At 44.8% G+C, this 71,299-nt stretch overlaps 1 protein-coding gene across 2 annotated transcripts; it reads left to right on the top strand.

Annotated features, from left to right (window-relative positions):
- The first annotated feature begins 62,071 nt into the window (after positions 1-62,071).
- Positions 62,072-68,029, top strand: KCNJ15 (potassium inwardly rectifying channel subfamily J member 15). 2 transcript variants are annotated; one of them, XM_066340186.1, is made up of 2 exons: positions 62,072-62,573; positions 66,875-68,029. In XM_066340186.1, the coding sequence occupies exons 1-2, from the start codon at positions 62,455-62,457 to the stop codon at positions 67,992-67,994; spliced, it is 1,239 nt and encodes a 412-aa protein (XP_066196283.1). In that variant the 5' UTR covers positions 62,072-62,454; the 3' UTR covers positions 67,995-68,029. The 2 variants fall into 2 exon arrangements, with proteins under 2 accessions (XP_066196283.1, XP_066196275.1); XM_066340178.1 differs by lacking the exon at positions 62,072-62,573 and adding an exon at positions 66,105-66,491.
- Positions 68,030-71,299: the final 3,270 nt, after the last annotated feature.

Raw genomic sequence — 71,299 nt, 5'->3', positions numbered from 1 at the left:
GGAGAGATATGTTGCAAAATACAGAATTATAGATTGGTTTGGGTTGGAAGGGACCTTAAAACTCATCCAATTCTACCCCTTCCATGGGCAGGGACACCTTCCACTGTCCCAGGCTGCTCCAAGCCCAGTGTCCAACCTGGCCTTGGGCACTGCCAGGGATCCAGGGGCAGCCACAGCAAATCTGGGAATTCTATTCCAGGTCTTCTCCTCCTCCCAGGGAAGGATTTCCTCCTAATAGCCAATCTAGCCAACCCTACTCTCTGCCAGTTTGAAGCCATTCCCTGTGTCCAAATGCAGAAGAAGAGAGGTAGATCCATGACAGCCAATACTGGAAACTTTTCCTGCAGCTTTTGCTGCCTGCCAGGTTGGCAGAATTAACAGGTGGTTTTGGCTTTATTTGACAAGGTCTTGGTAGGACGAGGCCACAGGGGTGGACACAGCCAGTCCCTGTCTCCAAACCAGACCCACCACTGGCCAAAGCTCAGCCCATCAGCCAAGCTGGAGAAACCTCTGTGGAAACATGTTTAGGGAAGGGTTAAAAGGGTGAGGTCACCAGCCACAGCAGGTGATTGTCCTGGTGGGAATTGCACTTCCAAGGTTCTTGTGGAACTGCTGGCTTTGAACTCGTCCTCTCTCCCGTTTGTTCTGATTTCCTCTTTCATCCCCAGGAATTGTACAAGGTCTGTCAGATTCCTCTTGCCAAGCCCATCTCTGCCAAAAGTGAGGAAACTTAATCACCTGCAGCTCTCCTTCTCAGTCTGTATCCCGTTACATCCCTCCCCAGTGGTGCATGCAAAGATGGTTTTGTTCTGCATTAATCTGGGGATCAAATCTGACTTTTAACAGAGCAAATCCTTTGTGCTCATAACAAAATCATGTGTGGGAGACAAAAGGATTCCCTTCTGTAAAGTGCTCTTGAGTCGTTTGGGTTTCTTTTTTCATTCCATACTTAACTGCTGTCAGTTTGGTTTTTGTGTTTTTTTTTTTTTTTTTTTTTTTTTTTTTTTTTTTTTTTTAACTAAACTAATGTAGAAATAATCCCACCATTTTAGGGGTCAACGTCAAGGGTAGAATTGATAATTAATTTTGTAATTTTTGGTTACTATTTGCTGAGGGGAGGTTTTAAGGCAGGAGGCTGAGCTGGGCAGTGACAAAGTGATGGTGAATCCCATGTTGTTCCCACCTGGATGGACAGCTCTGCTCAGCACTGCTCCCCGTTTAGCTCGTGGTCACCTTCCAGAGCATCTCTCATTTTAGACCAAATGTGAAAGTGGAGGGAAACATCAGCTTTGTCTGCAGGATCCATTGACCTGTCCCGGGTACTAAACCTGTGGCAGAGGAGTTCCTAAAAGAAGTGATGAAAAAGGCAGACAGAGGAGAGAGATTTTGGGAGCAGAGGAACAGCTGAGGGAGAGAATGATGTGAGAGGTGAAGGGTTGCAGTGATCTGCCTGACCCAACTTTCTTTACACATTCCTTGGTGAAAGCTGGTGCTGCTTCCTTCCTGTGCATCCTGCTCTCTCCTCCATTCCTGCTCCCTTATTCCCTTATCAAACTGCCAGGAAAAAGCCATGCACTCTCAGTTCTCCTAAAATTCCTGACTGCAGTGGCTGCAGGTGATTCTTGAGGGCAGGACAAGGCCAGAGTGCTCTGGGAGGACACCCCTGGCCTCTGTTACACATCTGATTAAAGCAATTCAGCATCTTGGCTGCACAGCAGCAATCCAAGAGTGACAGGGAAGCCAGTTGATCATAAAGGAACAGTCCTGTTTTGTGTCAGGATTAGCAAAGACCCTTTTCCTGCAGACTGAGACAGGCCACTGCATCAAAACTGCTTGTGATCATCTCTTCATTGGCGTTGTTCCTTCTCTGCCACATGGGCCAGGCCATCTTGGGGTCACCATGGGCCCCTCAGCCCATGTGCTGGGGTGTTGTCAGGGCAGGCTGGGGAGGTGATACAAGGGGATGAGACACCTGAAGGTGTATCGAGTCTCTGAGGGTGTCTTGCTCTTCTCAGAATGGCTTAGAATAATTGCAAGATGGCTCTTCAGGTGTGTTTTGTAAAAAATAAAAAGTTTAATAAATGAAAAATAATAAACAATGCAGAAACAAAAGAAAAAGCCGAGTACAAGTGTCAGAGAAGCCTCTGACACCTTGTGAAGACACCCTAAAAAGTCCTTGAGCTCCTCTGTGCTCCTTTTTAAATACTGAGTGTTTTAGGGGGGACAATTTGGCTTGTTTCCAATAGAATCCAGCTACATTCTGAGCTAAAGAGACCTCTCAGTGTTTTTGTCTTGGCGTTGAGCCAATTACTGTCAGGACAGCGAAGAAGTTTCTGGGTCCTTCACCTTACAAGAAATGCAAGGGGTGAGTCCAAAACCTTTCCCTATAAGCAAACACCTGCTGGGGTGTGGGGTGCATTCCTGCAGGGAGGGTTGCAGTCACCTTGGGTGCCAAACCACCCTTCTCAACTTCCTTGCTCCTAGGAACACTCCACAGATTTTTGAGTGGTGAAATTCATAATCCTGTGGTAAAATTCCTGATGGGTGACAGGTGACATCACTACAAAACTTAATCCCCATGACAGGAATCAGAAATAGAGCTGGGAAGGGTCGAGCACAAAGGATAAAGAAATAAAGTGAGTGATGCAAAACTTGTGAGAATGAAAGTGTTCACGCAGTGCTAACCCATAACATCCACCCTGAATCATCTTTGGGCTCTGAAGGTGGCTGGAGCTCAGTGGGATCCCTGTGGAAGAACAACACAGTGCCAGGACAACTGAGTTGGTGGGAAATGCCACAGGGGGTGTGTGTGTCCTAGTCCAGGCCCTGCTGTTTTCCTGCTCTGTGTTCCTGGGAAGTTATTTCCCTTCTGGACTTTCTTCATATATAAAACACTGAAGATTGAATTTACCTCCTTTCTAAAGCAGAGCGAGATTTGGTGAATATCAAAGGCCAGATATGACTGTTACAACTCTTGAGAACCCCAGTGTTGTCTTTAGTTCAGTGTGGGATTTGTGGGTGGGCAGGAATTTGAGTGAGAAAATTTTAATCTCTCTTTGATTTTTCTTCTTTATTTTTATTCTTTTCAATATGCTTATTCAGCTCCAAATCTGAAGGCACATCATGAAATGAAGCAGTTTTTTAGGGAATTATCCTCAGAAATGGCCTCAGGAAATGGGAGATGTGGAGTGCTGACATGTGAAATCAGGGATGATCCTAAGACTCAGCAGGAACAGGATCATGGACTTCGCTGAATCCAGAAGTGCCCTCATAGTACTTTATAACTTTGGCAATTGCGCCACGAGGGAATGAAATGGAAATGTTATCAAGGCTTTCCCTCACAAAGGTTTATTGGTTCACTGAGAGGTAATCAAAAGGAGAGGGAAGAAAAAGGGAAAATATAAAACTTGGTGCACTGAAAAGGAAAGCCAAGGCAGGAGACTTGTAGAATCACAGAATCATAGGATGGATTGGGTTGGAAGGAATCTTAAAAATCATCTACTCCCATCCTCTGTCCCATGGCAGGGACACCTCCCATTGTCCCAGGCTGCTCCAAGCCCCAGTGTCCAACCTGGCCTTGGGCACTGCCAGGGATCCAGGGGCAGCCACAGCAAATCTGGGAATTCTCTCCCAGTCCCCACCCTGCCAGGGAAAAAAATTCCTGCCCAAGATCCCATCCAGCCCTCCCCCTGGCACTGAGAAGCCATTCCCTGTGTCCTGTCCCTGCAGCCCTTGGGAATTGTCTCTCTCCAGGTTTCCTGGGGCTCCTTCAGGCCCTGCAAGGCCACCCTGAGCTCAGCCCAAAGCTTCTCCTGTCCAGGCTGAACAATCCCAGCTGTGGCAGCCTTTCCTCCCAGCAGAGCTGCTCCAGCCCTCTGCTCATCCTGGAGCCTCCTCTGGGCTCTCTGCAGCAGCTCCACGTCCTCGCTGTGCTGGGATTATGAAGTGCTCTGACTTCTTATATTTGACCTGAACTTTTGCTCCCTGACTGCAATCAGTGCAAAAGCCCCTGCTCAGGTTTGCAGCCTGTTTGGGCTGCCAGGGCCCACCCATCTCCCCTCGGTGGGGTCACACAAACCCTGCCTGTGCTCCAGGGGCAGTGCCCTGGCTTAGAAGTTCCAGGCTCCCCATGTTCTGTTTTGCCATCCCTGATTTATCTGTTTCTTGCTCCACCTGCAGAGCTTTCCTGCTGGCACCGACATCAGCAGGTGCTGGCAAGGCTCTAGAAGAACCCAAAGAGGTTCAAAGCCTCTTAGCACACAGATTTTGTGAGCAGCACAATACTGGTTTCGCAGCAGTTCTTTATCTTTGGGTCAAAGTGATGAATTGCTTTTGGGAATAATGTGAGATTTTTTTTAAAGCCTTTTTCCTCTGTGCACCAGTTTCAGACAGATGGTGACATTTCCCTTCATTATACTCCTAATTTTCCTAAGGAATTGACTAACCAAGTAAAAAAGTCAAACCAATTACAGTGGGCTTGGGGCACAGGTTTTTTTTGCCTCACTACATAGTACCTGAAATCTCCTGACTTTTTGTTTATTTAGGAGAAATTTGCATATGAAGGCAAGAGTGCTTGTGCTTTTATCTGTATCAAAGCAGTATTACCATCGCAATAGATTAGAGAACCACGGGATCGTTTGGATTTGAAAACACCTTTAAGAGCATCGAGTCCAACCCTTAAATTAACACCGCCAAGCCCAGCAGTAAACCGCGTCCCCTAAAGTCACATCTACACCTCTTTTAAACATCTCCAGAGTAGGTGACTCCTCCACCACCCAAAGCAGCCTGTTCCAATGCTTGACAACCCTTTCTGTGAAGGAATTATTCCTAATATCCATATTCCTAAAAATCCCCAACACTGACACTTCCATAACCATCCTTCCTGGGAGAGTCACGGGGTTCTGATGTTAAATTAAAATTGATTAACACACACAAATCCCACCCTGTCCTATGGCCCTGAATTACTCACCCTGATTCCCTCGCTAGACACTTCCCAAGTGTGAAGGATTTGTGGACTTTATTTGAGGCAGATGCACCAGAAGAAAAACCAGGCACCATCCCAACAGCTGGTGAAAGGAAAGGCAGATTTGTGCCTAGGGAATTCATCTGCTTCTGCAGTGCTTCTCTGGAGGATGTGCAGCTGCTGTAATTGGGAAAAATGTGTCAGAAATTAGATTAAGTTAGTTTCCAGTGGAAGACACCACTAAGGTGGATATGGTGATAGCAAGCTAATATGTCATCCCCATGGAGATCCACGTTATTTTGACAGGATTTGAATAATTTGAACTCAGACAGACCAATTTCCCCCAATAAAATGAATGCCAGAGATAACACAGATGCCATAATGCTGTTAATCAAACAAGGGCTTAAGCTGTAACTTTCCTCATGAATGAGAAGGGCAATATAGACACAAAAAAAATCACTGTGGTCATGGCTATAAATAACTGAACCGAAATACTGGATACTGACATTTGATGTTGTGATATTTCCATTAATTTAAGGACTTGGGTGATCCTTGTGGGTTTCTCCCAACTCTGTGATTGTGTCCTGTGCAAAAACCCTGCTACCTCCACTCTCCTTGTTGCAAGTGATGATGAGAGTGGCAACAGAAATCCTGTGGGAAGGGACCAAACGCTCTCCAAACCTCAGCTGTGAGGTGACAGCCTGATGAAACACCGCAGGTGAGCGGCTGAAAGTGGGGCTGGAAACCTCAGGGCTTTTGTGTAAATTTGCCACATGCCTCTGGCAGATCCTGTCCCCTCTTTGTGCACATCCTGTGCTATGGTTTCCATGAGCATCTGGGATATCCAGCACACCCCAGGCCCAAAATTTGATTGTGTCCTGATGGGAACCTTTCACATGAGTGAAAACATCCCCCTGAAATTTCCCCAGACGTGAGGCACCCACGTTTTCACGAAGCTCACCCTGCAACAAGTCCTTTCCTGATGGAATCTCCAAGGCCACAACACAGATGGAAAAATGTTGCTGGTCCTTCCCACAGGCTCACAGCCCTGGCAGGGAGGAAGACCATTCTGCCACCTCAGTGCTAAAACCTTTCAGCACTTCTGCTGCCTCCAGCAGGGATCCAATGGATTAGGCATGAAGAGAAAAATGCATCTGTTGAGTTTTATAACCTTGAGGGGCTCTCTGAGGGTGAAATCCTGGCAAATCCACTCTCTGTGCCAGTGTATCATTGACATAGTCCCTCAAAGAATTATTTTTTAAAAAATTCCTTCTTCAGTGGGGAAAAATGATTGGAAAAGGCCCTGGGGGTGCTGGTTCCAGGGGCTGGACACGAGCCCAGGGGTGCCCAGGTGGGCAAGAGGCCCCTGGGCTGGGTGAGGAATTGTGTGTCCAGCAGGAGCAGGGCAGGGATTGTCCCTGTGTGCTGGGCACTGAGAGGCTCCCCAAATCCTGTGAGAGAACAAATTGTCCCTGGGATATCATTTCCAGCAGAAACAACCTTTGGTGAGGGCTGTTGGGAGAGGAAGATGCTGATGTGTGGCGCTTTGCTGTGGTATCCCGGAGCAGGGACTGATGTGAAACAATAAAACCTTTGCCTGTTTTTAATTGCTGAGCTCTAACCCCGCGAACAGCTCCGGGAGGGTTGGGGAACACCAGCGGGATGTTTGCGGGGTGGAGATGCCATCTAGTGGGAACAGGAGCTGGGGAACAAAGAGGGAGAGGAGGGTCCTGGCTGCCCTTCCCCTTCTCCCTGCGCAGCTGAGCCCCAGTGCCACGCACACGCCTCTGGTTTGGGTACATGTGATGGCATCACACGGGGTTCACAAGTGACAAAGCCTTCAGTGACGTGGGGACAAAAAAAAAAAAAAAAACCAACTCCCCCCTGAAAAAACCGAAAAAAAAAAACCCAACCAAGAAAACCAAACCAACAACAACAAACCCCGACCAAAAAACGCAAAACAACAAAACTCCAAGAAAAAAAAAACCAAAAAGAACACCCCCAAAACAACTAAAAGGACAACCCCAAAAAACAAACAAGACCCCCCCCAAATCAAAACAACAACAACAAAACCAAGAAAAACCCCGAACAACCACCAAAAAACAATAAAAAAGCCCCACCAAAAACAAACAACTCCCCCAAAAATCCCAAAAAAACCAAACAACAACAATCCAAGAAAAACTCATCCCAAACAACCCCCATCAAAACAACAACAAAAAACCCCAAAAAACTCCCCCCAAACCCCCCAAAACCAAAACAACAACAACAAACCAAAAAAAAAAAAACAAACCCAAATCAAACCAAAAAACATCCAAAAAGCAACAACCCCCCTCAAAACAAACAACCTCCCAAAAACCAAAATAACAAGGAAAAAAACCCCAAGAAAAACCCAAAACAAACAAAACCCAAAAAAACAAAAACCCTCAAAAACAAACAAAAACCCCCTCCAAACCCCCAACCAAACAAAATAAAAAAGAAACCAAAAAACAAACAAACCCAAACCCCCCAACCAAACAAAAAAAAACCCCAAGAAACGAACAAAAACCCAAATCGAGCAAAACCCAACCCAACCAACCAAAACACACACCATAAACCCCACAACAAAAAAAGAGATTTGTCTTTTCCTTGATTCTTGAACTCAAAGTTGTCCTGGAGACCAGTTTCAGCCAGAGTGGTGGAAATGCTTGAAACCAGGGAAACAAAGTGAGTTTGAAACCAAAAGTGCTTGAAACCAAGAAATGGTATCAGATTGTTTATTAGTTAATAATTTAGTTGATTTAATTGTTTTGAGGTTGCTTTTGAAGTAGCTTTTGAAACTAGAAGGAGAGTTGTTGTAAACTTTTAAAAAAAATAGGTCTTAAAAGTGTTATTATTATAGTTAGGTTTATGTGGATTGATGATCTTTTTTATGTTGATGTCTTTTATTATTTTTATGTTAGGTGTTAGCAAAGTAGGTTTTTTTAATGTTATCCAGGTTATTTTTGATGTTTGATGGAATGGTGTTAAGTAAAGTAAGTTTTTTGATGTTATATGGATTATTTTTGATGCTTGATGGAATGATAGCCTAAAATTTCTTTTTGCAAATGAGAAAGATCCCTTGCAGTAGTTGCAAGGGGGAAATGGTTGGGAGTTGTTTGTAAGACTGAGCTGAAATTGTGTTAAGATGTTGTATTTTTGTATAAAGTGTGATTTGGAGTGATATTTGTGATATTTTTATTTTTTTTTTGATTTGAGAGGGGAATCCTGAGTGGAAAGTCTTGCACGGATTCAGCAGCAGACAGGGAGACACAGCATCAAGGGATCATGGAATATTCTGAGCAGGAAGGGACCCCCAGGGATCATCAGATCCCACCCTGTCCCTCAACAATCCCCCCTGGGCATCCCTGGCAGCGCTGTCCAAAGGCTCCTGGAGCTCTGGCAGTGCCCATTCCCTGGGGAGCCTGGGCAGTGCCCAGCACCTCTGGGGGAAGAGCCTTGCCCTAAAATCCACCCTCAATCCCTCCTGGAACAGCTCCAGCCATGCCCTGGGTGCTGTCCCTGTGCCAGGAGCAGAGATCCTGTCCCTCTGAGGAGCTGCACCCCTCTCTGACCTCAGTGTCCTCTGCTCCAGCTGGACACACCAAGTGCCCTCAGCTGTGGCTTCCCCTCCAGACCCTTCACCATTTGTTCTCTCCCTCCCTCTCCTGCTTTGTCCCCTGGGCTGGTGACAAGTGACACAGGTTCCTCCAGTGTGTCCACCTCAGCCATCTCATTTTCTCAGCTGAGTTGATGGGCAGTGAAAGTGCATTTCATGCAATGGGCTGAAGTGTGGAGATCCTCGAGCAGCTTGGGAAGGAGCCACCTTGTGAACCTGAAGTGGAGGAGTAAGAGAAGCTGATTTCAGCCTTACTGCAATATCTCAGTATGGCATTTTTCATCTTTTATTTTTGGTAAAGATGGACAGGGACACCTCCCACTGTCCCAGGCTGCTCCAGCCCCAATGTCCAACCTGGCCTTGGGCACTGCCAGAGATCCAAGGGCAGCCACAGCAAATCTGGGAATTCTATTCCAGGGCCTGCCCACCCGCACAGGGAACAATTTCTTCTATCTAACCTAAATTTCCCCTCTTTCAGTTTGAGCCTGTTTCCCCTTGTCCTGCCACTCCAGTTCCTGATGAATTCTCCCTCTCCTGTTCCCCTGTGGCCCTTTCAGGTACTGGAAGGTGCTGTGAGGTCTCTTCTCCAGGCTGAACAATCCCCAGCTTTCTCACCTATTTAAGAGACGGCTCATTCTTGTGCTGCGTTGCTCAGGGGGGGATTTGCCACAGGCCAGTGTGCAGCAGGGATGTGGGAGGGCTGAGGGACAGCAGGATGGCCCCAGAGCTGGGACAGAGCACCACGGAGTTCATCTGTTCTCTCACCATTCCTCTCTCCAGATCAGTCTCTGCTCCATCTTCAGTTTAGAGCAGCAGAGGTTTTGTTCTGAATTCTTACCCTGACAGTTCCTGGAGACCCAAGCTGAGAGAGTTGTGGACTGTACCCTTTTCATGAGATTCATGAACATTTAAACAGGACCAACATTTCCAACAGCAAAAGACTTCAGCGAGGGTCACTGCACCAGCACTTACTGAGAGCTTTGAAGATCCAGAGTTTTTTCCCACACTTTTAGCCTTTGTCTCAGTCCACTTTTGTGAATGAAGGGATTCTAACGTCCTTAAAACCTCTTGATGCTCAGAGAACAAAATGTGAGTCCCCAGCTCCTGAGATCACTTTGCAGATGTATCATTTAAAAATGAAAAATTTTGCTCACACATTCAGCCAGTTCCCTTTTTTTTTTTTTTTTTTTTTTTTTTTTTTTTGCTTCCTTTTCCTTGTTGCTGCTCTTCTCTTCATCTATAAATAGATACTGGAGCGCCTGGTCCCAAAGCAGTGCTGGAGCAGCTCTTCTTATTATCAGCAAAGCCTCATCATTTTGTCTGCCAAGAGCTTAAATGTGCTGACTTGAGCTGCAGAGAGACCTGGATGGGGGAGAAATGGCCTGGCCCTGCCTTTTTACCCAGGAGAAGACATCTCCAGGCACCTTGTGCTGGTCCTGTGTGGATTCTTCTGAGACCATTTTGGTGGAAACTGCCCAGTTCAGCAGGACTCTGCCTCCCTGCTGAGGTGCACCTCGATCCTGAACCCAGGGCTAGAGATCCCACCAGTGGGAATCAGAAATTGTTATAAATGATAAGAAGCCAATTCAAAATAATGGAATTTATTTAGCAAATAAAAAAAAAAATTAAAAGCCACAATAAAATTGGACAACATCGATCGAATGCTGGGTGGGCAGAGTGACAGTAACAACGGTACCATCAAACCTCGACCACACACACTGGGTCTTGGTGTAGGGTTTTTGTACAGTTTATTTGTCCTGAGGCTAAGTCCATTGACAGTCCAAATATTGATGTATCTCTTTATTTCCAAGCGAGATTTTGAAAGGGGTTCTCATAAGTATGAAAAGACAATTCAGGAGTCTTCTTGGATCTCGTCTTTGGGGTGCTGATTTGATCATCCTCTGGATCCCCCACCAAGACTGATATCAGATGTCAAGAAGCTGTGAAGTAGAGACCCATCCTTGATGAATGGACCATCTCCAGTCCGGCCGTGTCATTTCTGTTGCAAATGTTGTGGTTTCACAGCTTGCACCACAGCTCTTGGAATCTCAGAGATGCCCTGGAGTAGCTTTTTAATAGCCCAAATCTTTGATACACGAATTTATCCATTACATTTACCACAGAAATTAAACAATCTTTGTGTCTTCATGAAGTTCCTTGTGGAAGTTGGCCAGGATGTTCTCAAGTTGATTGAGCCCCTACTAATCTGCAGCTCGATGGATTTTGATGATGCAGCAGCTGCCCCACTCCTTGGAGTACAAATTGGTGTGGATTCATCCCCAGAGCTGTCACGGGAGGAATGCTGGACTGTTCCTACTTGAGATTAAAGGCTATTAAAGGCTTTAAGTGCTGTTCTGCTTGGAGAGTTCCCTGCAAGAGAGGTGAAAACAATTCCCATCTCTTCCCATCAGCAACCAAGTCTCTGTCAACAGCAGCTGAAAAGAAAACGCTTGGGAAAGACTCAAAGTGTGGGAAAGGAGGGATTTCTTCTGCTCTCTGTGTCTGCAGCAGATTGTTTGCCAAGAGCAGACAGACCTGGGTGTTGCTTTTCCAGTTCTCAGTGAAGAGTTTTGTTTTGCTGGGTGCCTGCTGCAGTTCACCCTGCAGGAATTCTCCTTCTGCAGGAGAGGTGTTATTTATCCTTCACTCTTTGCCTGGACAGCAGGGACTGCTTCCCTCAGCCTCCTTTATTTGTAATAAAAAAATGTCTTTTTTTTTTTTTTCTTCTCTCTGAAAACTTTTGGGCATAAATATAAGCGAGTAATTTTCATTATTGTTGTTGTTGTTATATTGCTTCAAAAATACAGCAGCAGTCAAGCCTGAGCTGAGGCTGATGAGAAGGAAATCAAAAAATACCTCAGTTTGCAAAATGGGACAGGGACCGTGTTGGATCCATAGGAAAAGGGCCCAGGAGCAAAGGGGCAGTAATAAAACCACCCCCATAAGTCACCAGCGTTATTTGTCAGCACAGGCAGCTTTGAAAGAGAAACTGCACATGGATGCTGAAATTTTCATGGATCTGGGAGTTTTCAGCTTTGCTCTTATGGCACTGCACTCCCTGGTAATGCCAGCAGGGATTTATTTGCACCCCTCACCAGCTGCTGCCCCATCCACTTGCACACCCACTGCTGATTCTCCAGGGTTTATTTGCCAGTCACTGGCAAATAGAAACCCCCAATAAACCAAATTCTTCTTCTCAGCCTCACAATTTGTGCTCACAACTTTCTCCTCGAGGTGAGCAGTGCTGTGCCAGCACTCTGGGAGATTGTCTTCCTTATGGATTTGGCTTTGGTGGAGGGAACATTTCCTCTCTGCTGAGAGCTCTGCCCGTGATTACTACAGCAATTCACATCCTGCCAGCCCTGGAGCAGCAAACAAACCAGCAGCTGCCTGGTTTTCCTCATGTTTTCCCCCTTAGCCTGTTCCATGGGCAGAACAGATCACTTGGGAAGAAAACAGGGTAATTTGATTCTATTTGTCAGGTAGAAAAACAATTTATAATGAATGGGGAATTGATAGGGAGAGGAATGTGAGGGGTTTTTTTATTGACAACAACTGCAGATTTTGCTTTGCTGCTTCAGGTTTGTTATCAGCACTCTCAGAGTGCTGTCACCAAACCCCACTGGCTTCAAAAGCGTGTGCTGTTTCCTACAACTGAGAAATAAAATCATCTTTTAAACTGGACACTGTTGCCTGGTTAGGGATGTGTTGGTGGCAGAGTCTGCTGACTTTTGAATATCTTCCTCTACTGAGCCCTCACCATCCTTGCTGAGCTCAATGCAGCTGGAATTCCAGGTGGAAAGAAACAGTGAGAGTCCCTTATTTGGGACTTATTTGGGGTACTCCAACTTTGCCTGCCTCGTGCAGGGTTCCCTGCAGGGTCATATCCTGACCTCAGCCAAGCTGCAGTGAAAAATAAATGCTCTGAGCCTTGCACATTTTCCTGTTGGTGCTTTTGAGCCTTTTCCCAGCATTGCAGGGTGGTTTTGTGCAGAAAAAGGTGGATATGTCTATATGATTTTTTTCCATCAATTTTTGAGGATGCATGGAGGAAGTAATCTTATCCTCCAGCTACAAGTCAATGCAAGAGGGGGAGTCCATGGAATAGGAGGTTCTTCAGCCTCCAGATGATTTGACTAAAAAAGTGAGGAAAAAACCCCCACTTTTAGTAAAATATTCCTCTTTCTGCTCTCCGTAAGATTACACAGACATTCAGACTCGCTATAGAGAGCTGAATCAGGAGGTGGCTTTCAGAATAGAAATAATAGGAGTAATTCATTCACCTGACTTGCTCCAAGCTCTGCTGAGCCAACAGAACTAAAGCAGGAGGACACTCCTGCAGGTGCTGCTTTCTTTTCCCTGTTCTGTACAGACTGTGGAATTTCTGGCACTGTTTATCCCATTAAAAAATGGAATAACAGTGTTTTAAGAGCCATTCCTGGCCAAAAAGCCCTCAGTAGCCTTAACCCTGGAGCTGCTAAATATGAATTTCTCTGGCTCTTACCAAGTGGATGAAGGTCCTAATAAAACATCACCTGTGTGTATGCGTTCTTCCCTCCTGTGTTTGAAGTTTTTCACCATAAAACATGCCAGAGTTTTGCTGTGATTGAAGTCTGCCTCTGCTGTGGGGAGCAGAAGACTCCTGTTTTTTCATTCCAAATCCCAGTAAATCGGTGGAATTTCAAGCTGGGAACAACTCTCCTGGGAGCACAGCAGTCCTGGGTAATTAATGACTCTATCTGTGCTGGATAATGAGGAGGGACAGCCATTTAAACCACAATCTAGTTATTCCAGAATGTCTGGCCAGATGTGCAAATCCTGGCAGAAAACACACTGGAAGATGCTAAGATGAGGTGAATTTCTCTTTTTTTATCAGTGCTGAAGAGTCAAGGAGTGTCAGTATGCTGCAGCACGTAAAATCCAGCCAGAATCTCATCTTCCATGGGAAGGAAACATCCCTGGAAGGAAATTACACCCTAAAAAAGAGGCAGGAAACAATCCCTTTGAACACAGCTTGTTACTCCTTATACGTGTTTACCTCTTCTTGCAAACCCTTCTGTGACATTAAATTTATGGGGTGTATTTTATTTAGATTACTGTCCATGTCTCTCTCTAGAGGCCACGTCTCTACCAGTGAAGTAAAGAGTGTCAGGGAACATTCTCAGCTGCCATAAATTTGTTTTCAAAGCAGTCTTTAATATGGTTTCAGTCTCAGACAGATAAGACTCTCCAAAATCTCTTTGTTCCTGATAAATAATGTATTTGTTGAAAGCCAGGGAGTTCTTTAGGATGAGTATGACTGGTCCCTGCCTTTGGGCCCTGGTGACAAAAAATAGTCCTGGGCATTTGAAATTTATCAGCCCAGACATAGCAAGTGTTTTGCACGCACATATGTTCACCTTCTGGGAAAAGGGCAGAATGAAAGTTAAGTTTAAGTCCCGTCTTTGCCCCCAGAAAGTGGCAATTCTTGACCCAACTCGCTCTGGGTAGAGCTGCCCTTGCCATTTGGATCCATGTATGAAGATGAGAATTGGTCTGTTAGTCAAAGTGATTTGAATTTAACCTTTTTTCAGCTTCTCTCGTTAGGGAATTTGTGTAACCCAGTCCATTTTGATATAAAACAAAGTGAATGCTTCGATAGAAATGGTTCTCTGAGGAGCAGAGCAACGAGGAACCTGAGTCAGGAGCTCCCTTCCTGCACAATGCCCAAACCTCCCCTTGTCACTGCTTTGAGAAACCTCTTTGTGCATTTTTTTACAGAACAGCATCTGCTTCACTTTGATCCCTTTGGTTGACCAAGGACAAATCCAGACCTATGAGGGGAATCTCTGCTCCTTTGTCACACATATTTCATTTCTCCCCTCTGCCAGAAGTCTGCCAGTGCTCTGGGCATTTTAGGCGAAGAGAAAGATTAAATTGGGTTGAGCCTTTACCTCAGCACAGCTGCTGCTTTATGTGACTGCAGTGCCTGTGAGGACATGCCCAAATCCTCACAGGATCCAGGTTTCTCCTTGTGGGAACCTGGGCAAGACACCCGAATTCCTGCGTTTAGTCAGCTGTCATCAAACTGATTCCCACCGCAGGGATCTTAAAAAACGTGGATCATGCTCAAGATACTTGCACAGCTTTTTAATGGAGACTGAAAATAACGGGGCATTCAGGGGATTGTGGCACTTGTCCGCAAAGCTGGAGCAAATCTCACTCAGAAGCCTGTGGGTTTAACATTAATTACTGGGGAATAATGAGAAAGCAGCAAACAAGGGCCAACCCCATTATTTAAAACAGAAATGATCTGTTAGCAACACAAAGTGGATTTGGGAGCAGCACCATAAGTGTCTGGTCCAGATCATTAGATCAGAGATTTTTTCTTTACAGAGCAGTGCAGAGAGGTGGATGTCGAAGGGGAAGTTTGTGGAAGTTTGTGACTCATTTTTGAGTGAGGTGGATCTAGAGCAACACAAATCTTACCAGTGGATTGCTAATTGGGACGGTTTCATTTTAGGTAAAGATAATACACAGTTATGTTTATAAAAGCAGAGGGATTAGCATTTTTTAAGAGTTACCCTAAGCTTGTTTTTGTGAATCTTCTGCCTCCTTTCCCATTTCTGTCTCACAGGGAACAAGGTGGGAGTTCACTCTCTTTGAGATCTCCAGACTCCCCTGGAAGTGCAACAATTTTCCTGCTCTGCACTGACTTTTATCTTTTTCTTTTCTCAGTTTAATCTTTGCAAACCATTAAAATGTCTCAGTAGAATTTTCACGAGGTAGGCCCCATTCCACCCAATTTTTGCCCCAACACCAAATAAATTTTTAGACCAGGCTGATTGAACCCCCACTGGAGCACATATCTTAATTAGGTGGAGCTAATTGCCCCTTGGGAGTTCCCTGTCCACGTTTCCTCTGCAGAAAGCAAAGATCATTCATTTATGCAGTTAATTGGATATTTTAGGTAAGATAAATCCCACCAAGTGCCTTCCTTGCACTTTGCTAGGATGACTCAGGCTTCACCTTCCAAAACATCCGTGGAGCTGTCTGATCTCCAGAGACAGGAACAGAGATCTGTAAATGAAGGCTGGAGGTTCAGCCCTTTCAAAAATGACTGAATTCTGCTTTTCTTTCTACAGCCATTGCGTGTGACCCCAAATGCGAGCCCTAAGAATAATGAGGAGGAAAAAAGGAGACGCTTCAGAAATGTTGGCCTTAACCTCAGCCTGTTCTCTCCATCTACAGCTTTCAGACAGTTAAATTGGGGTTTTTCAGGGAGTTTGAAATCCTGAAGGCATCTGCTACAGCCAGGAAGTTTCATCTCCATTCTCCCATCTCTTTGGGTGTGGGCTGGGTGAGGAATTGTGTGTCCAGCAGGAGCAGGGCAGGGATTGTCCCTCTGTGCTCCAGGGCTGTGTCCAGTTGTGGCTCCTGCAGCAGAGCCCTGGAGGGGCTGGAGCGTGTCCAGGGCAGGAGCTGGGGAAGGGGCTGGAGCCCCAGGAGGGGCTGAGGGAGCTGGGAAGGGGCTGAGGCTGGAGAAAAGGAGGCTCAGGGGGGAGCTGGTGGCTCTGCACAAGTCCCTGCCAGGAGGGGACAGCCGGGGGGGTCGGGCTCTGCTCCCAGGGCACAGGGACAGGAGCAGAGGGAACGGCCTCAGGCTGGCCCAGGGGAGGCTCAGCTCGGCCAGCAGCAGGAATTTCCCCATGGAAAGGGTTGTCAAGCCACGGAACAGATTTAGCAATGTCTCTGGTTTCTAGGTGATGTACCTCATGCAAACCCCATTTTTCTGCTTCTAATGCCATGAGATGCAATCAGGAGCTGCTCAGGGAGGGATTTAGCCTGGCTGGAGCTGTGCACATTAGGAAGAGCAGCCAGAATATCTGAATTTTTCCCCTCCTGATTTCTCTCAGCCTGGCCAAGGTCCTCGTTACAAGGAATTAGCACAATGTGTGACAGGTCACTGCTCCTCGCAGGGAAAGTTTCTCCTGGCTGTTCAGAAGTTTACGGTCTCTGAGGGGTGAAATCCTTCACCTGCAAAAGAGGGATGGAAATATAACATCTCAGTGCTTCCCATTTTCACCAGTCTGTGAGAAAACACAACTCTCAGTAAGGGATTTCAACGTTTTCATTCCTGCCCATAACCTGAAACAATGATGGAACAAAAATGATTATATTTTTTCAACTGACTGTAAGAATTATCAGTCTAAGGAAGACCCATTGAACAGTAAATTACTGTAATTGCTTTCTGGCAATGAAAGCTTGACTTCTCAACATGTTTATTCTTGAACATCTGAGATATCTGACTTTCAGAAGAGATCTTGCCTCGTGGTAACTCGTGATACTGATTTCTAAGAACAAATTGTTTAATGTTTGCCTTTAAAATCAAACAATCATTACCCAGCAGCCCAGCCTCACTGATTAGTCCAGAATTGCCTGGCTAAAGCAGCATTTAAAATAATGAATCATCCCAGCATCTGTCTGGTTTTCCAATGAATTATTTGCACTTCTTTTGACAATGGAGGAGATTAGCTGAAAACCCAAAGTAATGAGTATTCTGCATTGTCTCTGTGATTAAAGCTGAGATTATCTCCCTGAGTCTTTGCTATCCAGGCTGTGATTTCATAAGTCATTTAAGTGTGTTGCTAACATTTAAATGTGTAAGAAAGCATTAATTTTGTGATGGAAGTCCTGACTAATTTTGGGCTCCATACAAGGGGGGCGGTGGAAGAACTCTAGCTTTCCTCAAAAACCCCAAAGATATTATTTTAATTCGAATTTATGCGTATAGAATAGTAGAAAAATGGCTAAAATTGAGCATGTACCTGCATCACCCAGAGAAATCACAGATCGTGCAGCATTCGGGGACAACTGTTGTGCAACAGCTGAACGAAAGTTATTTGTAGATCTTGATGAAACAGTGGCACAAAACCCAGGAAAAAAAAAAAAAAAAAAAAAAAAAGGTGAGAAAATATTGGAGAGGAAATTATCACTTCTACTATTGGAAAGGAAATTATCACATCTACGTTATGCAACAAGAAAAAAATAGGGGGAAAAAATCGTAAACAGATTCTTCAGTGCATAAAAATGTGTGTTTAATAAACTCTTAACTGAGTGAAAGTCACTTCCCTCTTGAAGAGAATTTTTTTTTTTTTTTTGCCACATTCCTCAGCTATTCTTAGCAGGGAATGGACAGTTCACAGAGCAAGAGAACGATCCCTTTTCCTGGTGTGCAGGCAGTAAACAAAGGAAACGCATCTGAAGCTGTGACCCTGGCCCCAAAACTTTGTCCCTGTCTCGGTATCAGGAAGTTTGCTAAAGAGATTTGCACATTACTCACAGCGATAGAAGGGATAGAAGAAAGATTCACGGAACATCCAGAAGATGGCATAGATGCAGCAAGCCTGGTGTGGGGAAAGAAGGGAAAAAGAAAAGAAAAAAAGTCAAGAAAAAAAACTTTATGAATCTTCACTGGGCTGCTGCAGGGATTATCAATGCATGGACAAAAAAAACCCCAAAATTTGGGATATCTTTTAGGAAAACACGGTGGGAGAGGCCTGTCAATAGCTCCTGATGGGCTGGAAAGGGAAGGTTATTTCTTTGGATGTGTTTGGGATGTTCTGAATGTGGATTATCGTACTAGTGTTTTTATTAGGTGTTAATAATGGGGATTATTAAATTGATATTAATGTGTGCTGCTATTATCTGCCTTGGATTGGTGAAGAGATGGAACAGCTTTGATTTTAGTGTCTGTAGTCTGTTATTACAAAAATAATTGAAATTCTATTTTAACAATGAAATAATATATATATAAAAATTTAAATTATATAAATAAGATATAAACTCAAATATATAATATAGTTATTAATAACATAAATATAATAATTAAAACACTATTTAAAAAGTTATTGTAGCCAATAGCTCAAGGTCAACCCCAATGAAATCTTTTCTTTGGGGTGGTCATTTGGGAACTCAGAAAACACTGGGCAAATTAAACTTTCCCCATAAAATATTTCAGTAGACAATTCCCAACCATCTCTCCTGTCAAAGACACTTAGATCCCAATCTTTGATTGACCTGTGGTACTTTCTATGGTAAATAATTAAAAATACTGTTTGGTGCAAGAGGAGCCAGTCTAATTTGAGGTGAAAACCACGACTACTGTGAAGAATTAAGAAAAAAAAAAAAAAAAAAAAAAGAAGAAAGCAGTCAGTGTCTTCTCCTATTTTAGTAGCAAACCTATTGCTCTAAAATACAATTTCCTGCTTGGTGGTTTCTCCATCATCTTAAAGAATGACAAGAGGAGTGTCTTCCACAAAGTGCAGTTCCATTTTCAGAGTAGGATACCAAACTCCCCTTCCAAAAACCCAACTGTCCTGATCCATCACGAATGTGTAAACTTTCAGTATGGGATCTGTCTGGTTTTTTTGTTACTGAACATATTCTACATTGTGAGATTGTGAGGATAAAGAGTTGATAATTAGGGCTGTAAAAACTGTTTTTTGTATTAAGGAGACAAAAATTGCCATGTTTGTTTCATGGAAGAGGAAATAAATTTCCATTTCTTTGTCCAGCAGGTATGGAGTTGGCAAGCGTTGGAGATATTTAACCATGAGTTATGGAAAAAAACCCTTCTAATTCTGATATTACATGGAAATTCTTGCTTTGTCCAGAATTCTTATGTATAAAAGAATCTTCTATTTATTATCTTGGAGCAAGCAGAAAAAAGAAATGCCAATGAGTTTGTTGAAATATATAATTATGAAATAAAACTTCATGAATGGCCGTGTTCCAGAAAAACCATGCAGTTTTTTTTCCATGTAAATGTAGCTGGTCTTATAAACATCTCGGGCTTATCTACAACATTCCCTGGCACGTTCTGGTTTAGAGCAAGGGCTGTGTGGTCACTTTGGTGTTCAGAGTTTGACTGGGAGGGGAGCAGTTCTCCCTCATGGAACCATGGAATGGTTTGGGCTGGAAGGGACCTGAAAAATCATCCAGTTCCATGGTCAGGGACACCTTTGTTGGAATCCTGGGCACTGAGAATTTCAGACTTTCTGTTCTGTCAGGCACTGACCCCCAGGCAAACACTGCATTGACCTGAGGCTGTGGAAAAGGCTCCCAAAATTGAGTTACAGCCCTGGGATTGTGGGTGTGTGGTTTGAATGGAAATGTGTAACATCACATGGTGAAAAAATTGGGGTTTAAGGTTTTAGTGTATAGTAGTAAGTATAAAGCAAGATGGAGGTTTTAGGGCAGAGGCTGAGTCCTTCTTTTTCACCTTTTTCTTCATGGGTCTGGGTGGGATTTTGTAATTGGATAGAGAAATCCACATTGTGGGCCAGGGGTGGTTGGTTATTGGGTTTAAAGTAAAAATAATTTAGGTCTCATTTCATAATTGGACAGTTTATTCTTAAAAGACGTTGTAGAGAGAGAGATAGGGGCCATTTTTTTAGTTTGTTAGCTAGAACTCACGGCTTGTGAGACTATAGATAAGAGTTAATAAACATCTGAGTCTGAGCACAAAACGTCTCACGCATTTAATCCCAACTCTGGCAGAAAAGAAGATAAAAAGCAACAACCTCCCACTGTCCCAGTCTGCTCCAATCCCCAGTGTCCAACCTGGCCCTGGACACTTCCAGGGATCCAGAGGCAGCCACAGCAAATCTGGGAAATCTGCTCCAAGCTCCATTTGGCACAAGCAGAGAGCTGAGTGCTCTGAGGTCTCTCTGTAGCACTAACGAGGGTCTCCAGCATTAGAAAACTCCCTCTCCAGTTTTCCAGGCATTAATTCCCTGCCCCATCCTGGCTCCTGGAGCTGCCAGGGTGAACTTGCAGAAGCTCAGCTCGGCCTCTTGTGAGGCAGATGATGATCCCACCTCTCCATCAGCCTTGTGAAATCCAAAGGAGCCGTGCCAAAAGATAACTGTTTCGTAAGCTTGTCCCTCCTTGCTGAGCTCAGAGGCCTCAGAGCTCAGTTAGTTAATCACAAATCAGGCTGATTGTTTTATTAACATTAACAAAACTCCGAATTTTGGCTTTCTGCCTTGGTGGTGACTCGGCTGTTCTGTCTGAAGTGACACTTGGAGAGGTCCCTGGTCTGACAAGCCTCTTCTTTTGGCTCGTGTTTTAAATTTCCTGTTTCTTGTCAGATTTAAGCAGCCAATACAAAAATTTTCATGCTGGTTTCTCCTCACACATAGGCTCTGAATTTTAACCTGCCTGGAATTTAAACACCACATCCTCCTCGAGCCTGTAAGATTAAAACAGCCACTTGACAGAAAGTTTTAAAACACAAACATCTTCCGTGATGTGTTTTAAACTTGGCAAAACATAAGAATTTTGTGTTTCCTGCTCGCCAGAATGCTACACATACTCCACAGCAAGTGGAATGCTGCTCACCCTTTGAAGTAATTTATTGTCATAAATCAATCAGCTGACTCTCCATTTCTAAATACAGGAAGATTCACCAAAATTCAGCCTTTTCAACAGGAAGGGTTGGAACAGCAAAGCAACTGCCCTGGGATGGTTTGGAGTAAAACTCACTGACTGCATTGTCAGAGATTTCTAATTCATAAATGGGATATTTAATTAATTTACGTTTTTAATAGGTCATATATTTGAGATTTTTGTTAAATTGCTGATTTTCACAGGAAACAAAACCCCTCATCTATTTAATTCTACCACTTTATATATATATATATATATATATATATATATATATATATATAATTCAAACCAATTTTGATTTTGCCCTTTTTCTGTCATTACCTGAAAAATTATTCTAAAACTACCAGGAATAATCAATCTATTCCTTTCTGCTTGGGGTACTGCACCTTCAGACAGGATAGGACCAGTCAAAGAGTGCTTAAAAATATCAGGGAGATAAAAATGAGAGAGAATCTGTGAGAATGAGCTGTTTGTGTTATGGAAAAGAAGACTGAATTTAGACAGAGCAAGTTTTCAATTATATAAAAGATATGGGGAGGAAAATCTGATCCAAACATGTCCCTTCTAGTGGGTTCAGTGGGCAGCCAGCCATTCAGGAGATGAACCCTGCCCCACCTCATGCACCACTGGATCTCTAACCTGATATTTCTGGGGAAACATTTATCCCCAAACATGTATTTTTTAATATATATATATGTATGTATGTATGTATAATTGGTTTCCATTAATATATATATGTAATATATATAATTTAATATTATATATATTTATATTATATAACATAACGATATATATTATTATATTATATAATAATATAATATAATAATATTTATATATACTATTTTATATTATATATATTTTATATTATATATATCTATATCTCCATTTGGTTTCCATTAGACTTGAAATACACCTTTACATTCACAGCTCTCATTTCTCTTGGTTTCAGTGCTGGCTCTAAAAGACTCAGCTCTGCAAAACTGAGAGAGTTGCTCTTAAAATTCTGTTTAAGGCAAAGGGAAGGTGCACCTCGTGTAACAATGAAGCCGTGAATTCACTAAAATCTTAAGAACATTATCATGACCAATCCAGATCTAATAGTCAGAGAAAAAATAGTGCTTGAATTCAAATTGATATCTGTGAAAAACGAGATTCATACTTTTTATGTAGATTTTAGGAAACAGGTTTGATTAAAAAGATAAGACAATTAGGAGATAAAGAAAAAGCAAAGTGCAGCCGGCCGGGTGACTTGGCATTGAGCCAAGTCCACAAATTGCTATTTCTTAGGCTTTTTAAAAATACCTTTTCTATTGTATCAGTCTGTTGAATATTCATATTTTTCCATAAACTAGTTTCCATATTCCAGGGATTGTTTTGCATGGCCCCTCCTTGGGTCTGCCTTTTCAGAGCATTTGTGTTTCTTGGCTGTGTCTTCATCATCACCTCCAGCTTGGGCCTTGGTCTGTGCTTTCTTCAGATGGGAGATGCTGATAGTTGGTGTATCAATAGCAGAGTCTTCTTTCCATGTTCACTGGATGTTATCCCAGCCAAACCGACAGTTTAGGCATATTATATCACTACTACCACTATGCCTAATTTTCTTTACTAACAGCAGAAATAAGAACTTATATCCTTACCACAAAGTTATTAATCATATAGCACACATCTTGCAAAAAGCCAGCTTTATAATAGGCATTTATAACAATATCCGTGTGATTTTTTTAGTGGACCCTCAGTGGAGAGGGTCACAAGCTTCTGCCTCCTGTTGATGCACAAAGTGCACATGAAATACCTGCTCAAATTGGATGCTGAATCAGGAGCTTAATTGATTGAAAATCTGCAGCTCTGCCTTGAGCTTTTCTCCCCACTTTGGCTCTGCTCATTTTTGCACTCCAATAATGTCAAAAGCCCCAGGCAAGAGGGCACCAGGACCAGTTGTAAATGATCATCCGTGGTCAGAGTTGCACTAAAACAAAACATAATCGAGCTTTTTGAGGGGAAAAAAATTAAATATGAGAGGGTTTGGAGCTGAACCTATGGACCACAAGGGCCAGAGTAGGATTTCTGGATAGGAAATGCAGCTGAAGAGGCACTGCCAGGAGACTGGCCAGCCTTCAACACTTCTCCAGTCCCAGAAATCAGGGATATCCATCAGAAAAAGCTCTTGAAAAATCTGCTTTCTAACTGTTGAGAAGGAATGGACAGACACTTAAAAGGGAGATGTAAAACCAGAGGCTTTTGAGGTGGTTCTGAGTGGCATTCAGGGGCCAAGGTTATCTGACATTCTTGATACCAATTTTTGTTTTGGTTACGGAAGTATAATTGGCCTAATTTAAATTGAGGCGTCATGGATTTGGATAGTATTCAATGTATCAGAAACATGGATTAAGTTTTGAAAGCAAAAGAGGCTGTATTTTGTTATTTGTACAGTTATAAATGCAGAAACTTTCATCCCTTAGAACAGATGATAGCAAAGGTGGCAGATGTTTCATTTGAAAAACTTACTCTTAGCCTGGCAATGATATTTTTCACAAGTTGCTGCACTCTGTGCTTCTTTCAGACATTTTTAAAGCATCGCTTTGGTTCTTCCCAGGTTAAATATTGTGGCAAGGGTGGCTGAAAAAAGTGTTGTTTAAAAACAGTTAAAAAGTTGGTAAAGAGTGTTAAAATTCTGTTAAATTATGTGCTCGTGGTATAAGGGCAGTCTGGCTCTTCTTTCATGCTCCTCTTTGGCAACTGCACACTGAGAAAGGGGAAAAAAAACCTTTCAAGCACAATCTGAACTCAAGAATCCTTTAAAATCCCCGGTGAGATCGAGCTTTCTGAGCATGCACAACTATTTCTTCGGGAAGAAAGCTCCCAAGTAGCAGCACTGCAGATTGCAGGAAACTTTTTAAACATCTGCGAAATGCAGAGAAAAAACCCAAACCTGTGAGAACACCCAGTCAAACCACCCAGGCTTCATCTGGGCTCCCTGTGGTGCTGCCTTAGGCAAGAAAAACAGAATCCCCAGGCAACTTTATCCCGGCATCACTGAAGAGTCTTGTTCGGTGAGTTCTTGTCTAGCATCATTCCCACAGCCTGGGAGAGCATCCTCTGGATGTTTTGGGATTTTGTTTTTTAAGGTTTGCTGGAGCTTTCGCTGAGTCTCCAACAACTTCTGGTGTTTCTGAAGAGCCTCACTCTCGCTAAATGCAGCTGAAAAGTTTCTTTCCTCAGAGCCTGCGCAGAGCACCTGAGGTTTCTCCACCTTGCCTTGGCACTCAGGATGTCTGTGGCGGGTTTTCCTGGGACAGGGCAGGTTGGAAGTGTGGTAAATGTAATGGATAAATTCGTGTATCAAAGATTTGGTTTATTAAAAGCTACTCCAGGGCATCTCTGAGATTCCAAGACCTGTGGTGCAAGCTGTGAAACCACAACATTTGCAACAGAAATTACACAGCCGGACTGGAGATGATCCATTCATCAAGGATGGACCTCCACAGCTTTTTGACATCTGATGTCAGTCTTGGTGGGGGATCCGGAGGATGATCAAATCAGCACCCCAAAGATGAGATCTTCTCACACTTATGGGAACCTCTGTCAAGACCTCGCTTGGAAATAAAGAGATACATCAATATCTGGACTTTCAATGGACTTAGCCTCAGGACAAATAAACCATATAAAACCCCTTACATCAGGACATAGGGTGTGTGGTTGAGGTTGGATGGTGCCGTTGTTACTGTCACTCTGCCCAACCAACATTCGATCGATGTTGTCCAATTTTATTGTGGCTTTTAATTTCTTTTTTCTTTTTTTTTTTTTTTTTAATTTGCTAAATAAATTCTGTTATTTTGTATTGGCTTCTTATCATTTATAACACGTTTGTCTCCTGTTCTATAGAGGCAGGCAACTACCGATGCAAACATAGGGAAAAACCAGTTTGCTCCCAGTTTTTCCAAATCCACAGCCTTTACTCCATCTTTTCTGCTCGGCTTCAAGAGTCTCAGCCTGCTGCCTCCTCTCTGTGTTTCCTCCTTTCCTCCTGCTACCTTTCCCTCTTTCCAGGATGCTTAAACCTCTCTTATTTTCCACCATCTTCCATTAAAAAAAGAGGTCATGAGTTGCGTTTGTCCCTCTCATAAATTCCAGGTGGCCAAGGCTGGTGTTAAGATTAGAATTCAGCAGTGATTGTCCAGCTAAAGAGGAGTCACCAGCCTTGAATTCCTTGTGAATTAGCTCCTGGAAAAAGATCCACAATTCAAAATGTCCAAATGGGCTCGTGCTTCCCAAGAATTGAAATCCCACAGCAGAAGCCCTAAAACACAGGGAGGTTACTAAAACATGGGTGAGTTTATAATGAAAAAACCACAATTTTCTCTTTATTTTCCATGTGCTAAGGAGAGAAAAAAAGGGAGGGGAAAAAAAAAGTTTCCTTCTGCTTTGCTTTAAATGTCCCAGTGTGTGAACACACACTCCAGGCACAAGTTAAAAGAGAGGCTGAAAACACAAAAATTTAATGGATGTCTAGACTTGGAGTCACTTCCAGCACCTCAATATTCCTGCCCATGGGTGAGAACAAGGTGGGTATGTCCACTTTCAATCGGCTGCACATTCCTCCACATTTCCTCTTATTTGTTTTTGCTCCACACAGATGAAGCTCAGCAGCCACTTTACAGAGTTTTAATTAGACAATTCCTTTCCCTTTTTAAAAAAAAAATTACATCCAGTTGTCTCAAAAGGCACAGGACTGAGGCATGGCTTTTATAGACAGGAAAAAAAAAAAAAAAAAAAAAAGAGTTTGACCACAAGGAGCAAATTAAAGCAATAGTTAAAAAATGAACTGCTAATTCAACCACATCTTCAATGGAAAATTCATATTTACAATGCAAACACCAGCATATTTCTTTCTCCTTTGTGAGTTTAACTTGGAACCTCACCACAGCTTGAAAACTGGATGAGAAGCAAAGAGTTTTGGAGTGAGAATTTCTAGCATCTGTTTTGCTGTGGCAGCACTACAAGAAAAAAAAAAGGCCCTTGAATTAAAAGATAGCTGAGGATGTTTGGCTCAGTTTTCTGACCTTGATCTTCATGTTGACACTGAGAAAATCTGATCACTATACTCTCATTTTTATTTTTTTTTCCTTCGTGCAAACTATAATTCTGCACTTTCCAATTATTTCTGATGTTATTTGAGAGACATTTCCAGGACCTCAGCATGACAGTCAGGTCTTGGGTTTTTTTGCTAAAGGTTACAGGATGTACAGTTTGAAAACTGTCAAATTACATAATCAGTTCACTGCAGTTACAGGGGGGTCAGTAATAGGATCAGAGGGCTGGAACACCTCTGTGCTGGAGCCAGGCTGGGAGAGCTGGGATTGTTCATCCTGGAGAAGACTCCAGAGAGAGCTCAGAGCCCCTTCCAGAGCCTAAAGGGGATCCAGGAGAGCTGGAGAGGGACTGGGGACAGGGATGGAACGAAGGGACATGGAGGAATGGCTTAAAATGGCAAGAAGAGTAGGGCTGGACGGGGTACTGGGAATTAGGGATTGTTCCCTGGGAGAGTGGGAGGCCCTGGAATAGAATTCCCAGATTTGCTGTGGCTGCCCCTGGATCCCTGGCAGTGCCCAAGGCCAGGTTGGACATTGGGCTTGGAGCAGCCTGGGACAGTGGGAGGTGTCCTTGCCCATGGCAAGGGGTGGAATAGGATGAGTTTTAAGCTCCCTTCCAACCCAAACCATTCCATGATTCTGCAATTTTAAACTGGTGATGGAATTCCTCAGCTCCCTTGCCTGGTGCTTAAGGCTTTGATGCCTTCAGTTTTCCCTTTGCTGTATCCAGGTTCTGTGGTGCTCAGGGCTGCAGCTCTGAGCTCACAGTCAGTGTCACTCAGCTCTGCACACAGCAGGGACACAAAACAAATCCTTCTCCTGCTGCACACCAAGGACACCTGGGACAAGTTTTCAGGCCCCAAAGCACAAACAAGGGTGGGCTGAGGAGAGAGAACAAGAAGGATGGGACTGCATCACCTGGGGCTGGGACTGGACAATTCAACCCCAATGTGCAAATGGATCAAAACTTATAAAAGTGTGAGATCTTGTGACCAGGTGTCTATTTTGTGACCATTTTGTGTCCATTTTATGACCATTCTTGGTGCACCTTGGGTGTAGCCCTGGCCAGGCTCTTGTCCTGCCCAAGGTGTACCCTAAAAGCCTTTCAATAAGTATCTACTTTATTCTCTAGCTCTGTCCAGTCTCTGTTCAGGTCAGCCTTCCCAAGGCATCACCCTTGTACCCCTGAGGAGCTGCTTGGACCCTCAGTTAACCTCTGGACCTCCAGTTGCTGCAGAAGGATGCAGAACTCTGAGGGCAATTACTCAAGGGTAAGAATTCGCCCTGTGATTATGAAACAACTGACCCTGTCTACATTTTCAAGATTTTTTTTCTCACCAGGAATGGTTAAAAAGTAGCCAGAATACAATTCATACATAATCAGAGTCTTAATGAGGTGTTAAACATCGTGGAAGATGATGTACTTGAACCAAGGATTTAATACCACAGTGGTTCCCTTCACATCACAGACAACTTTTGAGCTTGAAGATTGAAGGTTTGCTGACAAATGAGGGCTGAATCCTGACCCTTGTGATATCAGCAGTGCTTTGTCATGTGCTTCCAGTCACAAGGTTTACCATTGGCACGATGTTTTATAGAAAATCAGAGTAGTATTTTTTTCTCTTTGGAACGCACGGTGTGGTTTGATCAGTAAAAATACAAGATTTCATTTTTTTCCTGAAGTCTTCTTTGGCCTCTTGAGTTTGCCTGCTGGGATGCCACACTGGGACTGAGTTTTGGCTTCCACAAGAAGCAGAAAAAGAGACTTTATAACAACCCTTGCAGTTAATGGATCTGTCAGAGTCTTTACCCTACAGCCTCACGAAGTGCACTTGTAGCTGAAAACAATTGCCCAGTGACAGTGACAAGGAGAACACGAAATAAAAAGTTTTATTTCCTACAGGAGCAGACTAAAGAATTGACTTTACATCCAAGTGATCTATGGGAAATGCAATGCCAGTTGTTCCAATACAAATAGGAAAGAATTAATTTCTCCACAAGGAAAATCCGTATTGATCAGCCGAGCCCCATTAACCACTCACAAGTGAGACTATTGAAAGAAAACTTCAGTAAATCATTTTATGGCAATTCATTTCCCTTCCTCAGTGTGAATCGAGCACAGAAGTAATTTTTTGAAGTGATGCAAACACTGGTTTGGTGATCCATAATGTCAGCTGGCCTTGTTATCCCAATCAATTTGGAACAACTCAGCCTCACAGCTCTGCTTCTGCCTGGTCTGGGATTAGTCCTTGGGAGATCCTGAGAGAACCATTAAGGATCCCATTTTCTTGGGGAGAATATAAATCATCTGAGAGCTGATACAAACCATGGGCACGACTGCAAAAGCCTGGCCTAGTTCCCACAAAAGGAGTATGTGGTGAAAGGAATCTGCTGAAGGATTCTCCTGAGTTCCTCTGTTCCCAAGGGTTAAATTTTGGATGCCTCCACAAGCACATCCTTGCAAGCTGTAAATAAATCAGAGGTGAAGCAACAGGACTGAATGGGAAGCCCTGACTTCTCCAATCAGGCTGCAGCAATTTCTGAGGCTGCATTTAAAAATCTACTTCCAAATTCTTGGTGATTTGTCTTAGAGGAACCCAAAAGAGCAGGGCTTCCTACTCTTCCCTGTTTTTTACCCCTGGATTACCAGAGAGAACTCAAGAGTGTGTTTGTGGAGACTTTCCTGAATTCTTTAACATCAGTAAGAAGCATGATCTCAGAGTTGTGCAGCACACAGGAAACCAGGTGCCTATATTCGAACTGAAACCTGCCAAATTTCCCTCTTGGGGAACACTTCTGCAAGTTTTCCGAGGAGAACAGTGCAAAGGGAACTCTTGCCCCATCTTGTGTGGTGAGAAAAGTGAGAGACTTTCCTTTTCACGTCTCAGTTTGCGCAGAAATCAGGCAAAATGACTGAGCCATCTCAGTCCTGTGCAGAAAAACCCAAACACACCATGAGGATCAGTGTCAGGGCTGAGCCTGTGCTGTGAAGGCTCTGCCACCATCCCCTCCCCAAATTCCATCACCACCCCAAACTGCAGCGACCCCCAGTTGGAGTGACTGCCAGGATATTTGGAGGAGGAGATGAAAATCTATATAAACACACAGAACATGAAATTCTGCACTTGTCATGCTCTGGCTTTCACCATGGCTCTTTCCTCATCACATCTCCCTATAACCGTGTTTGCAGATGGATTTGCTGCCAAACCATTTTTGCTGTAATTTATTTATTTTTTTTTTCATATTCCCGAGCTGAAAATCGGCATGAATCAACGCAGACATTGATACTCTTCCATATACAATTTTTGCTTAATATAACTTGAGGCACAGCATCCTGGAACTCTCAGAAATTCTAAATCCTGCTTGCCCTGGCAGACCACAAACACTCTGCCTGTCTTTCCTGAGAGAAGACTGCTTCAATAGATCTAAGAAGTTAAAAAGATCATCCCTTTTTTGACTTTGACTCCTGAAAATCACAGGCACATCTCATTTGAGTTTTCAAGGTTACTGGACTCTGTGCATTGTTGTATTTTCGTTGAACCATAAACACTGATAAGGTGATTTCAACAGAAGATCAGTTTTCACCTCAGAGGATGTGGGCTCAAGTCTGTCTGTTTGCACTGTACTAAAACAAATGTGTTTGTCTTAATTCTTCCAACCAAAAACATCCCGGTTTGGTGGGGAGCCAGTGAGCTCTGATACAGACAGAGAGCTGGCTCAGCTTTAGCCCGTGTGGCCAAGGAGGCCACTGGCCCCTGGGCTGGGTGAGGAATTGTGTGTCCAGCAGGAGCAGGGCAGGGATTGTCCCTCTGTGCTCCAGGGCTGTGTCCAGTTGTGGCTCCTGCAGGAGAGCCCTGGAGGGGCTGGAGCGTGTCCAGGGCAGGAGCTGGGGAAGGGGCTGGAGCCCCAGGAGGGGCTGAGGGAGCTGGGAAGGGGCTGAGCCTGGAGAAAAGGAGGCTCAGGGGGGAGCTGGTGGCTCTGCACAAGTCCCTGCCAGGAGGGGACAGCCGGGGGGGGTCTGGTTCTTCTGCCGTGTCCAAAGTGAAAGAATGAGAGGAAATGGCCTCAAATTGCACCAGGGGAGGTTCAGATTAGATATGAGAAAAAAAAAATTCTCCACAAGAGTAGTCAGGCAATCAGGCCTTGGGATGAGCTGCCCAGGGAGGTTTGGAGTCACTGTCTGTGGAGTGTTCAGGAGCAGTCTGGAGGTGGCCCTTGGGGACAGGCCTTGGGCTGATGCTGGTGGCACTGGGGTGGCCCTGGGGGATCCTGAGGGGCTCTTCCCACCTTGGGGATTCCATGGAATCCAAGCCCAAGGCACCTGCACATCCACCAAATGTTCAGGGGGCCACAACTCCCAATTCATCTGCTCCCAGCCTCAGCCCCTTGAGGGCTGTGAGGAGTCTCCAGGATGGTCCCTCCCATCCCAAGGGCAGGTTCCTCCAGAGCCAAAGGGCTGAGATGAAGTTCAGGTGAGCTTTAGAGGGACAGTCTGGAGCTGGCCCTTGGGGACAGGAGCTGGGCTGACGCTGGTGGCACTGGGGTGGCACTGGGGGATCCTTCCAGCTTTGATGATTCTGTGATCTCTACTTGCAGTTGCATCCCTGTGATCTCTCCCTGTGGTTGTATCCCTGTGTGTGCACACAGATCTGTGCTGGAAGTCCCTGGTTTACTCCAATGTATTTAATTGGTGCATTTTGGATATAGAGAATAATTCCACAGAACTCTAAGTGACCGTAGGGAAATGGAGGCCAGAAAAGTTGTGTCTGTTCTATAGGAGTAGAAGCTGAGCTCAGGTTTTGTTTTTAACTCTGTACTGTCATTTCTGTGGTGAATTGTTAGTCCATTTCATTGACAGTATTCCTGAGAAATGCCAGTGGGCTCTTTCCCTAATCCAGATGCATCAAAAATAAAGTGATATAATACACTTGGAATTTTAATATCAAGGATAAAACCAGCAAAACTTTACAAAGGATAGGCACTGTAAACAAGCCAGGCTTTAGGTATTTCATTTATCTGCTAAGTACAGAGGCAGCATCTGTTTTTAGTGAGATGCTGCTTTTTTTAAAATTTTCTTTCTCGAACTCAGCAGCTGGAATAAATGACATAGCAGCCAAATTAACAGCTGGAGGGAATGATTCTGCTGGAATGAGGGCATGGAAGGACAGCTGAGGAGGACAGTGGCAGGAGGAGTTGTAACCTCGGGATGTCCCAGGAATAACTCCCAGGTCCTTCCATACACAGCTCCATCTCGGACAAGTTTGGTGCAGTGCTGCTGATTCCTCTGATGTCCCTTTCCTCCCACCGAGCTGCAGGAAGCAGGACAGCAAAGGAGAGGTTCCTCTGAGCCCACCACACATCCATGATGCTGGAAAATTCCTACAGGACACGGGCCACAGTGTTGCAATAGGAATAAACCTGCCTCTCTCCGCTCTGTAACTGGAGAGCCAAACATTTTGGCCTCAAGTCACGTTCTTAAGCTTCTCCTTTGGATTCCAGCTTCCAAAATACCAAAGTATAAATTCTCTTCTTTTGCTCTCCAGCCCTTTGGGCTCACCACCTCAACCTGCTCCAGCAGCTGGGAGTGAGGGAGCTGCAGGAGCAGTCAGGGCTGGAAGGAAGGAAGGAAGGAAGGAAGGATGGAGCACCAGCAGGGCAGGACAAGGCTGAGATGAGTTTCCCAACCCTCAGCAGATGACTGCCCACACCCTCAGGAGGTGCCATCGGGAAGAGGAGCCCCTGGCTGCTGAGGAAGGACCAGCAATAAATGGACAAAAAGGTATTTTGGGGGTGGGTGCATGGCAGAGTGGGCAGACAGAGAAGGGCTGGCATGGCTGCTCACAAGGAGTAGTGGAATGAGGTTAAATTGCCTTTATTCCAATGAAGAAAATTAATTGGGTTTTTTTTTAAATCATCCCAATTAAAGCTTTTACCACATCAGATTGTCCTGGTTAGAAGCAAGGCTCCATCCTAGCTTCAATAACCAAGGCTCTCTGTTTAAATACCTTTTCTAGCCCTCTGTTTTCTCTCAGAGGATCTGAACCTTTCTGCCACTTAGGTCCTTCCAAGCTGCCAGAGAGAACTGAGTGGATTTGAGAATAATCCCTGGAATATTCTCCATGTCCTTCTCTCCATGGCTGTGTGGCACTGCAGAGCTCTGGTTGCTGGTTTGCACCTTATGGAAGGTTATTTTCTTTAACAGTGGCACTGGAATTAAAGTGTCAAATAAATCCTCTTCCTGCCCCTTTTTACCCTTTGCAATGGTGAATGTATCATCCACATGAGGAGCCCACCCAGGGAAAAAGGATCACCCTGCCAGAAGCTGGAACATTTTGGATGAGAAGCCCTTCACAAATGCCAGATGATAGTGCTGATAACATTAACCACCTTGTAGCTCTGTGTTCCAGGCGTTGGAGACGACTGAATGATTCAGAGACTGTGTTTGCAGTAATAGCTTTGCACAAAGAGGTCACTTAGAGATAAAGTGGCAGTTAATTCAAACCAGAATTTCAGGCTCAGCTTTGCCTTTTTCCCCCCTTCTTTGAAGGAAATGAGAGGTGACACAATTGGATTAGATACACATTTTAGGCCTTTTTCAGAAACTGGGATATTATTTGCTGAAAAGATTGTAACAGTTCCAGGCTGATAAATGCAGTACATTGTTTTTGGCATGTATATCAATTCTTAAAACAAATAGTCTTTACCAGAAATTTTGTAGAAGCTCCTTTGGACTCTGGACAGTCTATTAGGTAAATATGGGCTTTGCAGCATCATAGGAAAATGTGGAGTTTTGCAGAAGCTTTTCAACCTTTGGCAACACCATCCAGCCCAACTTCCTTTATTTTATAACAAAGCTCTTGAGATAAGAGGAGTGAGGGAGATAGAGGGGTACTTTGATTGGCAAATGTGTCAGGAACAGAGATACAAAAATGGGAATCTGTGTGAGGCTGTTCCAGAAACCAGAGAGGAGCAGAGGACCCTTTCCTTTCTCCAACACCACGATGTCTGGGATCACTGGAGGTGACAGTGATGCAGCCTGCCAAGGAATGTGTGAAAAGCTGCCTTCTAGAAAGTACCTCTGTTCTGTGTGCACACATTCCCCATGGAGTACTAGTGTGTGGGTACAAATTCAGGTTGTATTGACACACAGGTGCTCATCTCCATGCAGATACAAACTGCAATTTTCTTTAATTTAATGGACCTTCATTTCAGAAACTGCTGGCAGCTCTTCAGAGAGGACTACTCCTCTTAGCCCTCTCCATCAGCCAGCTGGTTTCATCTTTGCTCGAGTTCTGTGAGACGTTTTCCTTGCTCTGGAGCTCCAGTTAAGGAAGGATTCACCTGCTTTGGAGTCTGCTCCCAGACCCAGAACTGGCAGGACATCTTGTAACGTGCTGTGTCCAAACACTGTCTTGCCAGTGCTGGAATGAAATTGTCTCGCTCAGTTTCGATAGCTCTGGATTCCTGGAGGTTCAACTTATTGGAAATTCAGAGCCCTTTCCATGGCCTAGGCCTGAGGGCCAAGCTCCAGGAAAAAAAAAAATCAGTGTGGTTCAGTGAATTCTTCTGGACAGGGGGCAGTTCTCCCTCCCTTTTTGGGCAGCAGGGAGGAAAAGTCACATCAAGATCCAAAGTGTGGCCAGGATCAAGTTGCTATCTGAAAACAGCCTATCTTCACTATCCAGGTGGGAATTTTGGGTGGTTTTTGAGACAGACTCACCTGTGTGGCTCTCTGGGTTGTCATCCTCCACTTCAACTAGTTCTTGCTGTCCCAAACCAACCTATCTTCACCATCCAGGTGGGAATTTTGGGAAAGACTCACCTGTGTGGCTCTCTGAGTTGTCACTCCCCACTTCAACTGGTTCTTGCTGTCCCAAACCAGCCTATCTTCACTATCCATGTAGGAATTTTGGGATAGACTCATCTATGTGGCTCTCTGGGTTGTCATCCCCACTTCAACTGGTTCTTGCTGTCCAAAACCAGCCTATCTTCACTATCCAGGTGGGAATTTTGGGATAGACTCACCTATGTGGCTCTCTGGGTTGTCATCCCCCACTTCAACTGGTTCTTGCTGTCCCAAACCAGCCTATCTTCACTATCCAGGTGGGAATTTTGGGTGGTTTTTGAGACAGACTCACCTGTGTGGCTCTCTGAGTTGTCATGCCCCACTTCAACTGGCTCAGTAGAATCTTATCCATGATATTCACTGGAAATCTTTTGGCTTTGGTCACAGGAGAGGTTTTTTCCTGCTTTGATTCACCCGTGGGAAGCACCTCAAACCTCCTGTGTCCAAGTGCAGGGCTGTGTTAAAGGGATAGCTCCTGCCAGTCCTCTGAGAGGAGTTTGGGTGATTTTCAGGCCACTGATTGGCAAGGATGAAGAAATCTCCCTGCAGATCTGCTGGGATATATTCAAGGAAGTGATAAAAAACCAAGTGAAGGAAGTTATTGAGAAGTACACATAGTTAATGACGGTCTAGATGAGCAATAAAACAAGGCAGTGTGGGGAAAAATGTAAACAAGCCAGGGCTGAAGGGAAACAAAAGAAGTAAAAGTAACTTGAAGAGCACTGGGAAAATCACTCAGAGACTGGAGAAGCAGGGAAGATAACTCAAGGAAGATCAGGAAAACAAGATGCAGAGCAATGTCCTAAGGGTTAACTTCTCTGGAAATGCAGTTGGGCCAATAATACCAACAATTAGAGGGGAAAAAAAAACCCAAAGGTGATGAACCACATAGCCCAAAGGTGAAGTAAATATGGAAGAAATATTTTGAAGCCTGCCTTAGCCAGCCTTAGGAGATTGCAGTTCCTCCCTGCAATGCAAACACTGTGGACAGGTTTGAAAGGGTTCAGTTCCCCCAGCAGAAAACTCTGCTCCAAGAAGGAGTTAAAAGGAGAGATCCTCCAAGAAGGGATAAATAGCACAGCTGGCCTTTGAGGGACACAAAAATCTGAAAAGATGTATTGGAGCAAGTGGAGGTTTGAGGTAGCTGAGTAAAGAAAATAGTGGAATGAACCCTGGGGAAAAGAGTTCCTTTCATTCCAAGCAATCCAGAGGGATAATTCATTGTCCTGATGAAATCAATTGTCAACAGGCTGCACTCAAGGCCCAGAGCTGGGGGAAGAGACAGAGTGGCTTCAAATCAGGGAATGTTGCAGTGGCCAAGGTTTCAGAAGCCAAGGAATACGTGGAAAAGTGTGGACAGTGCAGGCACTCCCTGAGTCCACTGTCAGTGATTCAGCTGGGATATGCTGTGGGAGGCAGAAAAAACACAGGGAAAACCATGGAATTGTAGAATGGGTTTGGGTGGGATGAGACTTAAAAATCATCCAGTGCCATGGGCAGGGACACCTCCCACTGTCCCAGGTGCTCCAAGTCCCAATGTCCAACCTGGCCTTGGGCACTGCCAGGGATCCAGGGGCAGCCACAGCACATCTAGGAATTCCATCCCACCCTTTTCCCACCCTCCCAGGGAAAAATTCCTGCCCAATATCCCACCTAACCCTACTCTCAGTTTGAAGCTGTTTAATGCACTGATGAAAGCTCTGCTTGAACTCTTACACCCCAGAGCCGTGAGGATTTGTGGGGTTAAGCAACTCCTTCGTAGATTCAACAATTCCTAAATTTAGTGAATGACAAACCAGTCTGATTTCACCATCACGCTTTCTGATTCTTTTATCAGGCATTGTAAAAGCTGGATCTATTACAGAACAAAGCCACTGCAAATCTGATGTTAAGGTCCATGTGCAGGTGCAATTGCAGATCTGCCAGACATTTCTTAGCTTGCAAAGAAACCTGGAGGAATTATTTAGCAATAAATTGGCATGTGGGTGCATTAGTTGCAGCTGAGAAAAAGGAAGTTATAAAACAAGCAGATTGTTATGTGAACCCTGTAAGCTTGGTCTTAGCCAGGCATTTTGTGGTGCTTGAGGTTGAAAGTGTGGCATAAAGTGTTATGTTCAATGTCAAACATGGATGTATCAGGACAGAGCATGAACAGTGGGTTTTGGTGGACTGAACAACAGAGTCAATAAAAGTAGATAATCAGGCACCTAAAGGCTGAAGTTGGGACAATATTGTGTGCAAAATACAATCATTTGGGAAAAAAATGCTGGAAAACAGCTCTGAGGAGAAGGATCTGGGATCTTGGTGGATCCCAGTGGGCTGTCCATGAGCCAGCAGAGTGTCCTGGGGGCAGGAATGATCCTGGGGGACATGGGGATGGGCATTCCCAGCAGGTCAGGGCTGCCCCTGCCCCTGTGCCCAGCCCTGGAGGCACCTCTGGGTGCTGTGCCCAGCCCTGGATCCTCAGCCCAGCAGGGACAGGAGCTCCTGGAGCTGAGGAAGGGCCTGGAGCATCTCCGTGCCCAGGAGAGGCTGAGGGAGCTGGGGCTGCTCAGCCTGGAGAGGAGCCCCAGGGAGAGGGGCCCTCGGTGTCCCTGGGTGTCCCTGGGTGTCCCTGGGTGTCCCCATGTCTGTCCCTGTGTGTCCCTGTCTGTCCCTGGGTGTCCCCATGTCTGTCCCTGTGTGTCCCCATGTCTGTCCCTGTGTCCCCATGTCTGTCCCTGTGTGTCCCCATGTCTGTCCCCATGTCTGTCCCCATGTCTGTCCCTGTGTGTCCCCATGGCTGTCCCCATGTCTGTCCCCATGTCTGTCCCTGTGTGTCCCCATGGCTGTCCCTGGGTGTCCCCAAGTATGTCCCTGTGTCCCCATGTCTGTCCCCATGTCTGTCCCTGTGTCCCCATGTCTGTCCCTGTGTCCCCATGTCTGTCCCTGTGTGCAGGGAGGGCAGAGCAGCCCCAGGCTCTGCTCCAGGCCCAGCGATGGCCCCAGAGCCCCGGGCAGGGACTGAGCCCAGCAATTCCCCTGCACAGGAGCACAACTTGTGCCCTGGGCAGTGCCCAGCCCTGAGCAGAGCCCAGAGAGGCTGGGGAGTCTCTCCCTGGGGATATTCCAGAGTCCCCTGGACACAGCCCTGTGCCCTGATGGAGCAACAGTCCCCAGATGAAGCTGCAGTCTGCAGGGTGTGCAGCTCACAGACCAGACCCACTGGAACAAATACATTTGTACTCCCAGAGACCTTTGGACAGCTCTAGTCTTTATTGGGGCCTGTAGGGAGACAGGCTTTTCCTGTCTGTACAGTAACTTTCAGACATATTTTGTGTGGATGATACAATCAGGAGAATGTCTGGGGGTATATGAGGCCACCTGGGTGTGATTTCCTAATAGCAGACGTGGGGTTTTGTCCTGGGGTTATTTGTGGCTTTGAATGCTGCTCAGCATCTCAATCCTAATGCTAAATCCTAAAGTCTGTGGTCTTTAATGCCCCTAGAGAGCATCTTCAACCGTGGGTACCTGTAGTTCAGCATTTATATCCATGTTTCGAGGCTCTTTCAGGTGTCCTGCTTTTGAGAAAGGGAGAATATTTAATGTCCTTGACCCTGGCTGACCCAGCCTGTGGCAATGGCTGGGAATGTGCAACCCTTCAGTTCTTAATTAACTGCTGGAGAAAAAGCAAGTGTCCCAGGTTAGAGACACTCAGAGGGACAAAACAGTCCCAGCCTCCTCTCCTGGCATCTTAAAGATTGTATTTAACACCACTTTTCAATAGTTGTCCCTGAAACCAACTCTTGATATAAATACCGTGGAGTTAATTGTCATTAAAGGACACTCTTGGTCAGGGCAGTATCTCCCACTTAAATCTCTCTTTTCTTCACCTGCTGCCATTTGCAAGCCTAAACAGTCCTTGCAAACATGAACAGTGAGAGAGGCCTGATTTGTTTTTCATGCTTTTAATTTTCTCCTTCACATGATGGATGGTGGGATTTATTGTAGCTCAGAGGAACAAACCAGTTGTTATTCAATCTGCCCCAGGCCAGCCACCCTGGCAACAGCCAAAAATAATAGCCATGGTCCCTGAAAAGATACTGCTCAGAATTTCTGAAGGAATTCACCTTTGGGGCAGGGAGCAAGCCTGGAAAAATGCAGCCCCAAAGGTCAGCATTTTGCAATGCTCATGGCGCATGAAAAGAGGAGGTTGTGATGGAAACTGTGGTGCAATCCTGGTGACAACGGGTGCAGGCAGCACCCCTGTCCATCTTCCTCTCGTGGAGCCATCACTTGCTGCCCCTGGCATATCATGGGTTGGATTTTACTGCCTCTCAAAGCAGAGTTCTGCACTCCAACAATGACAACTCTGCTTTCTACAAAGATTTGAAGTTGAACCTTTTCGGCCCTGTCTGGACAAATGTTTGCCCTTGGTGTTTGGAAGATCACTTTCCATATCTTGTTGTGCCATGATCTCTGTTGGTGATAGGGAACTCCAGGACAATCTTTGTACACACACCCTGTGCTGGAAACTCTGTGCCCTTCCCTTTATTACCCTCTTTTCGTGCACTTTCTGTGGTGCTCCACGCTCTGTCAACCTCAGGAGTTGTCTGTAGGCTCACTCCTTAATCCTCTTGGATAAAGTTTGGCAAAAGTACACATTTCAGTTCCTTTCATTCAAGCCAGAAGCTATTTTTCCAGGAAGACACGTTTAAAAATGCACAAAGGTACTCGTTTAATTTGCTCTGCCTTTTTACTGCTGCTTCCTGAGAGGCCATCTAGTCTGGCTATCTGAAACCAGTAGCAGTAATGCCACATTTTTGTCCCAAATAGTCCCAGCTCAAAGAAATTCAGTAAAGAAAGTTCCAATACTCACAGGTATTTTCACAGGGCTCTTATTGGTGTTTATAAAAAGAAGTTTCCAAGTAAAATCAACCATTATTTCTAAAATTATCCCGAAGCAAAGCTCTATTAAAATATCCCAGAAGTTTTAAAGGTAAGGGAAAAAACCCTAATCTACCTGCTGGACACTGCAGAGAGAATTAAAGAGTGACTGTGACCCCATGGATGGAGAATGCAGGGTGGACTTTGCAGGTTTAGTGATCCAAACAAACTGAAATCTGATTAGAAGGGATTTTTTTCCCCCTTCCCACTGTTGTCCTCTGAAGTGTGCTACTGATGGTACATGAAATTTAAAGATGAAAGTTCCCCTTGGACTGAGGAATGCTCGTTGTGTCACATCAACAGGAGGGATCCAGTGGTTGAGGAGCTGGGGTTTTCCAGCAGTTCCCAGAAGGATTCCTGGTCATCAGGGCAGCTCTTAGCTAGGGAAATTCACACTTGAGGAGAAACCACAGAACACCCAAGAGAGAGACCACCGTGGGTCAAGGGGAGGAAAATGACAGACCAGGCAAAGCTGCCTCTGTTTCTTGTGGTCAGTGGCTCTCACTGGAAGCTGGATGCTTCCAGCCCTGCCTCTCCAGCATCCCCTGGAGCAGCTCTTCTAGCCCATAACCCTGGGTCATTGCTTGGGCCAGACATCCTGCTTGCAGCTGAGAGCAGAACTGAGGATCGTGCCTCGCAGAGCACAGTTTTCCATGAGCGTGGATCCAACCCTGTGGCAACAAATCCAACCTCGTGTTACAGCCATGATGCACACAGAACACACAGAATGATTAGGTTGGAAGAGACCTACAAGGTCAAATCCAACCCAGCCCCAACACCTCAACTAAACCCTGGCACTGAGTGCCACATCCAATCTTTCTTTAAACACATCCAGGGATGGTGACTCCACCACCTCCCTGGGCAGACCATTCCGGTCCTTTATTATTCTTTGAGTGAAAAGCTTTTTCCTAATATGCAGCCTATGGACCTGAGGGAGCTGGAGAGTTGTCTTGGAAGTGCTGCAGGAAGCAGCAACATCCCCATGGGGATGTTCATGCATCCTGCTGGCTCGTGATGTGGCAAACCGAGCACACATCCACCACAGAGTATCACAAAGCAAAGATACCAGGCTCAGTTCCAGGAATCTGAGGTGAATTTTTGCTGCTTTGGACATTTTGACCAGATTGGCAGGGGAGGGGAAATTAAGATCCCACTTGGATCTGAAGCCCATTGTCATTTTCGCTCTGGTGTGGAAAGCCAGCTTGGATTAGAATTCCTGCTTGTGAATCTTCCCCGTCTTTGGGCAAGGACCAAACCCAGAAGATGCTCATTTTCACAGCCAGGGAGAAGGCAGCCAAATGTGCCTGGGAATGAGTGACTTTTCTCAGGAGACAGTTTTTCCTCCAGAGCTGTCTGCTACCTGGAAATCCTTTTGCTATCTTGGGTGGCAACGTGTCAGTATTTCTGTCATCAAGAAGCAAGAAGTTCTGGGCATAAACTTAAATTTGGAATCCGTGGAAGTCCTTCCATCCCTCACAGGACAGCAGTGGAGCTGGGGGTCTGAAACCCTGAGCCAGCTGGATGAATAACAAACCACCTTCTCTAATGTGAGCAGATAAGACACATCTCAGCAGCTGCAGCCTTCTCACATCCAAACTCCTTGGGATGAAGTTTTGGAAAGCTGCGGTAACAGGGTTTCCACAGAGGTCACCGCTCGCTTCATTGAGAACAGAGCTGGGCTCTTCTCAGCCAGATCCTCCTGTGTGAAGCTCATCAGGCAGAATAAAATCCTGCTCCATTTATGTGCTTTCCATGCGCACAGATCTCCCCCAGGAGCAGCAGTGTCAGCCACAACCTCTCAGAATGCAAAGAGCACATTGTGGAGGGCTTGTGCTCAAACCACGGCGTTAACCCGGAGCAGGAGGGAAAACGGGATGTGAATTCCTCAGGGTGGCCACTGCTGCATTGTCAACAGAGATGTGACAGCAGAAAAAAGGTGGAAAAACATGTGTTGAGCATACTGAGAGCACATGTAAGTGAGGGAGATTGCGGTGTCTGGTTTTTTTGGAGTGTGAAGATTCCTGTCCCACAGGTCTGACCCAGCCCAGGGAGGACGTGGAGCTGCTGGAGAGAGCCCAGAGGAGGCTCCAGGATGAGCAGAGGGCTGGAGCAGCTCTGCTGGGAGGAAAGGCTGCCACAGCTGGGATTGTTCAGCCTGGACAGGAGAAGCTTTGGGCTGAGCTCAGGGTGGCCTTGCAGGGCCTGAAGGAGCCCCAGGAAACCTGGAGAGAGACAATTCCCAAGGGCTGCAGGGACAGGACACAGGGAATGGCTTCAGCCTGAGAAATGACAAGTTCAGGTGGGATGTTGGGGAAAAATCCTTCCTTGAGAGGGTGGGCAGGCCCTGGAATAGAATTCCCAGATTTGCTGTGGCTGCCCCTGGATCCCTGGCTGTGCCCAAGGCCAGGTTGGACACTGGGGCTTGGAGCAGCCTGGGACAGTGGGAGGTGTCCCTGCCATGGCAGGGGTGGCACTGGATGGGATTTAAGGTCCCTTCTAACCCAAACCATTCCACAATTCCATGAATTGCTTTTCCTTCAGCACCTTCAGGCCAAATACTTTACCTCTATTTCATGGGCATCTCCATAATGGATTTTAACCCTTTCAAATCTCTTTTTATCAAGAACTTCATCAGTAAGAAGCAGGTGAATGGTTTGATGAATGGATGAATACTCTAAAGCACATGGGAAAATACAAAAGCTAGAGGACTGTCTTCAAACAACTGAAGAACAGATAGAATACATAAAGCACAAATATCTTGTGTTCAACAAGACAAGGCTCAGCTTTACACGTGGATTTAGTTTTGTAAAAGCACAAAAAGGTGTTTAGCAGTTCTCAGGTGACACCACTGCTGGCTCAGGACATCCTGAACTTGTTTTGTGCAAGAACCATTCCTCTGGTTTTTATAACAATGCCAACTTCTTTATATCTTGGGTCTGATTTTTTAACTCATAATTTTGGGGCTCCCAGGAACAGAGAAATAGATAAAAGGTTTGAAGAGTGGCTGTGGCTTTTCCCCATTCACACTGCACACATCCTTCTGAGCTGGACCACGTTCCACATGAGAAACCCAAAGCACTTTTTCAGTAAAATAACTGATTTTTGGATCAAGTTGCAGGTGCAGATTTGATGAGTAGGGCTCACATTTCTGCCAGGGATGGAGTTTTATTGTTTCTTTTCCTTACTTAACTTTATCCAGAGCCAACATAAAATCTGAAAATGCCCTGAGCAAGCCTCTTACCACCATGGGGTTTCCTGCTCAGCTTTATTGAATGGAGAAGTTTGGATCAGCATTTTAACATCTGTAGCCCACAATTTTGAACTCACCTGTTGTTGCTGCAAGGAAAGAGTCTTGTAAGTCCTGGTACTGATGTAAAGCTGAAGAAAAACCCCTGAATTTATGCATTTTTGAGGGTATGAATGGTCAAATTAACTTCTCCTTCTGGCCCACCTCAGCAGCAGTGTGGGAACAGCCCCAGAGCTTGTGGGAACCCACAAGGAAGTGACACTTGTTTAAGATGGAAAACTGTGCAAAGAAAGGTATTTACATTTTCAAATCATGCACACAAAGCTGGGAAATGCCCATGCAACTCCAGTTCTGCTCTCTGCTCTGCTGCTCTGTTTTCCAGAATGGAAATAGAATTCACAGAGAATCAGTAAAAAGATTAAAAACTCAACTGCTGTGCATCTTTCAGAGCATATCCTCACATTATGATCTTCCAATGGCCCCTCACATTACAGTGGATTTTATGGTCACCATGTTGCCACAAATCCTGATTTTGGGGATGTGTGGGAATAGCACATTATTCAATTATGATTAGGGCAGTCTGTCAAACTTTACCCAGAAGAAAGAAGGGAAAAGTTTGGGAATTAGGAATTTTAAATAATGTATAATCTCAGCTGAACATAATTTAATTGGATAGTGAAAGAGAATTCCTGGTATAGGTGTTTCGTCCCGTGACAAAGCTCTGCAAACAGAACAGCTCATCTGAAAGCAGAAAAAGACCTTCCCAGGCATTTTTATATATAAATATAAATATATTTATAGCTGTTTCCATCTCCCTCACAGTAAATATAGAGAAAGAGACACCAGTGCAACAGGTTCATGCATTCGGGGGAACAATCCAAGTCGTGTGAAATTCTTTAGTCTCTGGCAAAGTGGAAAAAAAAAATCACCTCTAAATGTTGCCCTTCTAAATGCAAAACAGCTGCTGCCTACTGGCACTGCCTGAATGCTGCCCTGGACAGCAGAATTCCAGCTCCTGCTTCCCTCTGGTCGCATGTCATGGCATTATTAGTATCTGTTAGTGGCATTTAGGTCCCTGTTTAGCAGGGATTTGGCTCTGTTCCCTGGGGATTTGGGTGGGAAGAGTTTGGTGGGTGATGTTTGAAGGATGGGAAAGGGAAGGAATTTATCCAGGGACTGTGGGATGTGCCTGCAGGTGATGCTGAGCTGTCCCGGAGTAGCTCGCTGGGATTTGGAATCCTCAGGAATTACAGCACGATGATCTCTAAAGGTATCACACGAGCCTTTGTGGTGCTGCAGCAGCTTCCCTTTTTCCCTGCTGCTGTTTGCATTCCCAGGGAATCCCATCAAATTCCAGCCTGGTACCCAGGGCAGTGCACAGCCTTTAAACCCTTCGAGGTACCTGCCTTCATCCTGCTGGAGTCTGTGCCCTCTGCAGCTGGGAAACAAAAGCTGACAGGCACCCAGAAAGGCAAAACCCAGGAAAAGCCATCACATTAAAAAGGAGAGTTGTGGATAAACCCTTTGGAAAAAGCTGGTGCTCAGGGATTTCAGCTGCTGCAGCTCGGCGTGTCACAACCACAACCCGAATTTTTGTTTCGGATGAGTTTTCAAATCTCCCTTTTGCCCACAGGAAAAGGGGGTAAATCAATAACCTTGACTTTTTATCCTTCTTCCTCTTTTTCTTAGCGTTACACAACCACTCATAACCTTATTTATTTAGGAAATAAGGCCTTTCAGGGACTTTGATCAGCCTGGCTGAAGTTTCTTCAAAGATTAACTGACTTCTTCAGAAGTAAATCAGTTCCCTCTGAAGCAGGTATTTGCTTACCACGTAACAGGGTGTTGAGAGCTGTGCAGTTATAAAGTTTGCTGGGCTCAGCTGTAGATTTCCTTAACACACACTGCTGACATCACTGTGTCTCCTCTCAGACTCTTTTTCTTTCTATTTTTTTTTTTCCTCTCCTTCTCCCTCCCTCTCCTCCCTCCCTCTCTCCAGTTTCTTTATTCAGGTAATTCCAACTCAGGCTTATTTCAACTTGTCTTTTGACTGACAGCGAGGGAAGGGAGACTCTCCTAGGAGTTTGTTTTTTTGTGCTGGAGTTTTTTTCTGTTTGTTATTTTATATATATATAATTTTTTTTTTAAATGCTCACATGCTTTATTGAAAAGCCGCCCAACCTTCTATAAAAAAGATTGTTTGACTTGTCATGACGATAACATCTAGTAAGGAATCTGAACATTGCTCTTTTTCAGGTAAGAGGTATTTGTCAAAAATCCATACATGCTTGGCAGTGCTTTGGGAGCTGTGTGGAGCTGGAAGCTGAGGAGTAGGTGCTTTTCCTATTTTTTTTTTTTATATTTTGGTAGTTTAAGGGTTTGGAAGCTACGTGTGAAAGAAAAAATGTTTGTAAAATTGTGCCTTTTTCTGGATTTTGACATAGAGGCAGTTCAGCAATTAAGCAAAAGCTGTCACTGTTTGATGTAAAGCACTGAATGTGGGGTTTGTAATGCATGGGGCTGGGATTTTTATATGTTGGGGTGAGATTTTTATTGTGTTGGGGAGGGGGACAGATGCTGAACCTGTCCTTGTCACTGTTTGCCTGCCAGGGATTTTTTCCTGTAGAAATCCAGTGCTGTTTAGAGTGTTGGAATCAGAACTTTCAGCCAGCTCTTGCTCGTTTTTTTTTTTTTCCAATGCAGAAATCAGTTTTCATTGGCATGGTGGGGAAAAAAACCTGCCTGGAACTTTCTCCTGTCTCTGTTACCTTTGTGTATAAGGAAAGAGAGTGTCAGTTTTCTGTGGAAGGTGTAAAGAATGTAAACCTGTCTGAGTTGGAGAACTTCAGGCATTGTCTCCCAACTTTTGCCTGTGTCTTCACACAACTTGTTTACGACAGGTCTGGCTTTTTCCTCATAATCACAATCGAAGCCCGTGGTGCAAATTCCCTTCTGCTTTTCCACTGCCTCCCTTTTTATTTTGACGTTGGGAACATGCTGCAGTGAGAGGCACAGATAAATTCTCTTTTTCTTCATGAGGTGCTGGTTGTGAAGAGGAACAAAGCTGCCTTTGCTTTGTGAAGCAGGAGTATCCACAGCACTTTTAAACTAACTTTATTGTATTTAAAAGCATTTTCAGGGTCTTTCTGATCACAGTGCCTGTGTATTTACCTACCAGGTCTGTGTTCTCTTGTGATTTTTTTCTTTTTTTAATTGAGGGGGAAGGAGAGGATTTGCTGCTAAAGGAATATCTTCTTTATTTCTCTGCTTGTAAAATGTCACGATGCTCTCTGCACTCCCTAATAACCAGCTAACAGGAGGGAGGAAGCAAGGCTGGAATGTAACCCAGTGCTGCTTGTACAGTCCAAACTGGCATCACGTTTTTAAAGCAGAGTTTGTAGACCAGACCAAAAACTTCCCCAGGAATTTCATCCCAGTAAATGAGGCATGGCCTAGAGACAAAAACAGCAGCGGATGACTTGGGCTTCAGTCTTCCAACGTACATACAATAACTCAGTCTGTTACTTTTTATAGAATTTCAAATGAAAACAAATAGTTCTTATTTTATCCTGGCTCCTCAGGCAATGAAGCAAACAAGCCATTAGCCCACAGCCCTGATGGCAGCTGCGTTTTTTATTGATTGATCCGGATTTCATTAAAGCAGTCTGGAATATTATTTCTGCCTCCTGTCCTGTTTCCCTCTCCTCAGACACACAGTCCACAGAGACAGGCTGTGTTCTTTGGGAACAGGTGGAGACCAAGGCTGGGAAGGACCAAGAAAAACAGAAATGTTACTGTTTTACATGCTGAACCTCAGGGCATTTTGAAATGAATTTTGATTCACTTTTCTTTAAGGAAAAACAAGGCAGGTTTTGGGGTGATGCCTTTTTGGTTTGTTTGCTTGATGGAGGGAAAAGTCTTTACCTTTAGAGGTGCCTTATCTGTGTATGAAGATTATAAAAATTATAAAATATAATTTATATATATAAATATAATGTATATAAATTATAAAAATTAGTGATTATTGTATGAAACAGTTAAAATTAGCTTTGTCAGTTGACTAGGAAGGAATTTACTAAATGCCAAATATCTGAAAGCTGAGCAGTCCTTTACCCCTTGGGATGAGAGAATGACCTGAGCAAGTTATTACAGGCTTGAGCATCATTTCAGCATTCAGTGTGGCTGCATGTGTTTGTTAATATGGCAAAGGGCTTGGAGTTAATATGGTAAAGAACTTGGTGTTAATGTGGTAAAGAACTTGATGTTAAAGTGGCAAAGCATTTGGTGTTAATATGGTAAAGGGTTTGATATTAATATGGTAAAGGGCTTGAATTTAATATGATAAAGGGCTTGGTGTTAATATGGTAAAGAACTTGATGTTAAAGTGGTAAAGGGCTTGGATTTAATATGGTGAAAGGCTTGGTGTTAATATGGTAAAGAACTTGAAGTTAATATGATAAAGGGCTTGGTGTTAATATGATAAAGAACTTGGTGATAATAGGGTAAAGAGTTTGGTGTAAATAGGGTAAGGAACTTGATGTCAAAGTGGCAAAGAACTTGGTGGTAATATGGCAAAGGGCTTGGTGTTAACATGGTAAAGAACTGGATTTTAATATGGTAAGGGGCTTGGTGTTAATATGACAAACAACTTGGTGTTAATATGGTAAAGAACTTAATGTTAAAGGGGCAAAGAACTTGATGTTATTGTGGCAAAGGGCTTGGTATTAACATGGTAAAGAACTTGGTGGTACTATGGCAAAGAATGTGGTGGTAATAGGGTAAAGAGTTTGGTGTTAACATGGTAAAGAACTTGGTTTTAATATGGTAAAGAACTTGATGTTAATGTGATAAAGGGCTTGGATTTAATATGGTAAAGGGCTTGGTGTTAATATGGTAAAGAACTTGATGTTGGTATGGTAAAGGGCTTGGTGTTAATATGGAAAAGAACTTGGTGTTAATATGGCAAGGGCTTGGTGTTAATATGGAAAGCATGGTGTTAGTATGGCAAAGAACGTGGTGGTAATAGGGTAAAGAGTTTGGGCTTAATGTGGAAAAGAATTTGACAGAAATCATGTGCATGTTCCTGGAGTCAAGAGAGAAAAAGCAGCTCCCAAGGACTGGCTGTGCATGAAATGAAACTCCTGCTCCCTCTGTGCCTGTCTGTGCTGAGTGCTGTGAAATGCTCGTGGGTCCATCACAAACCAGAGCAGCTCTGCCTCCTCCTGAGAGCAGGAGATTGTCCTGTCTGACCAGTGCAGGAATTGTCTTTGTGTGGCCAGCACACCCTGAGGTTCCCAGCAAGGCAGAGCTCGTAGTCAGGTAGGAAGGGAACAAGATGTGACTGGAGTGAAGCTTTAGGTGTTGTCACCCTTCACTGGACAAATATTGCTTGGGCATGAGGAGGGATTTTTGGGATAACACCTCTGCAGTTCTTTACACCCTTTGGGGAGAAAGGTGTTTGGCAAATTTCATCTTCTGCAAACCTTCTTCTGCTTCTGGTGAAAGTAAAGTGCTGGGACAAGGGTTGGTTAAAAAATTTAAACCATTTAAAATCATATTTGTCTCCTTTCTGGCTGGTTTTTCTTAGTCCTCAAACCCTCAGTTGGATTTGTTCGTGCTCACCTTCTCTTGGTCATGACTCAAAAATCATAAAGTAAAATAGATTTTGACTGGGACAATAGTACAACCTGATCAGATTAATTTCATCTCCGTTGTGTTAAAGGAGGAGTTTCATTCTTGGTTCAATCTGGTTTCACATCATGAGCCTTTTCCTTATCTAAAATTAGCACTTTTGCACTGAGAATATATGATAAAAGTGGCTACTTGTTCAATATATTACCATAATCTGTAGGGAAGGAATATACCTAACAATGCACCTACTTAGATGACTTTAAAAGATGTATTCTTGGCACAAACTGATGAAAAAAGTTAAATATATCATGAACAAAATTCCACCTTTTCCTGTCTAGAATTACACAGCTGAACAAAAACATATAATAAAATAGATACAAATAAAATAAAATAAAATAACCAGAATAAGTAGGATAAAATAGAGGTTTGTATTTTGAGCAGTGAATAAATTTTCTTGTTTAATTTAAATGGTTTTAATTTCATCTTTAATTCCCCAAAGAAAATGGCAACCAGACAAATGTTTTTTTGTAATTTTCTGAGCTTGCCTGTGAAATTTCCCCGAAGTTTCCCTTTGTTTCCTGCTCAGCAATGAGCAGAATCCACTCCAAGCTGCCCACTCCGGAAACTTCCATGCCAGTTCTTCTTTCCTGAACCCCTCCAGCCTCTCACCCAAGAAAACAGATTTTCATTTCCAGCTAAGGCCAAAAGTGTATCAGCATCTGGGAGGAGGTGTTGGAGTTGTTGCAATCCTGATTCATTCCCTTATGCAAATGGCAAAACTTTCTCACAAAAATAAGATGAAAACCAGAGAACCTTTAGAGGCAACATTTTATTTTAGCATTTATTTTATTTATTTGAGTTTGGTTGACTGGCACAATCAGTGGCACTTGGTGGTTGATCTCTGGACTGTTCCCAGCTTAGTGTTTTTAGATTAAAACTCCTTTTTCCCCTAAGAATAGGTAGAAAATTAATTGTTTTGAGGGAGTCTGTTGGGGTTCCTTGTCCTTGAAGTACTTTCTTACACTGTTCTGTTGTTGCAGTCCAAAAAATCCTAAAAAATTGTCCAGAGAAACTCCAAACCATAAAAAAAAAAAAAAAAAAGAAGGCACCGAACCTTAAAAATAATATTTTGAAACAAAAATGCATAAAATTTAACCGTATTTTTGAACAAAAATGTACAATGTACTTCTTTTCTTGACAAATAAAATATCCAAAGCTGTGACTTGATCATGACCCAAAGTAATACTTATTGGTAATAAATCTTTCTGTCCTTTTTTAAGGTCTGAGACTGGGAAGTAAAAATCTTACTTTAAGAAAATTTCTTTGGGGTTTTTCTTTGGGCAGAAATGCAAAAAGACACATTTCAGTGAGGCAACCCCAGTGATTTATCCTCCTATTGTACCTCAGTGTGGGGTTCTGCCTTTGCAGGTGTATTTTTGGAAATGTTTGAGAGGACAGCATGCCTTTAAATGCTCCAGGCTGCTTATTTAAATCTTAAAAATAATGATTATATCATCAAGGAAAAGCTTTTGTCTGTGATTGCTTTACAATCACAAGAAATACAGAGAAACACAAGAAATTTGTTAAGCACCCGAGATGTCACATAAAGACTGAAAATGTCTTAAGAATCAATAATAACCCATCTGTCCTCACAAGAACCTTTGATTGAAGCACTTTTCTACCTAAGCTGAAATATTTAGAGTGAAATCTGCAAAACCAAGCTGGAAGAACGACCAGATCCTCATTCCCCAGCCTCAGAATGGACAAGAATTTGCTGAGTTCTGAAAACTCCAGGTGCTGCTAACAGAAATTGCTCCTTTGCAAAGAAAATTGCAAAAGGGATCTCCTTCCCCTTTGCTCAGCTTGAGGCAGCACATGCCACCAAATAATTCTGATTTGGCTTTTTGCTCTTTGTCTACTGATCACTGGCTCCCATCTCGCTGAATAAACAGCGGGTGAACCATGGGGAGAAGGAGAGGAGGGTTTGAAATCTCACCATGGAAAGGGGAAGCCGTGAAAGAAGCAGCAGTGACAGAGGTGTGGCATTGCAGGTTGGTCATATTTTGGAGTTGTATAGGTTATAAAAAGATATTGGGGAGGCTGGACACGAGCCCAGGGGTGCCCAGGTGGGCAAGAGGCCCCTGGGCTGGGTGAGGAATTGTGTGTCCAGCAGGAGCAGGGCAGGGATTGTCCCTCTGTGCTCCAGGGCTGTGTCCAGTTGTGGCTCCTGCAGGAGAGCCCTGGAGGGGCTGGAGCGTGTCCAGGGCAGGAGCTGGGGAAGGGGCTGGAGCCCCAGGAGGGGCTGAGGGAGCTGGGAAGGGGCTGAGCCTGGAGAAAAGGAGGCTCAGGGGGGAGCTGGTGGCTCTGCACAAGTCCCTGCCAGGAGGGGCAGGGAAAGGAGGAGAGGAAATGGCTCCAATGGCACCAGGGGAGGCTCAGGGGGGAGATTGGGCAAGGAAATTTCCCTGGCAGAGTGGTCAGGCCTTGGGATGAGCTGCCCAGGGAGGTTTGGAGTCACTGTCTGTGGAGTGTTCAGGAGCAGTCTGGAGGTGGCCCTTGGGGACAGGCCTTGGGCTGATGCTGGTGGCACTGGGGTGGCCCTGGGGGATCCTGAGGGGCTCTTCCCACCTTGGGGATTCTGTCATTCTGTGATCATGGATGAGGGAGCCTTTTAAACCTTCAGCCTTGGTGAATTCATATTTTGGTGAGTTGTGACAGTTTCCATGTTGACAGGGAACACCAAACTGACCCGTGACAGGGAATGTCACAGGCAAGAACCTTTAAAGCAGAGCAGACATATCCTACACCTTATTTTAGATTCCTAAATGGGTCGTCTTTATATAAGAAACTTGTTCATAACCTTCAGTGCATAATTTGCATTTTTGCCAACATTTGAACCATGTGTGTGATGGAAAGGGCACATTATGGTCTGGGATCTCTCCTGGGATCCCACAGAGGCCAGCATCTCCCATGGGATTTCCCCTGAAAGGCTTCAGCAGCACAACTCAGATTGACCTGTACTTATTTAGGATATTCCAATTTAAAATGAACATCTGTACCAGGTAATTAACATGAGTAATTCTCATCCTTTCAGGAGGAGAGGGGTGCCTTCACACACACTGGGACAATTGATTTTCATGGAATAAATAAATCTGGCAGCTTTCAAAAGCTCTGGCCTTGCCATAGAGGTGCAAAGAAAAGACAATTTCAACTGTCTAATACTTGAGGGTCTGGTCTCAGGTCATCAGGCATTGTAGGGAAATGGGCAAATCCATCCCTTGGGGTATCCCAGGTTTCCATCCTGGAAAAAAAATGCGTTCTTCCAAGGAAATAAATCACTTATTATCCATGCTGATGCTGAACATAGCCTACAGTCAGAACAAATCATTTCTCACAGCACAGCAGGTCCTCCACACACTTTGCAGTCGGATGAACAAAGAGGAAAACTTTGGATCTGCTGTAAATTATTTCAGGTCTAACACACAGGAGGAACTCTGTGGGTGAACACAACGATGGGGAGAAGTTTGTGGAAGTTGTATCTCAAAACAGGTGGATTTTCAGGATGTGGGGAAGAAGGGATGTTTTATTTATGTCACATGGGAAGCTGTTGTGGAATGGGAGAAGTCTAAACCAGGAAAGGGGCAAAAAAAACCCACCAGGGATTGATTTGAGGACGAAAAGGAATGAGATGCCAACAAAGAGCAGGGAAAAGGCAATTTCAGCTGTCTAAAAGTTCAAGGTCTGGTCTCAGGTCATCAGGCACTGAGGAGAGATGGGGACATCCATCCCTCAAGGTATCCCAGGTTTCCATCCTGGAAAAATGTGTGCTATGGGGGTCAGGGCAGCAGCTATGGAGAGGTTAGACCGTGACCTTTAAGGGTATAATGAAGTGAAAGATGTGTTTCAATTCATGAAAGAGAAATTAAAATGGTCAAAATAGCAAAAAAGAAATAAGAATTTTATATCCCAGAATTTTTGAGTGGGACAGATGAGAAGGATTGTGAGCAGGAGGGAGCATTGGGAAATGTTAATTAATGAACCGAAACTCTGGACTGGAGGTGGATTTTGGAGATGCTGTGGCACCAAGCTGCCTGCAGACCACAAGTGTGAGCTGTGCAGCAAGTGGAGCAAGGGAAGAGCTTTCCAGAAAGAGTTTTTACTTTGGGAAAGGCTGGGTTTGACAGGGTGTCACCAGAAAAGTGAATGGAGGAATTTTCTGCTTTGCCACTGAGCTGCCACCTGGCTGGTGGAGTGACAGACCCTGGACTCTCAACAATGCCGGGATCTTGGATCCCATCTGAAATCTGCTGCAATTTGAGCCCTGCTCAGCTGCTGCTTGCCACCACTTATCTTCAACACTTACCTATAAAATATGAGTTCTGTTCAAACAGCACTGAAATAGAATATAAACAGCACTAAAATAACACTGAAAGGTCCACCAGCTACACATTTCCCATCAAGCATGTGTTTTCCACTGAAAATGGAGGCTTTATTAAATATTACAGGAAAAAGTACAGACGGTTAGAGATCAAAAAGGTTGGTTTTTCCACTGGAAGAACGATCTCTTGTGGGAGATGCAGTTGATTTCCTCATTCCCCAGTTATTCTTTGTGCCTGGACCGAATTTCCATTGATGCGTCGAGCCTCGTTGCAAGGCGACAGAAAATAATTGGGTGTTTTTTGTTCTCATAAATCAGGCAGCTTGGAAAACATCAAAGCGCCTCCTGAAAGCCACGGCATCTGTAAAACTCACAGAAAAACAAGGTAGAGGAGCTGCTGAGGGTTTTTCTTTAAAAAAAAAAAAAAAAAAAATAAAGTTTGCGGTGTCCTGAGCGCAGTCGGAAAAAATTCACGGCGGAGCGGGAACAATGTTCTATTCAAGAACATTCTGATGACTCCAGTGATCAAAGCTGGACCTTCCCAACTGTAAAAGATTGCAGGAGCCTTGGAGATGACATGGGGGATCATAAAGGAGCAGCCATAAAGATAAGGGATGTGTAAATAAACCGGCAAGACAGGCTCCTTTGAGGGTAAAGGAAACGCAGGGGCTTTGAAAAGCAGCGTGAGTTGGTTTTTTTTGATTTTTTTTTTTTTTTCTCCTCATGTTTGGGCACATTATCGCTGATTTTGTGGAGGTTCCTAAGGAACTGTGAGGAGAAGAGAGACGAGGATGGGGACGGTGGTTGTGTTCCCAGAGCCCAAGAAGCAGGACAGGTTGTGTCCCTCCAAGTGTCGCTTGTCACCAAACCAACCCATGTGGTCCTCACAGCTGGCTGAGGCTTTTCAACCACAAGTCTTAGGGGTTGAAAATGCAGGTTTAGATGAGAAAACACCCGATTTTGAGGAGTGAAAAAATTGTATTTTGACTTTGTGGAGGCGAGATGTCACAATCTGTCACTCCGAGGAACGTTTTGTTCCTCACCTGATTTAAATGAGACACACACACACATTTCTCTGCAAACCCCAAAGAGAAAAGTCCAGTTTTGGTTTGAACAAACAGCCAGAATGACCTTTTTATGTTTTGTTGGTTTGTTTTCCTTTTTCTATTTTGCCAGAAAAGTTGAAATTTTTTTCTTCTTTCCTTTTTTTTTTTTTTTTTTTTTTTTTTTTAATTTTGTTCTGCTATTTCTGGTTTGGCGAGAAAATCCAAAAACATTGATGTGCACCAGTACTTTCATGCTATTTCCTCCCTTTCTGAAGCCACAGTCTCTGCAGCAGACTGAGGGGTCTGTGTCATGGAAATTGGCAGAGATCAAGCAATTTGGGAAAGCAAAGAGGAAAACAAAGATTCTTTTCCCTCTGATTCCTTGGGAGTTTATCTGGAGGACACAACAGAGAGGGGCTGTGTAACCTCCCTGAGTCAAGAAACTCAGGAAACAGCTTCTTCTTAAAAAAAAAATGAATCTATATTTATTCCAATTTTTGCAGTTATATGAATGACAATAAGCTCCTGTACAACGTTAGCACGTTGCTGATGGAAAGGATAAATAATTAACCTGGCCTGTTTTAATTTCCATCACCTAAGAATGAAGGGATACAAACCAGCCCACGTCTTTAAATCCATGGGCTAATTTCAGCTTGGCTTGGCAGGTGAACAGAGGCTTCAGGAATTATGTTCCAACAAGCTCCATGAAAACAGGGAGCTCTGTAAATCAGAGAGGATTTATTAATGCCTTCCCTGAGAAGAGGAAATCAACGGGGACTGGCCTGAACCAGGCATCAGAGAATGCCCACGGAGGCCACAGAAATGGAAAAGGCTTTGTATGGAGCTTGTGGGCTTGGTCCACCACTTTCCCCAAATTCAAATCCAGGCTGGACAGGGCTTGGAGCAACTTGGGACAGTGGAAGGTGTCCCTGCCCATGGCAGAGGGTTGGAACTGGATAAGCTTTAAGGTCCCTTCCCACCCAAATCATTCTGGGATTCCATGGATTTGCTCGTAGCCCAAAAAATATCCCATTAAAGGGGGCTGAAGCCATTTCCACTTGAAACTCCCCAGTGTTTCTCACCGTTAATATTTGATTTTTCTCTCAGCCCTCACCTAAAATACCAGAACATTCATACTTCACATGAGCAGAATGGAGTTTTACTAACCAGCAGCTTCTTTTGCTTCACATTTGTTAATTTTAAAATCTCCTTGGCACTCCACAATTGCAGCTCAGAGTCCCAAGCAAGCACTGGGGCTGAGAACCTCATAAACCTTGGGAACAAACATTCCCACGGACAACACTGAAGTTGTTTCCTATTTCTGCTCTGAAAGCTCAGGTGTAACTAAATTCTTCATTCTCCTTTTAGTGGTTCTCCCCCTAAAATGTGCAGGAGTGGAAAAAAAGGGCATTTTTCCACTCATTGCAAGGAGAGTAGGGAAGCTTGGCACACGAGTGAGCTATGTACTGGAATTTGGGTGGGTCTAGGAAAAAGCACAGACTTCAGTGGAAAACATATATGGGTGTGTGTGTGTGTATGTGTGAGCAAAAGCCTCTTTAAAACTTTAAATGAACCACATCCACGGATTGGTCAGGAACAAAAGAAAAATTTAAAAAAAAAAAAAAAAAGAAAAAAGAGAGAGAGAGAGAAAAAGCTGCCCTGAAACAAAAATTTTTTGGGCAGTGCTGAGGATAAGCAACTCTACACCAATGGGGAAGTGTCAGTGATATCTTTAATTCTTGCCTGACCACCTCAGGGAGGCAGGTGAAAGGCTTTGGTTTGTAAATCAGTCCAGAATTTTTGTGCTTTAGAGGACTCCCATGACCATTTCTGTCCCATCTGGGGGCTGCTGAGGGGCAGCAGCATTGGGACAGGAGTGGGGACAGGGATGGGGATGGGAACAAAGTGTGTGAGCTCCAGGGTGACCCCAGCACACCTTTTTTGGGAGGTGTTTTAGCAAAGGGCTTTGCTCTGAGACCACAAGCCCAGGTGGTTGTTCCTGGTCCTTGTGGATGTGTCCAAGACTGGACATTTGAGGAAATCACTTTGATTTCAAGATTTAGAGACTTTATTAAGCGTAAAAATGGCTGAAAGAGGGGACGTGTGTGAAAGAAGATGAGTCTACAACTGACTTTAGATAGAGCAAAATCATTAAAACAAAAATCAAAATCTGAAACACTGATGTCCCACATCAATGTTTTAGATTTGCAGCTGCTTGTGTTTTACAGAACTGGGAATCACAGGATCAAAGAATCACAGGATCAAAGAATCACAGGATCTTCTGGGTTGGAAAGGTCCCACAAAGGCCACCAAACCCAAATTTTAAGGGAATGACCCATCCAGGGATTAAATCCCCAACCTTAGTGTTTTTAGCACCAGACTCCAGCCAGCTGAGCTCACACACCATGGAATGATATTTTAATAATAATAATGAAATAATAATAAATAATATATATATGGCTGTGCCCTTGCTTTCTCTTCTTTAACATAATATAAAGGACAGCACCTTGTTTTTAACCTTCCCAGTATTCACCCATCATTTCATCACTTTGGATAATAGTAGTAGTAATAATAATATTCTATTCTATTCTATTCTATTCTATTCTATTATATTATATTATATTATAATATAATAACTATAACAGTAATAATATAAATAAATAAATAGAAACAATAAATATAACAATAAAAGGAGGAATAAACCTCTGACTTCTATGTAAGTGCCCATGAATGCCCATGAAATATCACATCCTGAATCTATTGGACACTACTGAATTTTCTTTTCAGCACTTAAAAAATTTTAAGTTTCGTTTAGGTGAAGTGTCTTTCAAGCATCAGTTTGTGATGAAGCAGAGCTTGCTCTCCATTTATCACACCTAGACCATCAAGGGAAATGGGTGCTTTATGTAATTTGAAATCTTTGTTGTGCAGAGAAAATGGGGCAGGAATGAAAAATTTTGAAGATGTTGTTCTCCTCAAAGAGACTATTTCCCACAATTGCTGTAATTCACTGTAAAGTAATTAATTATCAAAAAATAAGTGAGTTGTATGTGCCAGTAGCATCATCTGTGCTTTGCCTAGGAGAGAAAGACATCCAGTGCAAAAATAATTTAGGTTTGGGTGAGGGAAGTGGGTACTTTGTCTCAGAGGCTGCGTTTTGTCAGCCTGAGAGAAGAGCCTCTTTTTGAAAACATTTTTCCCCAGTGTGAACTTGTTCACACAGGCAGGGCAATTCTTCATAACCAAATAACTTCCTGAGAAAATCACCTTGCAACAAGTTTTAAGATGAAAACCCTGACAGACCCATCCTTCTTTCTTGGAAATGTGCTTTGGAGGGTGGCAAACATCACTCCAAAATCACTGCTATGTCCTGGCCACACAGAAATGACCAAAATTTGGATTATTTAGCGGGTTATTCTGCATTTCTCATTGCTCTGCCTGCATGAAGCAGCACAAACCAGCTACAGCAAACAGGTTTAAAGGATCCAGGAAATTCTTTTATAGGAAAAAAGTTTACTCCAGTTACAGCATCCACCTTCCTGCTGGGTCAAGGTGTGCTGTTTCCCCAGTTAGATTTGATTTTGTCCACATTAGGAATAGATGAAAAAAAGGTTACAAATATATAGACGTTTAAATAAAATGATTTTTTTTTTCCTTACCAGCTTCATGTCCTTTTGCACCCTACCATTACTTTCAATACTATTGAGGTTTTTAAATATTTAAAAGGCGCAGGAATTTGGAATTTTTTTTTTTTTGGTGGAAATCTCTTTTTCACAGCCTGACTTCTCAGTGTTGAGATTTAAGGGCTGCACAGAGATGGAAAACCATGAGCAGGTTTTTCTCTGCCGAGTTGTGTGTCCACAACATTTGTGGGGTTTCTCACGGGGTATTCAAGCAATTCTTCACGAGCTCATGGCATGCGCTGAAGGAGAGCAGTGATTTACTGGAAATGTGATTTATAAGGGGAGAAAACAGAGCAAAAAAACTCCTCCCCAGCAGCCTGCAGGGAGCCTCACCCCCATGGCCACACCTCCACGGAGCTCTGAGAGAGCCCTGGTGTGTGCAGTGACTAATTCAAAACAAACCCCAACTTGACTGGGGCGCTGGCACAAGGAATTGTAATTAAAAAGAGAGAGCTGCTGAGCCCCAGGATGTGTTCCTGCCCTTGTAGGGTTGGGGTACAGGTAGGAGATGATGCTCTGCTGGTGCTGGAACCTGGTGTCTGATGTTGGGATTGGGGAGCCAGGGGTCATGTCATGAAAACAAAAATATATAAAAATTGTAAATTGTCTGCTCTAACTGGTCTGAAGTGCCCCATTGGTGCCTGATAAATGTCTTTCCTCCCCAGCTGAGAGTCAGGGAGAAGCAGCAGCCCTGGGGAAGGCAACCTGCAGCTGTTTAATCCCAATTTTTGAACGACCAGCAAAGCGCCAACTTTCCTCCCTGCCATGACTTGGCACACTCCTCTTCATTTTCAACCACCTGCTGACAACTGAAATTAAAAATCCAGAGGAAGTGTCTGTTTGGGGGGTTGTTTGCTGGTTTGTTTTTAAACAAAATCAGATTTTTTATTTGGCCAAGAAATGAACCTGGAGGAAACAGGCAAACAGGAGAAGAGAGCAGAGCAGTTTTCTGTTCCACTGACCCCTCTTCAGCTCTGAAACAGATGCAGCAAATTTCAAACCAGCTGCAGGCTGGCAAATCACTTCCTCTGAGTTTGACTTTATTATTTATTATTATTATTATTATTATTATTATTATTATTATTATTATTATCCAAAGGGATGAAGTGGTGGGTGAGTAGGTTAAAAACAAGGTGCTGTCCTTTACCTGCTGTGAAAGAAGGGAAAGCAAGGACACAGCCAACCTGTGGTGAGCAGGGAGTGACAGTCCCAGCAAGCTTAGCATGGAAACATGGAATGGGTTGGGTTGAGAGGGACCTTAAACCACCTCATTGCCACCCCTTCCATGGGCAGGGACACCTCCCACTGTCCCAGGCTGCTCCAGCCCCAGTGTCCAACCTGGCCTTGGGCACTGCCAGGGATCCAGGGGCAGCCACAGCAAATCTGGGCACCCTGTGCCAGGGTCTGCCCACCCTCACACAGAACAATTCCTCATCTAACCCTATCTCATCTAACCCTACTCAATATCTCATCTAACCCTACTCTCTTCCCCTTTTTTTTTTTTTTTATTATTTTTTTAATTCTTTCTCCTTTCTCTGTTCCTCAGTCACAGAGATTCCCCTTTACTCTCAGTGAAAATCAGCCAGGAATTCTCACTTCTGTCTTGACAGCCCCAAAAAGATGAAAGATGATGGGAAGGGAAATAAAGGTTCCAATAGAGACACCTCCCACTGTCCCAGGCTGCTCCAAGCCCAGTGTCCAGCCTGGCCTTGGGCACTGCCAGGGATCCAGGGGCAGCCACAGCAAATCTGGGAATTGCATCCCAGCTCCTCCCAGGGAACAATTCCTGCCCAAGATCCCATCCAGCCCTGCCCTCCTTCAGTTTAAGGCCATTCTCTGTGTCCTGTCACTCCCTGTCCTTGTGAAAAGTCCCTCTTCAGCCTCCTTTAGGATCTGGAAAGCTCCTATAGGGTTTCCCTTTCACAATCCAGTCAAAACCCTTTATTCTCCTGCTGACCTGGGAGGGGATTCCCTTCCCCTTGAACTTTTTCCGACATCACCTCGGCAGTAAATGGCTTCAGACTAATTCATGGCTAATTATTTTCTACCTCGTTGCCTAAAGAAGCTGCCACCCTGTGCCCAGAACACTGAGAGGGAACACAGACACCCCTCATTTGGGAACAAAACCATGAAACTCTTGGCACATGAGCTCGTGCAGGTGGATTTCAGCCAGGTGATTTACACCAGGCAATATCCAGAGAGGCAGAAATTAAGGGAAGACATGCCTTTGGGGCAAACAACTCACCCACCTCGAGTCTCAGCCCTGGAATCAAACAAAAAAAAAGCAACATCAACCTCTCTGGGTGCCTTTCCCCTGGGAGCTGTGCTCTGGAGAGGTGGCCTGTCCCCACTCAGGGATGGGGAAGGCACAGGAGCTGTGTGAAAACACTCTCCCAGCAGCCAGAGCAGCTGGCTGGCCAAGGGCCCGTTCCCCAAAATAGGGAATTAAGGACTTAGGAAGGACTTAGGTAGGCCTGGGTTGACTAAGTGAAAAGCTATTTTGCAGAAGATCCCTGCCCCAGCTCCTGTTTCGTGCTGGAATGTGTCCAGGTGTCTTCATCCCTGACCCTCACCCTGCTGGTGCCCAGGAGCTCTGCGTTCAGGCACGCCACAAAAACACCACACGGATTAATTGATCTTGTGTCTGAGCAGGAGGAGCCAAAAAAAATGAGGCATTCCTTGGCTTGTGTTCAGTCTTCTCCCAACATCTCCCCTTGCTCTCCTTCTCCACCTCCCTCCTGCACTGCAAGGCTCCTCAAACACTCAAACTTCCCAAAATCTGTTCCTTGGAGGTGAAGGTGGGACTCCTCCTCGAGCCTGAGTTTCTATTATCAATGTTGATAATTCTATAAAAGTCAGAAAACACTTTTCTGACTGATAAAGGAGCTGGGAAGATGGAGAGGGAACAAAATGCACTAAATGAAGCTTTGGCAAGTTGGGAAGCACTGAGAGCAGAGTTGCTGCTGCCTGTGGCAGAGGGTTGGAATGAGACGACCTTCGAGGTCCTTTCCAACCCAAACCCTTCTGTGATTCCCTGATTCTGTGATGGGAGGGAGAGGTCAGGAATTTAATGGGTGGTGTGGACCTACAGGGGGATTTCTGCTGGACATAAAAGCACTGTGCAGTCAGCTACAGCCTTCTCTGGGAATGGGGTAAGGACACTTGGTTTGGGAGTTTTGATAGAGGAGAGGAGAGGAGAGGAGAGGAGAGGAGAGGAGAGGAGAGGAGAGGAGAGGAGAGGAGAGGAGAGGAGAGGAGAGGAGAGGAGAGGAGAGGAGAGGAGAGGAGAGGAGAGGAGAGGAGAGGAGGAGGAGGAGAGGAGAGGAGAGGAGAGGAGAGGAGAGGAGAGGAATGAGATCCAAAACAAAACAAAATGCAGGATAACGAGTGACACCCCTCTGGTAAACAGAAATATCTCCAGGGAGGAAGAATGACAGGATTGAGCTGCTGGAAGTCCCCAGGGTCATCTTGGAAGGGGATGAAATTTTGGCAGAGACTGCAAAACAGGACAACAGTTGGCATTAAACTGTCTGAATGTTTAGTCCTGGCTTTATGTTGGCTGCTAATCTCGACTGGGATAAGACATTTCTCCCGTTCTGTCCCATCTTGGTTCCCTCTCTGTGCTGTTTGATGTCCCCACAGCAGCCTGAGATGTAACTGAAAGTGGAAGTGCAGAGTAGGAGCTCGATGAGCAAAATGCAACAAGAAATGTCCCTCTCAGCCTTGCAGAGCAGCTCTGGCACCCAACTTCCCAGAAACAGAGAGGGCAAGATCCCAGGAGTCTGTCCAGACTTGTCTGTGCAGAAAGAGCCAGGGATGGTTTGCACAGCAAGAATGAGGAAAGGGTTTGTGGGTGGGAAGAGCATCACAGCACGGGCAGGTTCTGAGTGCTTAACTGCTCTCCCAGTGTTTGAAAAGGCTTTGGAGCACCGGTGTGCCTGCCAGGGAGGAATTCTAAAGCATTTAGTACTGTCCTGCTGAAGAAAAGCCATTCATAAAAAAAATAAAATAAAAAGGCAGGACAGGTTTCTGGGGAACCTTTCTATTTTTTTTTATTTTTTTTCCCCAACTGTGCATAAACCACATTGCTGGGCACAAAAAGGAGAGTTTTGTGACGTGAGGAGTTTATTAATTTCATCCTGAAGGAGCACTTTGGTGGATTTGAAGGATGTGCATGGCCAAGCCCCCTGCTCATCCCCAGAGCCCAGGGCAGGGGCTGGAGGGCAGATTTTGGAATTGTGGATGCTCCTTGCAGTGTGTTAACTGCTCACACCCGTGCAGGATGTGCTTTTTCTCCCCTCGGAGGCCTGATACAGAGACTTGGGGATCACTGGGAGCTTCTCCATGAGTCTCAATAAGCTTTGAATCATCCTTTGTCTCCATCCTGCCTCCATTCTTGCTCGTTCTCCTGCTTTTCCACATCAGTGTATTTCCAAAGGCTCCTCGGTGTCAATCCATAATTACTGCAAAACCTTGCACCCTGTTCTGGGGAAAAACAACATTCCTGGACAAATCTCCCTCAGAAACAACACACAGGAGACTTCTCCAGCTTTTAATTCATCTTCCATGCCCAGCAGGCGGCTGCTTAGGAGAGACAGAAGGATTTGGGTTTTTACATCCTTACCATTTCTCTGTGAATGGTTGATGTCCTGGCCGTGTTCTGAGTGATGTAAAACCCATCTCTGGCTTGATCACTGCACCCCTCAGCCCCTCCAGTGCTGCCCAGGGCATTTCCCTGCTTTCACCTGCTCCTGGAACCCAAATTGGAGAGAGTGACCATTCCCTGTGCTGATGGGTGGCTCCAAGGTGGAGCTGAAGGCACAGCTTTGGGAGCTGATTTTACACTTCAGGGTGTATTTACAATTCTTTTGCCTCAGTCTTTTCGTGGTAAAACCCCCAAAATAATTAAGTTTAGCTTTTCAAGCTTGCCTGTCCCCACTCCCTAGTGGGTCCTAGCACTAAAGGGCTCTTTTTGGAGCCCAGGGTGGCAGTGCCCAGCTGTGTGGCTGTGGCAAAGCATCCTTTGTCAGCCTCTCCTTCTCTCCCTCCTCTCCTGCTCCTCTTGGATTCCATAACTCAGGCCCTGAGGAGGATTTTGCTGGCTGACACAGCCCAACCTGCTGCAGAGCCCAGAGGGAGCAGGATGTTCATGCTACGCAGAGCACTGAGAATTCAGGAGGCACTTTTGTAACCTACTGAACCACATCAGACCCAGGAAAGATCTGAAGATTATGCAGCCCTCCTCAATGTTTTCTTTCCTCACCCCGGGCTTTTCATTTTTTTTATTTTTCTTGGTGCCAAGCCTGCTAATGGTTTTTTTTATAATTATTTTTTTTTTTAATTTGCTGGTTGAAAAAACAGCTCAAGTTCTGCCCCCGGATTGGAGTGGCAGCGAAGCATGCGTGAGGATTTGCTCCAGTGGCAAAGCCATATCTGATTGGGGGGAAAAAAAAAACCCAACAGAAAAAAAAAAAAAGAAAGAGAAAACAGCTGAGGCCCTTCGAACAAGTCATGCTCCTGTGTGCTTTTAATCACTCCTGCCTGCCAAGAGAGATCTTGCACAAGCAAAGCTGGCTCCATGCAGGAGGAACATTTTTGCCTGTGTGTGAGCTGGCTCCCTGGTAATGTGCTCCCTGGAAGCAGTGGCAATGTGCTGCTCAGAGCCCTGGCTGCTGGAATTACCTTAATAATGGCAAGGTATTCATGCTGGGTGGGTTGGTGTGTGTTTGATTGATTTTGTGTGTGCTCAGCTTCCATGTGCTCTGGGGGGAATCTCCCTTTGGGCTGCTCCAGAAGGGCTGGTGAGGAAAGGAGGTAATTCAGAGGGCACTGGAATGCTGGACAAGCCTGAGACAATTCCATTTTTCTTCCCTCTTGAAGTATTGTTTCCTTAACTCGACTCTCAGCTCAGTTTTATTTTGCAGCTCCACTTTGATTGACGGCAATAAAAAGTGATTTATCGGTGTAAAAATCAGTGAGGGAACAGACAGCAGGAGGCCTTTTAATTTAAAAATGTGCGTTGCTCTTATTATTTAAGCTTGTTTGCTCATATTAACTTACTGTGGTAGATGTGCTTTGTGATTTACAGTGAGCACCAACCAAACAAACCAAAGTATTTACACTGAGGGGTTGGGGTTGATTGTCAGGGCAGAGAGTGTGAGGTGCCTCTCTAAGGTGGGAAATAGCAGTGCAGGTGCTACAGTGGGGTTTTTTTACACATACAGACACCCATAAATGATTTATTTTGAGATATTATAGGGGTCACCTCACTCAGGGAGCAGCGAGGAAGTGGATCATCATCTGAATCCTTTTTTTTTTTTTTCTTTTTACTGCTGATGGTTGATCAGATTTTCTTCCCCCCAGTGATTGCTGCCAGTGAAAAGGGAGGGGAGCAGAGGCAGCTGACAGATCCTCTCTTCCCATGTCAGTGTGGCAGAGAAGGGAACTATTTCTGCAGGGAAAGGAAACCAAGAGGATTTTCCCTGGGGAGGAAAAGAGCACTAGAGGAATTCAGGGATCACACAGGAAAGAGTGATGTGAGAGAAAAAAAAAAGAAAATAGGAAGTAAATCAACACACACACACAAAAAAAAAAAAAAAAAAAAAAAAAAAAAAAATACCCTGCCACCAAAAAAAGCACCAGAAACTGGCTGGGATCCATTTCAGGAAGCGGCTGTAAAGCTGAGTAACTTTGTCACAAATCAAGGGAGGAGACAGAAGATGATGGAGGAGCTCTGAAAAAGCCTCTTTCACCTGTGGCAGACTCCAAAATTCCCTGCTCTGCCACATGTGGGGATCAGCATCACACACGGGGAGAGATGAGCAGTGAGAAACAGCCTTGGCTGTGAGCTGGAGCAGTCTGGAGTGTGCCAGACTCGTCCAGGGCTGAAACAAACCATCACTTCTCAGCTTAAAAATTAAAATATTTTTTTAATATTTTGACAGCAAATTTTCCAGCTGTCCCACTCTCTCTTGGTGCAGCCCAGGGAAGAGACTGTGCCTTGAAATTCCTTCCTCCTTCCTTTTGGGGGGAACTCCTCTGCCATGGCATTTTGGTGTCATACCTGTGGTGCTGTCCTTTGGCAGGCCTGGAAATGTGGGAGGCTGCAGGTTCAGGATTCTGTTGATTTGGGGCTCTTGGACAGGGAACAACCAGAGCAGAGCAGAGAGAGGGCAAGGACTCTTTCCAGGCCCTTGGGAGGGATGAATCTTTTCCTTCCCTGGGGCAGTGGACAGGCTTTGGAATAAAATTCCCAGATTTGCTGTGGCTGCCCCTGGATCCCTGGCAGTGCCCAAGGCCAGGTTGGACATTGGGGCTTGGAGCAGTCTGGGATAGTGGAAGGTGTCCCTGCCCATGATTTTAAAGAAGATTATTTTAAAGGTCCTTTCTAACCCAAGCCGTTCCATGATACTATAATTCTATATATTTTACTGACTTCTCCACATGAGACAACTGGAATTAAACCACAAATTTATACTGATTATTAAAAAATTTACTGTTCTCCATTTTTGCCCAGCATTGGAGCAGAAAATATTTTGTTTACATTATTCTCCCTTCCTTTTCCTCAGACATTGGACACTGGGGCTTGGAGCAGCCTGGGACAGTGGAAGGTGTCCCTGCCCATGGCAGGGGGGTGGCACTGGATGGTTTTAAGTTCCATTCCAACCCAACCCATTCCATGATTCTATAACTGTTGTTATTCCCACACACATTGCCGACCCCTGGAGCAGGATCCAGGATCTCCTGGGCATGGCAGAGCCATGCTGAGTGTCCTTGGGCCATCCCTGACCTTGCACAGGTAACCCTGACCTTCAGACACCCCTGGAGCCCTTCCCTGCCCCTCCAGCCCAAACCCACCAGCTGCAGCTCCAAGGAGGGAAGGTGGAGCCTTGGCTGTCCCCATCCCTGTGACCTGCAGGGGAGGAGGAGCTGTCAGCCCTGGGAATTGCTCCCAGGGGTCCAGGTAGGCTGAGCAAGAGGGTGGGACGGGGACGTGCCACCAACACCGGAGCAGAGATCCCAGCTGTCTCCTGGCACAGCATTTTGTGCCAGGGAAACTGTGGTGTGCAAGTAAAAGCTAAGTGTGCTTGAGAGAGAGAGGTGTGCTGATTTCAGAACAGACTTTTGGGCGTATTTTAAATCCATGTCCCTTCCAGGGAGAGGCTCGGCGTGGGGAATGGAGCCTCTTCCCTAAGAACCTGCACTTGCCTGAAAGGTCTCCCATCAGAGGCTGCACATTTTAACCTCCCCCTGACAGAGGTGCTGGGCTTTGGGTTGGCCTGAGGAGCAGTTGCATGTACAGTCCTTCCCAGCCCTACCCTCCCAGCCCCCACATTTCCTCCCGTTGTTCTTTTCCAGATCACTTGAAGGTTTTTTCCTGTTTATTATCCGGACGTGCTGCGCTCTGTGTGTTGATTTGACTGTCACATAAGGAATCTCCTACTGGGATCATGGGTGCACTCCTTGTCTTTTATAAATATGTATCTGTGGCCATGGTTCATAGCTGTGGAAGAGAAATGGTGGTGATTTAACCAAGACTGGAACGAGCTACAGTAGTTAATAGAGCTAAGTTTAATTACCCTTTCCCAGAAAACCTGCAAGAGTGTGATGAGTACAGTGACAAACAAAAATTCTCCTTAATTGACATAACAGGAAAGGTACTTCAGTGAGCAATTATGCTGATGTCCTGGGCTGGCACATGTGTGTCCCCCAAATATATCTTGTACTTCCTGCAAACTTCTTTTAAGTAGCTATAAGGAAGACATTATTTTTTTTTTTCTTTTTATTTTTTTTTTCCAGCAGTTGGCGAAAACTAATCACTGACTTGGAGGCTCTTTTTGAGGAAAACAATGGGACAAAACAATGCCTTTTTTGTGAGACCTGCCAAAGCACAAAGGATGCATGGGATGTTTTTTTTCTTTGTTGCTTTTGTCAGCAGGAAGTTTTGTTGTTGGGAACGACTATAACATGCACTGTCCTTGCTCTACGTAATCTGTGTCTGGTCCTGAGAGCTGGATCCCGTTCCCTGCCTCTTCCAGCTGGCACGGGCAGGGCTCTGCCTCAGCCCGGGGGCTCTGCCCAGCCCTGGATGCCCGAATTCTCCCTCTCCACCCGGACTGATGCCCAGTAAACAAATCCAGGAGTCGGGTTCTCCAATCATTGCTGGGGTTGCACAGGTCAGGGCCCACGTTTAGAATGCTGACTTTGTGAAATACTTCCTCTTTTTTTTTTTTTTTTTTAATTTTTTTTAGATTTTTTTTAAATTTCAGACAGCTTAAAATGTGTGAGCGCTGTCCAGTGCAGAGTGTTGCACCCAGGTGTCAAATATTCCAGAGCTCGCCTTTGATGTGCTCAGGTCTGCTTTGTTTCCCTCTAGGTTAGCTGTAGGTCCGTCACAAAAGAGCCAGCTCCGACTGAGTAAAGCACTTGTGGAAGTTAATTGTTCCCAGTGAAAGCTGGTCTGGCTCATTCTGCCTCTGTCGCAGGAAGGGACAGAGGTGGTGAGCTGGATCTGCGTCCTCAACCCAGCGACTCTAATTCTGATCAGATGTCTCTCTTCAGGGCATTAAAGAAAACCTGCTCACTAATCAAAAAGAGCCTCTTCTCTAGAGAAACGTAAGGAAAAGAAAAAAAAAATATATATTTAATGCCTTTTACAGAAATAAAGTACTGATATAAAATTTCAGCTCTGACAAATTTCTTTTGCAGGCTGTCATAAAAGAAATCTACTTCTCCGTGCTTGGCAGGCACCAGAATCAAAGAATGATTTATATTTTTTTTCCCCCCTGGAAAAAAACAACAACAACAACAAAAAAAGAACATCAAATTATTTGTAATGTCAGATACTGTACGTTGGTAACTTTATATTCCAGCTGTTTTTTATTCGCTGCTGCTGTGTTTAAATTATGTTTGTGCTTCTCTCCACCAACAATTTCACGTTCTCCTCGAAGTTGGCTCTGGCTTTGTTGAGTAACAGCTTTCTTTTCTTCTCTCCTCAGGTCTGAAGCAGTGAGGATGGAGCCCACCAAGATCAACATGTCCCGTGTGCCCCTGGTCAGCGCACACAAACCCCGCGTCATGTCCAAGAGCGGCCACAGCAACGTCAGGATAGACAAGGTGGATGGCATCTACCTGCTCTACCTGCAGGACCTGTGGACCACAGTCATCGACATGAAGTGGAGGTACAAACTCACCCTGTTTGCTGCCACTTTCGTCATGACCTGGTTCCTCTTCGGGGTGATCTACTACGCCATCGCCTTCCTGCACGGCGACCTGGAGATGAACAAGTTCTCCCCGAAGCGGGAGCCGTGCGTCAAGAACGTGGATTCCCTGACTGGGGCCTTCCTCTTCTCCCTGGAGTCCCAGACAACCATTGGCTATGGGTTTCGTTTCATCACCGAGGAGTGTCCCCATGCCATCTTCTTGCTGGTGGCCCAGCTGGTCATCACCACCCTGATCGAGATCTTCATCACGGGCACCTTCCTGGCCAAGATCGCCAGGCCCAAGAAAAGGGCAGAGACCATCAAATTCAGCCACTGTGCTGTCATCACCAAGCACAACGGGGAGCTCTGCCTGGTGATCAGGGTGGCAAACATGAGGAAGAGCCTCCTGATACAGTGCCAGCTCTCCGGGAAGCTTCTCCAGACCTACGAAACCAAAGAAGGGGAGAGGATTCTGCTGAACCAAGCCAGCGTCAAGTTCAACGTTGACTCCTCTTCGGAGAGCCCCTTTCTCATTTTGCCTTTAACCTTCTACCACATTTTGGATGAAAGCAGCCCTCTGAGAGACCTCACACCTCAGAACCTCAAGGAGAAGGACTTTGAGCTGGTGGTGCTCCTGAATGCCACGGTGGAGTCCACCAGTGCTGTCTGCCAGAGCAGGACTTCCTACATCCCCGAGGAGATCCACTGGGGCTACGAGTTCGTGCCTGTGGTTTCCCTCTCCCCAAATGGGAAGTACGTGGCGGATTTCAGCCAGTTTGAGAAGATCAGGAGAAGCACAGATTCCACTTTTTACAGTACGGACTCTGAAAAGCAAAAGCTGGAGGAGAAATACAGGCAGGAGGACCAAAGAGACAGGGAACTGAGAACAATGTTGTTACAGCAGAGTAACGTTTGATCGGATGGACAGACTGTTCTGAATAATCCTTTTTCTGCAAAAACTGAAAAAAAAAAACCACTCCAAAACCCGTACCTTCTGTGCTGTATGTCTGCTGTGAAACCAGAAGTGAATTCCTTTTCAGGATTATTTCCTTTTCAGCCCTATTTCAGCAAATGGCCTTGGTGTACAGTGAAGCTACCCCTTTGGCTGAGTCGTTCATCAAATCTATTTTAACTAGGCAGGATTTCTTTGTGTCCCCACCATGACTTGACAAAATTGGGTTTGTGTTAAACCTCTGCCTTGTGCCACCCCTGAAAGCAGACACGCCACTTTCCGTTTGGAAAGTGAAACTGGATGCACTGTGCTGACTCCCTCAGATATTTATTTGACGTGGTTTTACTGTGAACGTGCAGGGACAGCACGCAGCACTGCCAGAGGAAAAGGTGCTCCTTTGAAATATGGCCCTTTAAAATGTATATTCTCCTTCCAGGGGTCACCTGTGTGGGGATTCCTGGCGCTGAAAGTAAGTCGATTGAAGAGACAGATGGTTGGATGTGGGAAGAGCTTCAGGGAGGGGTTAAACTCCTTTTTAAATCTGGAAGGAGGGTGACAGAGCAGTGCTGGGTGGTGGGAAGAGAACTTGTTCCCTGTCTCTGCTGCTCAGAGCTTTGTTTTGTGATTGTTTTAGGGTCACTCACTTTTTTTTGTTTGGTTTTTTTTTGTTTGTTTTTTTTTTTTAAGCCTTGCTGATTTGTATCTGATAGCAAAAAGGGGAGGTGAGGGCAGGACACACACAGGATCACAACAAGTAATCAACTAAGGTTACAGCTGGCTTTGAGACACCTGGTTTTTTATCCAATGTAAATAGTTTGTAACAGCAGCATAACAATACAGTTCTACAGATTGCTTGCTTTGCTCCGGACCGTATTTAATTTTGGTTAAAAGAAAGCTCTGTAATGTCTGTAGACAATATTTACTTTTTCTTATGGCAGCCGTAAAGGACAAGCATTCCTCTCATCCAAATCAATTTTTGGGCTACTAAAACCATTCCATTAATAAATGAATTTAATTTGAGCAGCTCCTGATCTCTTTGTGGCACGGGGAGAGGGTGAAGGACTCTGGAGATGTTGAAAGAAGCTGAGTGCTTGAAGGAAGCATTTGGCTCTGGCACAGAGCCCTGGGAATTCTGCAGCTCACTGCAGTGGCCAGAGGACAGGTAGCAAACCAGGTGGCACTGGTGTCCACGCAGCATCTCTGTTATAAAGGCTTTTAAAATGGGGATTTGACATTATTTCTGGCTTGCATCACTTGGGCAGCTCTCTGAGTTCTAGAGATTCTGCTCCTCTGAAGCTTTGGCAAGGAAAAGCTGTTTTAAATGGGTCTGGCCTGAGAGCCACCAAAGCTGGCAATGATGAGAGGATGGGAGGGGGTTGGCACCAGATGATCTTTAAGGTCCTTTTCAACCCCAAACCTTCTGAGATGCTGTGACTTTTGGCATAAACGCACTTTTTATTTTTTTTTACCAGTTACTTTGCTGAGCTTCCCAGCACCATGTGGCCTGGTGGGATGCAGTGCTGCAGTCTGCGATGCAATGTTCTAGAAAGGAAATAAATCCAGTTTGCAGCCTAGAGAGGCAAAGAGCACCGAGGTGGCACCAGGAATGGATGTCAGGGAGAAAGGAGGGGCCTGTGGGGTGTCTGTGAGTGGGGCAGGGTGGTGGTGGTGAGGAGGGGCATGAGAGGCTCACAACTGCTCATTTACATGGAGTTTTAGCTCTCTATGTGGGGGAAAACACGCACAGAATCACGGAATGGTTTGGATTGGAAGTGATCATCTTCCACTGGCCCAGGCTGCTCCAAACCCCGTCCAAGCTGGGGTTTGGACTCTTCCAGGGATCCAGGGGCAGCCACAGCTTCTCTGGGCAGCTTGGGCAACATCCAGGGGCTTGTTTGAAAAGACAGACTTTGCTTAATCCCCTTAAGTAAAGAGTTAAGAGCTTCTCTACCCACTACAGAGAGAACAAGCTCTCTCAAACCTCTGGTGTCTGCCTGGCATTTGTGGAGGGAATTTCCAGGCTGGTTTATGCTGTGTGGTAACACAGGTCTGCAGCCCCCTGGAGAGGATGTCAGTGTTTGAATCAGGGATTGGTAATTTCAAAACTTCCGTCGCTTTTCCTGATTTCTTGTTCCATCACACTCATACAACCGCGTGTGCTCCAGGAATTTTTGTGGTCACTTCATCCACCTGAGGTTTGTGTCCTGTGACTCAAAGATGCTTTGGGATGCTGGGGGAAAAGTGCACAGGTGTCTTAACCCTTCATCTGCCAAGCTTTAATAGCCATGTTTGGATAATCAAACACCCCCATTATTATTTTTTTTTCTTATCCCTATAAGAACTCAGATAATTCCTAAAATGATTGTCACAGCTGTGTATTGACTATAAAACAGCTTCACCAAGAGCTGGTTCTTCTCCAGAAACATCTGCTGATGACCTGATCCCTTTGTACACCAATCCCAAAGTTCAGTCACGGTGTGCTCTAGGCCATTCCAGCCATCAGATTATCCTGGAAGAAAAAAAAAAAAAATCTTAAAGCTTCTTAAAGCAAAAGCTTTGAAAAGAAATGGGAAAAAAATCACAGGAATGTTTTTGTCTGACATTTTGGTCCTACAGGGGGAAGGGAAGGGAAGGGAAGGGAAGGGAAGGGAAGGGAAGGGAAGGGAAGGGAAGGGAAGGGAAGGGAAGGGAAGGGAAGGGAAGGGAAGGGAAGGGAAGGGAAGGGAAGGGAAGGGAAGGGAAGGGAAGGGAAGGGAAGGGAAGGGAAGGGAAGGGAAGGGAAGAAGAGAAGAGAAGAGAAGAGAAGAGAAGAGAAGAGAAGAGAAGAGAAGAGAAGAGAAGAGAAGAGAAGAGAAGAGAAGAGAAGAGAAGAGAAGAGAAGAGAAGAGAAGAGAAGAGAAGAGAAGAGAAGAGAAGAGAAGAGAAGAGAAGAGAAGAGCTGTTCTTTACAAAAAGTAAGAATAAAGTTGTTTCTCTACAAATTCAGAGGAGCAGGGAGGTGGGGTCAGGTTCTGCTGCCATGTCCCAAGGGAAGGAATGAGAGGAAAAGGCCTTGAACTGCTCCAGGGGAGCTTTTGATTGGATCCCCCCAAAAAATCAGAGAAATACTGGTCAGGCCTTGGGATGAGCTGCCCAGGGAGGTTTGGAGTCACTGTCTGTGGAGTGTTCAGGAGCAGTCTGGAGGTGGCCCTTGGGGACAGGCCTTGGGCTGATGCTGGTGGCACTGGGGTGGCCCTGGGGGATCCTGAGGGGCTCTTCCCACCTTGGGC

This window comes from Sylvia atricapilla, chromosome 2, assembly GCF_009819655.1.
Source record: "Sylvia atricapilla isolate bSylAtr1 chromosome 2, bSylAtr1.pri, whole genome shotgun sequence".
NCBI classification, from domain to species: domain Eukaryota; kingdom Metazoa; phylum Chordata; class Aves; order Passeriformes; family Sylviidae; genus Sylvia; species Sylvia atricapilla.
The sequence above is the reverse complement of the archived record's forward strand: the minus strand, read 5'-3'. Positions and strand labels throughout refer to the sequence as shown.

What these genes read in the sequence shown, in the direction of transcription:
- KCNJ15 (XM_066340186.1), top strand. Translation starts at nt 62,455, where the DNA reads ATGCAGGAGGAACATTTTTGCCTGTGTGTGAGCTGGCTCCCTGGTAAT. An exon ending in ATTACCTTAATAATGGCAAG is followed by an intron (nt 62,574 to 66,874) that starts GTATTCATGCTG and finishes TTCTCTCCTCAG; the next exon opens with GTCTGAAGCAGTGAGGATGG.